Source organism: Nansenia antarctica (genome assembly GCF_963989245.1).
Source record: "Nansenia antarctica genome assembly, chromosome: 7".
Classification (NCBI taxonomy): Eukaryota; Metazoa; Chordata; class Actinopteri; order Argentiniformes; family Microstomatidae; genus Nansenia; species Nansenia antarctica.
In genome coordinates, this window is record NC_137677.1 from 11,695,954 (window position 1) to 11,768,042 (window position 72,089).

Genomic DNA, 72,089 nt, shown 5'->3' on the forward strand with positions numbered 1-72,089 from the left:
CGCCCCAGCGCCCTCTATTGGCCAGCCGCCACTGGTGCTATGTCGACTTGGTACATGCTGGCATGTCTAACCCTAACCCTAATCCTAACCCTATCCCTAACCCTAACCCTAACCCTAACGGTAGCACCCTAGCACCTAACCCTAACCCTAGTTTTCCCACATGTACCGTAACAATTAAGTGTTAAATTATATTATATGTTAGAAATACGGGAGATTTACGGGAAAATATTTAAACGGGAGCACAACAGAGAATCCCGGGAAAAACGGGAGGGTTGACAGGTAGCCTATGCCTATAATATTATTTGAAATCGATTCGTTTTTTTTAAATTATTGAAATAATCACAAAAAAACACACCCACACACACAAAAACAAGTTAACCTCTTAAAAACTCTGAGGTTGAATAAATACAATTTAATTAAAAAAAATGGTTTCTATGCCGTTGCTATGCCGATGGACACTGCTGATTAGCTGATGTTTCGCGCCAACTAGCTGTTGTTTCGCGCCAACTCTGCCATTTGCTCTGCTCCTGCTCGACGCAAACCCCTGCTACTACTACTATTACAGAGAACTACTAGAGAACTACTACAGATAACCCTATCATTTCCTTTTATACGTTACTCTTATATTGTGCTTGTATTGTAAATAGTTTTATTTTTGATTTTAGATTGTGATTTATTTCGAACTAGTTATCTAACTTGGATAGCTAGCTGTTATTAGTTAGTCAAATTGTAGTGATTTATTTCTAGTTAGCCATTTATTGATTGCTTGCTAGTTAATTAAATAATGTTTTATCTGTTTATATACACACGCGCACACACACACACACACACACACACACACACACACACACACACACACACACAATTGACCTCAGGGCATTGATAGCTAGCTTTCCAACCATTTATTGATTGTTTTCTAGTGAAATTGTGTTTTATCTGTTTTAATATATATATATATACACAATTATTATACATATTAGATAATAGATATGGCATCCTATACCAGCCACAGTGAAATGTTCTTATATCTGTCCAAAGCCCAGTTCCAGGAGGATATGTCTGCGGTGAAGAAGCGTTCTCTCCGGAGAGTTGCTGAGAAATACATGCTTCAGGGTAAGATTTGTTAAATTAACCCATAAAGCAATAAAGTAGTGTACTACTGTAAAAACAACAACAACAACAACAACAACAACAAAAACATTATTTAACAAGTCCTGGTCTCTTTTCTCTAATCCTTTTGATGTTGTCCTATATACTTGTTTAGATGAGATTTTAGATTAGATTCAGACAACGAAATGCAATAAAAAGTGTGTCTGGAGGGATTTGAACCACCGTCTTAAAATGACGAATAAATACCATGGCAGCGGTCAATACCACTAGGCCATCGTGACGATATGACGGTTTGTAGCCTGCTGCTGATATCACCACAGTAGTAAATATTATTTTATTAAAATATGAACATATAACAATAACTGGGGCTAGTATGACCTACGCATTTAATCGGTCAGCAATTTCTTGCCAAACCATTTCCCTCGCCTTGTTAATTGCGGCAGTATTACACTATTTTACATCTTATTTTTCGTCTTCATAAAGATCAATCTTCATTTCGACAGTTCGACTCTTCGGGGCTCTTTATGCCTGCGTGCACGCGCCCATATCGAGGATTTCTAAGCCGGTGTTCTATGAACACTCATGACACAAGCCTGATCCTCGTTCGAGGAATCACTTGAGGCTTGAATTCCAATCTCGAGTTGCCTGATCGCGGCATTTATTTTTATCGCCGATATACTAATCAACGTTCGTGGAATACCCCCCTGGCCGATAGCTAATAATGCAATAATAAAGAGCAAGACTTGCATGAACCTTACACACACACACACACACACATACAGTGGGGGAAATAAGTATTTGATCCCCTGCTGATTTTGTACGTTTGCACACTTACAAAGAAATGAACAATCTATCATTTTAATGGTAGGTTTACTTTAACAGTGAAAGTCTGAATACCAACAAATCCCGAAAAAACAAATTATATAAAAGTCGTTTCTTGTAGTTGGTCACCAGGTTTGTGCACATCTCAGGAGAGATGTTGGTCCACTCCTCTTTGCAGATCCGGAGGGGAGAGGGACGGAGGAGAGAGAGAGAATGTGTAGCCATTATTTAACTGCCCCCCACACACAGTAGGGGAGTGTGTGCGTTTTTGTGTGTGTGTGTGTGTGTGAGAGAGAGTGTGAGAGAGAGAATGACAGTGTGGGATAACTGTGTGTTTTTGTGCGTGTGATACTTTGTTGGTCTGTGGTGAGCCTCATGTGAGGGAGAGAATGACAGTATGAGGAAGAGTGTGTTTGTTTTAGTGTGAGACTGTGTTGGTTTGTGTGTGTATATCTCTCGCACACTCTGCATAACAAACCAACTAACCATAACCTACCAATTAACAACCATAACATACCAACTAACAACCATAACACCAATTAACAAAGCTGAGGTCAAGTTTCCTACTCTCGTGTGTCTCCACCTCCCTTCCTCTCTGGTGCATGCTTAGGCCCAATCCCGATTCCCTTTTCTACCCCTATGGCTCGTTTTCGAGTGTGACTCGATTCGAAGCCAAGGCCTTCGAACAGAGCCACAGACAAGCCATAGGGGTTGAAATCTACCCCTTTGAATTGGGACGGCCCTTCACGACGTCTACGTCATCAGCAGTGGTTTAAATAGACGCGGTACGGGTGACGCGTTATGTTGCCGGCGAATACTCATATCTCGCAATGCCTTCTGTTACGTCTGTAGTTTTACGACAGTTGGGACTTTACGACGTGCCGTATTACGTTTTGTGTGACACTCGTGTTTGATTAAATGGAGTTGCCAGCTCCGACTAGAAGCTCTGAGTTCGACTCCGTTATTGAACATAACATTGGCGACGAGGATGGCTGATTGTTCTCTACCAACACCCCCTCCTTTCCTAGCAGTCCCGGCAGAACCACCGATTCCGTGGGGCCGCTGGATTTCCTCTTTCGAAACATACATCCTAGCTGCCGGCCTGGAGGACGTATCAGACAAGAGGAAATATGCGCTGTTGCGGCACTGCCTGGGAGCGGAGGGTCAGCGCGTGTTTGAAACTCTCTGCCCTGCGGCGAGATACACAGACGCTGTGGAACTATTGAAGCAACACTTCGCCCCTCCACAAAGCGCTCTTCTCCGCCGCGTCATATTCAAACGAAGACACCAACGTACAGTGAGACAGTGACACAGTATGTGGCTGATCTGCGGGGTTTGGCGAGCTTATGCAAGTTCGGGACATTACAGAACGAAATGATAAGAGACCAACTCATCTTACACACGAACTGTGACAAGATTAGGGAAAAACTGTTACTGGAAAATGATGAACTTACATTATCAGCAGCTCTGAACATGGCGGCCCAGGTTGAAACAGCTTTAGAATGTGCAGTTAGTTTTTCAGCCTCCCCCAGCTCACCGGCAGAGGGTGCGCACAGCCTACAGGTGCCCCTCCTCCACGTGAGTGCAACCAGCGGCGGGGAGAGCATTTTACTGGCCTCTCGGTCACGCGACCAGCCACACCAGCCGTGTGGGAATTGCGGCTCTTCTGCACACAATTCAAGAGCTCAGACATGCCCAGCCCGTGGTAAAACCTGCTCCAACTGCGGGAGACTAAACCACTTTCACAAGGTCTGCAGGTCTGCCCCAGCTAGAGCTTCCCAGTCACCTACCACAGTCATCCATAATGTCAGCTCAGGACGAGCGCCATTCAAAACATGCTCGTTGATGGTTGGTGATGTCACTCTGCCGCTCCTCCTAGACACTGGAGCCACAGTGTCCCTTGTGAACTTGACGACCTATACACAGTTCTTCTCCCATGTGCCCCTGGGGTTGCCCTCCACCACCCTGCGTGGCTATGCCAACTCTAAGATTGACATTGTGGGCTCTTTTCAGCTGCCTGTGAAGTACGGGGAGAGGACACTGCCGGCTTTCAGGTTCAACGTTGCACGCCACGGGACCAACCTGTTAGGCCTCGACCTGTTCAACGCCCTCGGTTTCACCCTGCTAGACACAGCTGGCTCAGAGATTCACACCGTTTCCATCCCCTGGCAGCAACAGTGGCCTGCGCTGTTCAGCGGTGTAGGCTGCCTCGACACTTTTGCCCACCAGCCTCTGTTAGATCCTACAGTGATGCCTGTTATACAGCCCCTCCGCCGCTCCCCCCTGGCTCTCCGCGATGACATCTCCTCTCAACTACAGAGCATGCTCGATAGCGACATCATTGAGCAGGTGAATGCATCGCCTTGGATCTCCAACCTGGTGGTGGCGAAGAAGAAGTCTGGGGGGCTGCGCATCTGCTTTGATTGATTGATTGAAAACTTTATTAGAAGATTTGCAGAAGTAGGTACATGAAAGTACATATTACATACAAGGTCAACTAACAGGATAAAAACCCAAGAAAGCCACTGGCTTATTTCAATTGGGGTCCTTGGGGGGGGGCCCTGCGTGTATCTGAGAGCGGTAAACAAGGCCATCATCCCTGACAAATACCCCCTGCCGACGATAGAGGAGCTCACCGCCCAGTTCTACGGGTCCAGCGTGTTCTCTAAACTGGACCTCCGTCAGGGTTACCTCCAAGTGCCACTACACCCCGAGAGCCGCAACCTCACAGCGTTCATCACTCACAGAGGGGTTTTCCGCTACAAACGCATGGCTTTCGGCTTAAGCTCCGCCCCCAGCTGCTTCCAAAAGATCATGGCCTCCATCTTCGCTGGGATCCCAGGTGTGGCCATCTATCTTGATGACATCGTGGTTCACGGGGCCACCGTCGAGAGCCACGACGAGCGTCTCCACAGTGTGTTCAGTGCATTGGCCAAGCATCACCTCACACTCAATGGTGAGAAGTGTGTATTCGCCGCCCCAGCCATTGACTTTGTGGGGTTCCGCCTCTCAGCTGATGGCACGTACCCGCTGCACTCGAACACCGAGGCCATCCATCATGTCCCGGAGCCCACCACAGCCGCTCAGGTGGCCTCCTTTCTAGGCATGACGGCGTACTACCTCTGTTTCCTGCCACAGTACTCGGCCACAACCACACCACTGCGGAAGCTGTTGAAGCATGACGAGCCCTGGCTCTGGACGTCTGCCTGCTCAGACGCCGTACGCCTCCTGAAGGCCCAACTCACCTCGCCACCGGTCCTGGCGCATTTCGACCTGGCCAGCCCCACTCTTGTCACGTGCGACGCCTCTGCCACAGCCATTGGTGCGGTGATGTCCCAGCTGCAAGGGGGGGTGGAGAGACCGATCGCCTTCGCCTCCCGTGCTCTCAGCCCCACGGAACAGAAGTACTCGGTGGGGGAGCGGGAGGCCCTAGCATGCCTCTGGGCATGTGAGCGCTGGCACATGTACCTCTATGGACGTTTATTCACACTGAGGACAGACCACCAGGCCCTCATCACCCTCCTGGCCACGTCTGGCACCGGTCACAAGCCACTCCGCCTCCACCGCTGGGCCGACCGCCTGCAGCAGTACAACTATCGGCTACAGTTCACGCCAGGACGAGACAACGTGGTAGCCGACTTGCTATCACGCTCAATCCCCAGCCCACCCACAGCCCCAACCTTGACCCCCGGACTGGACCAGGCTGAGCATGACCTCGTCCAGCTCCTCCACACACCCCTTCAGGAGACGGTGTCGCTGAAAGAGCTCCGGGATGCCTCAGCCGATGACCCCACCCTCTCTACACTCTCAACCTACATCACGCAGGGGTGGCCGGCAAGAGTACCTGACGAGTTACTCACTTACTCCAGGATCAGGGAGGAGTTGTCGGTTTGGAATGACACCTGTGTCGCTCGCGGGTTCTGCACTGTGGTCCCAGGTGTCCTTCGGGCGCGTATCCTTGCTATGGCACACGAGGGTCACCTGGGCATAGTCAGGCTCAAACAGCGCTGTCGTGATGTTGTGTGGTGGCCAGGCATCGACAGGGAACTCGAAACCCTGGTCAAGGATTGCACTGCCTGTCTCCTTAGTGGTAAGACCAGGGCCCCAGCTCCACCCCCGCCCATGCAGCCGTTGGACTGGCCATCTCAACCCTGGGAGCACCTGCAACTGGATATCTGCGGCGAGCTGCATGGGGTACCACATCACCAGCGTTTTCTCGTCGTGACCTACGACCTCCACTCTAAGTGGCCAGAGGTGACACCTGTGGGCTCGGTCACAGCAAAGGTGCTGATCGACATTCTCGACGCTCTGTTCGCACGTTGGGGCCTGCCCAAGAGGATCACGACTGACAACGGTCCTCAAATGGTTTCCCATGAACTGTCCTCCTATCTAGTGGGTAAAGGGATCCACCACATCCGCACAGCGTTCTACCACCCTGCTGCGAACGGGGGGGGTGGAACGGCTGAACCAAACACTGAAAAATGGCATCAGGGCCCACCTGGCACAAGGGTGCACGCTCACCACCAGCCTCCTCCAGACGCTGTTGCATTATCGGGCCACGCGACACGCCACTACAGGAGTCTCCCCAGCCTCCCTCATGCTGGGGCGGGAGCTCCAGCTGCCTCTCGATAGGCTCCGCCCTACACTAGCTCAGCCCCCGGTCCATCCAGTTCAAGCCACAGTCACCAAACACCAGCGCTTGATGAAGGATCGTTTCGACAGGGCCAGACGTGCTAGGCCACCTGTCATTGCTGTGTCGGACTGGGTCAGGATCCGACGACCTCATCGGGACAACAAACTCCAGTCGTTTTGGTCTGACCCTGTCCAGGTCAGCAAACAGCTTGGCCCGGCCTCGTTTAGGCTCGCCGACGGCACTCGCTGGCATGCTACCCGCCTGCGTAAGGTGCAGCCTCCCCCTGGCCCAGCGCTGGGTGTGGCCTCTTCCACAGTCTTGCCAGCCGCACGGTTGGATGAAGCAGCAACCCCGGCCTACCAGGCTCAGCCCCAAGGCGTGGAGCCGCCACCAGTGGCTGTGGCTGCACCAGAGCCACGTCTGGTTCGAGCACGCAACAGGCCCGATTACTTGCGTGACTACATGACTGAATATCACACCTAGGTTGTGTGAGGGGGGGGGGGAAATGTTACGTCTGTAGTTTTACGACAGTTGGGACTTTACGACGTGCCGTATTACGTTTTGTGTGACACTCGTGTTTGATTAAATGGAGTTGCCAGCTCCGACTAGAAGCTCTGAGTTCGACTCCGTTATTGAACATAACACCTTCTTCAGCTGTGTTTATTTCTGTTGCGTGTGCTATAAGCATCTTTTTTCGTTTATTATCAACACACCTGAGAAATCATGGAAGAGGGACAACCCTTCAAGACTTATACAGGAATATCGTAGAAAAGCATTGACGCTCGCGACTCATTCACAACTTCACTTTTACGCTATCAATCGATCAAACAAGTCATCAAATAAAAAAGAACAATGCTTCATTGTCAGACCATGACAGAATAACGGCGCTCTAACCTGTATGAAACCTGTGCTCCTACCCTGCCAGTCTGCACTGATTTAGGACAACAGTGCAACAACTTCGCGGCTGAACTTTAGTTAAATTTACGGCGTCATATACCATCAATGGGAAACATGGAAAAATGCATGACTTACATATTTAATTTTATGACGTTCCGAAATCCGAAGTGACAGGAACGCTGGAGAAACAGCCGCTGTCCACTGCATTAATTAACTACATGTCCTTGATGAGTCTCCCGCTCACTGCACGCCATCAAAAATGTCACATCCATCAATAATATTACATAATAACAACTGCTTGGATTAGATTGCGAGTTGTTTTGGTATGCCGCAATACAATTTATACCACCAAGGGGGGGGGGGGGGTATAAACTGATATGTGCATGATAGGAATTCGCGCCTATCATGCACATATCAGCCTGTGGATAGAAAACTTTAGATAGATAACTTTACATTAAATATGTCTACCATCATCCGCTGTCAAACACCACCTTTTATTTCATGATTGATGATCTCTGAAATGTTAATCGCGCACATTTCTATGGGTCAGTTGCCGGGGCAGAGGAACAGGGTGACTGTCAGCCTGTGACAAACGCGCAGATATGAGTGCTCCGGTGTCTTGCTTTAGTAGTCTAATGGAAGTGATCAGGCATAACAGCGATTTTTTTGTTATGCTTGTTGTAAAGAAAAGGTCTACAATGCATTGAAATGACATTAGTACATCAGACATTAGACATCAGACATTAGACATTGAGATATGTCATATGATGTCCACAAATCAGCCTGTAACGTTAGACACAGCACCTCGACATAAAAGCGATTTTTTTGTTATGCTTGTTATAAAGAAAAGGGCTATAATGCATTGTAATGACATTAAACTAACGTTTGATAGATAACTTTACATATGTGTACCATCATCCGCTGTCAAACGCCACCGGTAATAATTGATTTATGATTGTACATCTCTGAAATGCTCGACTGTCATGCAGCGTTGCGTTACTGTAACGTTAGACACAGCACCGACATAAAAGCGATTTTTTTTTGGTTATGCTTGTTATAAATAAAAGGTCTAATGCATTCTAATGATATTAAACTAAGATAATAAGATGGTTATCATAATTTTTTTAATCTTTATTAATAAGTAATTACAGAGAAAGTAAAATGACATTTCCGCATTGAATAGAGCGACATAAGATTTCTGTAGATGATTCGCAATGCATCCTGGAATCATACCCCTATGGCTTCGAAGCTAGTCTGGTCCTGGAATCGCTCGAAACAAAGTCATAGTTAGCCCTCGAAATGAAGCCATGGCTTGATGAAATATGAATTGGGACAGCCCTCCCCCTAAACGTGAACGTGCAAATCAAGCCATAGGGGTGAAAACGAAGTCATAGGGGTGAATTGGGATTGGCCCTTAAGGTGCTCTGAAGCGTAGTCTGACTGTGGGGAGCATGGCGCGTTCCCACCCTGGGAACGAACACTTTGCTCGGCTGCCCTCGGACAGGCGGTTCAGGACCATGTTCGCAAGGACAAACAGACTGAAGCTCAGCTTCTACCCCAGGGCCATTCAGGCCCTGAACACAGCAAAGACCTAGGTTCTAGGCCCTGGACAATCTAGACAATTTGATGGCAGCTACTAGATTGAAATCAAGTGCAATACTGAAACACAACTGTGAACATTTCAAACCTGCAAACTGCGACACTTTAAATGAATGTGCAATAACACTATGTGCAATATGACAACCCTCGGGTACATAAGGTTCAGAGATAGGAAATGTTAGAATAGGTATAGCATAGCATAGAGTACAGCACAGTGTTTTATTTTGTATAGTATAGTATAGTGGATAGTGTACATAGCCTTTATTTATGTAAACCAGCTCTTTTCCCTTCTTGTTTTAAGTTTTTTTTCCTAGCACCAGGGGAGCCCCCCCTCCCAAATGTCGTTGTTTGGTACCTGTACTATATCAATGACAATAAAGACCATTCATTCATTCTGGCCTGTAGAGGGAGCCAGACTTTTGGTGGAGAGGGTTGACGGTCTGATTACGGACAGGTGTCAGTGATCAGACTCGTTCTCTTTGACTTTCATAGTATTCGTTTCGTATCTCACTATGGGAACGCCCCCTGCGTGACCTCATCAGAAGCTGAATTACACTGCGCCAGCCCATTGGCTGTAGGAACCTCTTCAGCCCGTCAGTGGCGGGGCTGAATCTGTCAGGACAATACAAACTCATTGAGTACACCGTTCCTCTGTGCCTAGAGACCTTTCTCCTCAATTGTCCGCCTATATAAGGCTTACACACGGCGTCTGTCGTCATTCAAAAACCTCTTCTCGCTTCTCCACTTCCCCCGGTAGTAGGAGGAGGCAGAGACACGCGGCCACTGAGAGAGGAAGAGAGAGAGAGATAGAATAACTGTTATTATTTAGGAACCTCTTCAGCCCGTCAGTGGTGGGGCTGAATCTGTCAGGACAATACAAACTCATTATTTAGGGACCTCTTCAGCCCGTCAGTGGCGGGGCTGAATCTGTCAGGACAATACAAACTCATTGAGTACACCGTTCCTCTGTGCCTTTCTCCTCAGTTGCGTCTGTGCTCCATTTCATTACTGCAGCTGCAAGACTCGAAAAGGACAAAAATAATGATGAATGTTCAAAGCCCCTCGGCTGTCTACCTCCTACCTTCCTAGCTGACCACTCGCCCACAATAAACGTACCCCTGCAAGTTTTTTTTCCCCACATGGAGCTGTCTGCAAGGCACGCACACCTTTCAATCAGGTTTTGACTCCATAAGTGATCAGGCAGAATATTATAATTTGGCCTGACTCTAAAATATGACTTGCACTGTACTGGGTTACATGCTGTTATACAACACAGCTAGTTCTGTTTGATTGCATCACTCTACTGCACAAATCAATCTAGCTACTGTGAAGCTTGCTATCAATTGGTAGCTAGTTAATAATGTGGCTGCATTTTCTAGACGGCAGTGTCCTCATAAAACTCATCTGCTACATTGCAAACATGTGCTTGCTAGTGTCGTGTATTCTTATTGATTATGAATCAAAGAACAGTTAGTTTAAGATAATTTAATTAGTTACAGGCAGGTTTATACATTACATCTGTTCTCCATGGACATCAGGGTGGGAAGAGGGCTCTCTGTGTTCTTCTCTCCCCTTTCCCCTCCAGAGGGGAGGGGCCAGCGTGCATGTGTGTCCCTGCCCACCCCCCAAAGGTCCCTGCTGGTCATCTGTGTCCCTGCATGCCCTGGCATGTGTGTGTGTCTAAAACATACCACATATTCATACATAGATCATACATACTACAGAAATATACTACACATCCCCCCTCGGACCACCCAGAGGGTGTTCCGAAACTAAACTACCATAAAACAAAAACAAAAACACAAAACCCCACAAAACATCCCCAAAAAAAAATATTTGTTTTTTTTTTTTTTTTTCAAATAAAATTAAAAATTAAAAAATAAACAACAACAGACAGAAAAACTACACCAACACACAACACAAGAAGCACAATAACACAGACCAACCCAGGACCAGTATTAGGAACCAAAGATATCATAAACAAAAAATAGAAAACAACCAATAATAAAAAGAATTTTGAAAATAACAATCACAATTAAACTAAACACAGTTTATCATGCACAAATCAATACAGAAACTTCCAACGACCGATGTTTTCTTTGTCCTTGAAGCGTCGGGGTCAGAGGTTACTAGCACTTGTACCCAGTTGGAGAACAGCCTTTACCGCTGTCTCAGATTGCTTCCATTTTCGTTGCGCTAGGAACAGAACCTCTTTCCTATCTTTGCATAACCACTACATCACTTCTCAACTGACATCAATCACATACGATATAGAAATAAACAAACAATACACAAATAATGACATTCAGTTATCATAACACATAATTCTCCAACAGTAAGCATAGGACAAAGGGAATGCATTAATGCATAGATCTTCACCTCAGGTGAGGACTAGTCTTCTGAAAAGTTCATTAACGTGGACTGAGTGACTGATTTTCCAAAAACAGTCAATGAGGCCCTGTCTCCTAAGAAAGTCAAAAATCATGTCTGCTATAATAGGTGCTCCTATCTTGGCAAAATAAGTTTCCCATGCCCCTAAGACCGTTTCCAGCCATGCTATCATCTGCTGTCCATTCCCGTCGTTCCCTTTGATCTGCTGCTTCACTACCCTATTCATAGTCTTTAATCTTTTCCTAACTGGTCGTCGTCCGTCAGTGTCATTGAGGTTAAGGCAGCCGCCTGGTCCCCTCCCACGCTGATCAAGGTCTGGGGAGTCGCCCTCAGCATCATCTGAAGCATGGTGCAGGCACTCGCCAGCATCCCCAGCAGCACAGGTGTCCAGGCTTTGGACACCCCCAGGCTGGACCTCCAGACTGTCAGCACTCTCTGTTTCGTTGGTTTCTGGTTCATTGGCATCTGGACAGCTTTCCACTGTCCCCTCGGTTTCAGGCACTGCCGGTAATGTCACTGGCTGTAACACTGGCATTGCCACTGGCTCTGGCAACACCACAGCATCTCCTCGTAGCTCCTCCTTCTCAGGTTCTCTGGGGACCTCGGCACCTGTTGGCACAACATCCTGCCTACTCTGTACATCCACCCCCCTGTCCACCACCCGTGGCCCTATTGGGGTAGGGATATGCCCAGACACCACTGGTGTACCCACTCTGATGTTGTTTCTCCAACAGACCCCACATTGACCTAAAGCATGGTCAATCTGTTCCATCAAATATGGACTCCAAAACCCATATTTCTTGGTGATCTTGCGTCTTACCTCCCCCCTAGCCACATGTGCTAATCCATGAGCTTCCTGTATTAACATGCCTAATAAATCTGAGGGTGCTACAACCAACCCCTCATGATTCCTCCATAGACCTGTGTCATCCTGACTTGCCCCCCTTGCTAGCCAAACGCTCTTGTCTAACGTAGTTACTCTACTCTGTAACATCAATAAATCCTCAAGTGTGACCATGCCCTGTAATTGCTTTTCATGTGTGACCAGAAGACCTTTACCTGCCTTGTCTGCTCCTGTAATGGCTTTGGCTGCATCTTCTGCAGCCCTGTTACCTTGTGTGACATGTGATGAGTCAGACCTGTGTGTGGCACACTTCACTATAGCTAATTCCTTTGGCTTCATCATGGCTTGTAACAGCTTCATGATCTGTGCGTGATGCTGTATAGGCGTACCATCAGTTCTCTTAAAACCCCGCCCCCTCCATACAGCTCCATTAAAATGACAAACATTATGTGCATAGGCAGAGTCGGTGTACACTGTCACTCTCCGTCCGGTTCCCAAGTTGCATGCTTCTGTGAGGGCAATCAATTCAGCCAACTGAGCCGAGCAAGGCTGAGGAACTGCCTCAGCCTGTTCTACAATAAACTTTGAATTTTGTGCTTTAACTAAGGAATACCCAGCGCACAAAGTTTCTCCTACCCCGTAACAAGACCCATCAACCCAATATTCTATATCAGCTCCCTTTAAAGGCAAAGCTTGTAGGTCTGTTCTATGCTTAATCACTCTGGCTGTCGATGGAACCTGAGCACCGGATGGCATCGTCACCTGACATCCGTCAGGTGTGCATTTTACTGTACAGTTCAATTGGCATAGAGCATCTCTCCCTAGCAGCCCTGTTGGCGTGTGTTCTGACACAAGTGTTGACAGTGTTGCTCTCTGTCCCTTGTACTCTAAGTCTACAAGCTCAGTTGTAGGAATCAGCTGTTTAATTCCCTCAAATCCGATTGTCTTCACATATTCTCTAGACATAGGGAGGTGCGTGGCGCCTTCAGGCTTCTGTGTCACCACCAGCTGGCACCTCCCACTCGGATCTTCCGGGCACCCCTATAGGCCAGCTGCTGGGCCTCCGTAAGGGTTCATCACTCCTGGAGCAGGTGTAGTAGGGGGCCAATATCCTCCTCCTTGGCTCCCCCCTGCGCCCCCCTGGGGCCTGTTGCAGCAGGCACAGGCTAGATGTCCATTCTGGTCGCATTGGCATGGTTCTAGCACCTCCTTCCCTGCTGCTGTCCATCCCCCTGGTGGTGGTCCTTGGCCAGGCTGTGTGTACATCTGGCATGGAACCGCTTGCACCCCTGGTGGCCCTTGTGGGTATGGATACCCCCCTTGTGGCCCCTGTGGGTAGAACTGGTAAGTAGCAGGATACCCCCCTTGTGGCCCCTGTGAGTAGGACTGGTAAGTAGCAGTCTGCACTCCAGGTGGCTGTTGCTGTGGGGCTAAAGCCTGCACTCCCTCTATGTTTCTCTCGCTTTCAGTCAATTGCAAATGAGTCAATATTCTGAGGGATTCTTCGTCTCGTGCCTTCTGTATCTGAATGTTCTTTCGATATAACTCCACTTGATGAGCTACGTGGTCTATATAAACAGCTTTGTTCATGTGTCGTAGCCCCACCACTTCTGCTAGCTTATCCTTAACTGGGGTAGGAAGCCCTTCTTGTATTTTTTCCCTGATTATGGATTTTTCTAAGGGATTATCTTCAGCGTCTTTCCCTGTCACACTTCTCCATTGAGAGTGCATACGGGCAATATAACCCCTGGGATTCTCATCCCCCCCCAGTGGCTTCACAATGATATTGTCTGGGTGAATGTGAGTAGGGTAGGTCTCTCTGATTGCTTTCCACAGCCTGCCTCTGTTTGCTGCGAAGAGCTCTGGATCATAAACTGATGTATTGATATATCTATGAAGTCCTGCCTTCATCAATATTTCCTGCATTGTATCCAATCCTGCAATAAAAGCTAAGAGTCTTTTCAGGTCTCCCATCGCGGCCTGCGTTCCTATCAGTATCACGTCGACTTGCGCCGTCCAAGAATGTCCTCCCTCTTGAAGAACTGGGAGTTTCTCGATCACTTCAGACAAATCTGTATGATGCCACGGATGATATTCCATCTTGTTACCCCGAATCAGCACTGGACAGTTCTTTAATGTATTTGATGACATTCGGTGACAATCTCCCTCTTTCTCCGGGCGTCTTCTCCCACCTTTCCTTTCGGCTGTGGCTATCATCTTCCTGCCCTGCGCGTTGTAGCCTCCATCTGCATTGTCGTCATCACTTGAGTCTGCACTGCCATCTTCGCTGTCATCTTCCTCGTCACTCCTGTCGTCCCCTTTTCCCCTTGGCTCCTTCTTCTTCTTCTGGGAATGATCCTCCAGTGCCTTAGCATAGGGAGGGGGACTGGGGGCAGGACACTGAGCTATTTTCTGTCCCTCTACCTTAAATAGATCTAAAATAGCTAACTCTAACTTGCGTTTCTCTGATCTAATCTTTCCTCTTTGATGTGCTTTGTGCCCATTGATAAGTATCTCCAATGTTGCAATTAATTGTAAATTAATGCTGCCCTCTTTCGGCCACGGCTGTTCAATGTATGCCCAACGGCTATTCCATTTCGTAGACATTTTGCTAATTTCCCTAACAAGAGGATTCATTTTTTCCACTACAGCCATAGGGGATAACGTAGCCAACATTCCACGATGTTCACTAATATCTTTTAACAGCTTCGTGGAATTCGACCCCATTCTACTTGGCTCAATATGCTGACAATATTCTATATTAGATAAGGTGTACGCTTCTTACAACCCACCTTATTTTGTCTTGTTTGCTAAACAAATGCTAGTCCAATATAACTGTATTGACCATCCCCACAAAAACCCTGCAACTTCAGAATAACAGACTTGCCTCTTGTGTATGTCAGTGCAGTATTAACTTAAATCCAATAGCTGTGTAAGTACTTTATACTTAAATGTGTTTCCTAATTGTTTATGAATGTGTCACTTAATTACTCATTCAATCCTAATTACAGTTCTGGTCAACACAATTATTAAATCACAAAGATTGGTCAACACCTAAGTATTCACTGATTTACAAAAACCCTTTTACTGCTTAATTATCAAATATGTACTATTCTGCTATTCCTTAATCAAACACTGTGGAAATGACCTAACTAAAATAAAAGATGTAAATTACAAATATTAATTATAACCTGTAAAGGAATCGACTTGTTATTTGGAAAAGAATGAATGATTAATTATTAATTACACACTTAAAGAAATCGACTTGTCATTTGGAAGGAATAAAATGATTAATTATTCATTACAATCTGTAAGGAAATCGACTTGTTATTTGAAAGGAACAAAATGATCAATTCTCAATTACAATCATTTATAACCATCTATTTATTAATGTATCGGACTGTTTCATCGACCTCAGCTGTATCTCCCTGAGGATTTAGTGTTTTAAAATGTATTGTCGTATTTCGACCAGCAGATGGAGCTGTGCTCCGGCTAACGCGCATCGATTGCGCATGCGCCAACTCTTAGCCAAGGCTATGAATGTTTTAACCGTAACTCTAAACTATTTAAAATACCCCGAGATCAATTCACCATATCTCTATCTTAAATACTATAGTCTATGTAATGCAACAATCACACGCAACCCCCCTACGTGTCCGAAGCCTAAAGGCCAGAGACAGAAAGCAGGCGGCTCAATTTAACAACCCTTTTGTCCTTGAGAAACCACCGCGTGTTTGTAGCCTGCCCTCATAAAGATGGCCTCTGTGTGTGTCCTTTCTTAAGGACAAAGAAAAATGGCGTCTAAGAATAGACTCTCTGACCCACTGCAAATGGCCGCCCACACAATAGCGTCCTCTCACACAGACAAAGAGAAATGGCGTCTACAGTTCTGCTCATATGTTTTTCACTTCTACAATATAAAACAGACTACCCAGTCCTCCAACACATAAACACAACCTCACCGAATTTTACACAAACACACACACACGATATTCCAATACCGTACAAACAAATCACATACCATCAAACACTATATCTTACAAAAAACGGGCTACAAAGTCCGGCTCTCACCACCCATCAAAGATTTATGAAAAGTTTGCATCTATTCCAACAAGATTACCGTTACACAGATTCTTTTGACTATAACTTATCTGAGATTTACAGTTTATTTTAAACACACCAATCGACTAGAGAGAGATTTCTGCAGAAAATCTGCCTTCTTTGTTAGATTGAAGTTCGCAAAATACTGTAAATTAAGTTACATTAAACTCCTGGCTAGCTCGCCATTTACTGTCGTGTATTCTTATTGATTATGAATCAAAGAACAGTTAGTTTAAGATAATTTAATTAGTTACAGGCAGGTTTATACATTACATCTGTTCTCCATGGACATCAGGGTGGGAAGAGGGCTCTCTGTGTTCTTCTCTCCCCTTTCCCCTCCAGAGGGGAGGGGCCAGCGTGCATGTGTGTCCCTGCCCACCCCCCAAAGGTCCCTGCTGGTCATCTGTGTCCCTGCATGCCCTGGCATGTGTGTGTGTCTAAAACATACCACATATTCATACATAGATCATACATACTACAGAAATATACTACACTAGCTAACATAGGACCACACTGTAGCTAGCTAGTCCTCTGCTTGCTAGCTAACCCACGCCGTAGCTAGCTAACACCACACTGTAGCTAGCTAGCCCAGCTTGCTAGCTAACACGTAGGCTTACTTGCGTTACGGCAAATGACACATTTCTCTCTATATAGCTATACCCTTTGAAAATACATAACTTTGTAAAGTTACTGATTTTTATTCATCTTGTTGCGGTCATATTTTGTGCTTGGTTACCCAGTTTACCTAACACTTAGTTTTGCATTTACAATTTAGAGTGTTAAACTATCAGCTTTAGAATCGTTTGGATACTGTCAAAACATTAAAATAAAAGGCGCTCTACAAAGTTTTATTAAGTCCACCAAATATGTGAGCTTTAACAAGTTTGTTCACTAAACAGCGCATTGTCTCACCCAAAGCAGTTACATTTAAGAAACGTGACGATAAAGACACAAACTATTCACTGAAAATAAAAGAAAACGAACAAATCATTTGAGGATATATTTGCGACAGTGGTGAAAGTGTATTCCTAGCCTTGAATGTCCACTTTGATAAAGGTTAAACCAAACAATTCAACAATAGAGTACTTAATACCCAGCCATCACCTTGTCTCGAGACATCTTAAGACACATTAATTTTGTCAAGACGTCTTGAGACACGTCTAAGGATGTGTCTATAGACATGGGTCTTAAGATGTCTTGGAAATACGAAGATGTCTTAAGATGGCTTGAGATGTCTTGGAAATATGAAGATGTCTTGAGATGTCTTGGAAATATGAAGAACACAATGAATGTCATAGTATTGTCTCAGCATTTTATTATTTAAAAAACAACATACACAAATACGTAATCATACTGTGGATTACTAATTGATAAAGACATTTACAGGAAATTGCAGGAACTATTATAAATAGGAACAAAATGATTATGTGTACAACATTAATATATGAACAAAATTATTACATGTACAAAACCTTTTGTAGGTAGGACACTATTGGACCTCGGCCCAAATCTAGTACTGAACCTGACCCCCCATGATAAACCATTTGGAAGTACAGTATACTAGGACTCCAATTCAGACACACTGGGGGCTGTCACAAATCTACTAACTCTAATTATGTAAAATACAAATAAATAAACAAGAATGTGTTGTGTAACAACTCCCCCAAGATTCCCCTCCCACTCATTTATAGTTTTTTTTTAGATTATACCACTTGAAAAAACAAACTGAAATAATCCTAATGATATTAATTTAAGAGTGTAATCTATTTGGCAATAACTACTACCCTGAAATCTAAAATGCTTTGCATATTCAGGCTTGGCTAACATCTAATTTCGTATAATGTTAAAATAATTAAATACATCCTTAAAGTGACTTATGTCCAAAAGCACAAATTTGAGGTAACTTTGTCCAACTGCATAAATCCACCACAGAGAGACTAAACTGTCCTTCTGAAAGAGACTACACTGACATCCTCCATCCCAGACAGACTACAATGACCACCGTCACAGTGTGACATGGGAGAGTTACTCCATATGAGAGTGGAGAAACCTATTCTTCAGGTAGTAGTCCAGTAATAGCGTTACACCCGGAACAAATTTGTAACAAGCTGATTTTTTCAGGATATGTTCAGAATACCTTTAGGAATGACATACTAAAAGTCCCTGTGAATCCCCCTTGTGCTCTCTGAGATATTCAAGATGGCGTCCAAAATGGCCGCCATTTGGAGATGTTTCCGTATCTCAGGCTTAAAACCTGATACAAATGCTAATTAAAAGGTCAAAATATGTTTTTTAGGGTAAGTAAGTCAATTTCATCATTAGTTTCTTGAATGGAGACATTTCATAATAATAAATCACTTCAGTCATCATCCTCATCATCAGAAATTGGTGTTGATTCTTCAGTTTCTCCCTCATCATCTAGTAAAGATGGCATTGGTGCTGCATTGTTGCATGTTTGACCACTGCACTTTGTACACAAGGCAGAGCAGTGTACCCCCATCTTCCTGCAGCCACATGACACTCCACAGCCATCTGCTCTGCAGCCACAAGAGATCATGTTGAGCAGAGTGTCTGGAGCAATGGGGCGGTCAGTTTCAACTGGAGTCAAGATATCCTCAATTTTCCATCCCCAATCTGTTGGCTGCAATGGCCTTCCCATCCATTCCTGAACAATGAGATATGTTCTGAATGAATGTTGCTTGGCTGCAGCACTTGTTGGAGGCAAAGTTGCCAACTGGAAGGATGAGGAAAGTGAAGTTCTGCTGATTGCCTTATTGTAAGCAATGTATCGGAACTGATCCAGTGATTCACAACTGGAAGCTCCATACAGCTTCAGGAGGAAGCTTTCACCTGCTTGTTGTACTTGCTGATGACTACTTGCAGCATTGATGAATTGATGAGATCAAAAACTCTCACCCATTTGTCGACATCCTCCCACATGGTTAACCAGTGGTAGGACTCCAATAGCTTCTTCATCGTTCATTGTCTTCCTGGATGACGCCCAGTGGAAAGGTTGTCGTGGCACTCCTTCAGTACATCACAAACTCCATCCTTGTTGCACACTACCAAGTGAAGTTTGTCCTTTTTTTTAAGTACAACACCTCATCTGACGTAGCGGGAAAATACAGCATTCATTTAGAAGTGTGTATGTTCAGAATACCTTTAGGAATGAGTGGTAGGACTCCAATAGCTTCTTCATCGTTCATTGTCTTCCTGGATGACGCCCAGTGGAAAGGTTGTCGTGGCACTCCTTCAGTACATCACAAACTCCATCCTTGTTGCACACTACCAAGTGAAGTTTGTCCTTTTTTTTAAGTACAACACCTCATCTGACGTAGCGGGAAAATACAGCATTCATTTAGAAGTGTGTATGTTCAGAATACCTTTAGGAATGACATACTAAAAGTCCCCGTGAATCCCCCTTGTGCTCTCTGAGATATTCAAGATGGCGTCCAAAATGTTGTTGTACTTGCTGTACTTGCTGATGACTACTTGCAGCATTGATGAATTGATGAGATCAAAAACTCTCACCCATTTGTCGACATCCTCCCACATGGTTAACCAGTGGTAGGACTCCAATAGCTTCTTCATCGTTCATTGTCTTCCTGGATGACGCCCAGTGGAAAGGTTGTCGTGGCACTCCTTCAGTACATCACAAACTCCATCCTTGTTGCACACTACCAAGTGAAGTTTGTCCTTTTTTTGAAGTACAACACCTCATCTGACGTAGTGGGAAAATACAGCATTCATTTAGAAGTGTGTATGTTCAGAATACCTTTAGGAATGAGTGGTAGGACTCCAATAGCTTCTTCATCGTTCATTGTCTTCCTGGATGACGCCCAGTGGAAAGGTTGTTGTGGCACTCCTTCAGTACATCACAAACTCCATCCTTGTTGCACACTACCAAGTGAAGTTTGTCCTTTTTTTTAAGTACAACACCTCATCTGACGTAGCGGGAAAATACAGCATTCATTTAGAAGTGTGTATGTTCAGAATACCTTTAGGAATGACATACTAAAAGTCCCCGTGAATCCCCCTTGTGCTCTCTGAGATATTCAAGATGGCGTCCAAAATGGCCGCCATTTGGAGATTTTTTCCGTATCTCAGGCTTAAAACCTGATACAAATGCAATTAAAAGGTCAAAATATGTTTTTTAGGGTAAGTAAGTCAATTTCATAATTAGTTTCATGAATGGAGACATTTCATAATAATAAATCACTTCAGTCATCATCCTTATCATCAGAAATTGGTGTTGATTCTTCAGTTTCTCCCTCATCATCTAGTAAAGATGGCATTGGTGCTGCATTGTTGCATGTTTGATCACTGCACTTTGTACACAAGGCAGAGCAGTGTACACCCATCTTCCTGCAGCCACATGACACTCCACAGCCATCTGCTCTGCAGCCACAAGAGATCATGTTGAGCAGAGTGTCTGGAGCAATGGGGCGGTCAGTTTCAACTGGAGTCAAGATATCCTCAATTTTCCATCCCCAATCTGTTGGCTGCAATGGCCTTCCCATCCATTCCTGAACAATGAGATATGTTCTGAATGAATGTTGCTTGGCTGCAGCACTTGTTGGAGGCAAAGTTGTCAACTGGAAGGATGAGGAAAGTGAAGTTCTGCTGATTGCCTTATTGTAAGCAATGTATCGGAACTGATCCAGTGATTCACAACTGGAAGCTCCATACAGCTTCAGGAGGAAGCTTTCACCTGCTTGTTGTACTTGCTGATGACTACTTGCAGCATTGATGAATTGATGAGATCAAAAACTCTCACCCATTTGTCGACATCCTCCCACATGGTTAACCAGTGGTAGGACTCCAATAGCTTCTTCATCGTTCATTGTCTTCCTGGATGACGCCCAGTGGAAAGGTTGTCGTGGCACTCCTTCAGTACATCACAAACTCCATCCTTGTTGCACACTACCAAGTGAAGTTTGTCCTTTTTTTTAAGTACAACACCTCATCTGACGTAGCGGGAAAATACAGCATTCATTTAGAAGTGTGTATGTTCAGAATACCTTTAGGAATGACATACTAAAAGTCCCCGTGAATCCACCTTGTGCTCTCTGAGATATTCAAGATGGCGTCCAAAATGTTGTTGTACTTGCTGTACTTGCTGATGACTACTTGCAGCATTGATGAATTGATGAGATCAAAAACTCTCACCCATTTGTCGACATCCTCCCACATGGTTAACCAGTGGTAGGACTCCAATAGCTTCTTCATCGTTCATTGTCTTCCTGGATGACGCCCAGTGGAAAGGTTGTCGTGGCACTCCTTCAGTACATCACAAACTCCATCCTTGTTGCACACTACCAAGTGAAGTTTGTCCTTTTTTTGAAGTACAACACCTCATCTGACGTAGTGGGAAAATACAGCATTCATTTAGAAGTGTGTATGTTCAGAATACCTTTAGGAATGAGTGGTAGGACTCCAATAGCTTCTTCATCGTTCATTGTCTTCCTGGATGACGCCCAGTGGAAAGGTTGTTGTGGCACTCCTTCAGTACATCACAAACTCCATCCTTGTTGCACACTACCAAGTGAAGTTTGTCCTTTTTTTTAAGTACAACACCTCATCTGACGTAGCGGGAAAATACAGCATTCATTTAGAAGTGTGTATGTTCAGAATACCTTTAGGAATGACATACTAAAAGTCCCCGTGAATCCCCCTTGTGCTCTCTGAGATATTCAAGATGGCGTCCAAAATGTTGTTGTACTTGCTGTACTTGCTGATGACTACTTGCAGCATTGATGAATTGATGAGATCAAAAACTCTCACCCATTTGTCGACATCCTCCCACATGGTTAACCAGTGGTAGGACTCCAATAGCTTCTTCATCGTTCATTGTCTTCCTGGATGACGCCCAGTGGAAAGGTTGTCGTGGCACTCCTTCAGTACATCACAAACTCCATCCTTGTTGCACACTACCAAGTGAAGTTTGTCCTTTTTTTGAAGTACAACACCTCATCTGACGTAGTGGGAAAATACAGCATTCATTTAGAAGTGTGTATGTTCAGAATACCTTTAGGAATGAGTGGTAGGACTCCAATAGCTTCTTCATCGTTCATTGTCTTCCTGGATGACGCCCAGTGGAAAGGTTGTTGTGGCACTCCTTCAGTACATCACAAACTCCATCCTTGTTGCACACTACCAAGTGAAGTTTGTCCTTTTTTTTAAGTACAACACCTCATCTGACGTAGCGGGAAAATACAGCATTCATTTAGAAGTGTGTATGTTCAGAATACCTTTAGGAATGACATACTAAAAGTCCCCGTGAATCCCCCTTGTGCTCTCTGAGATATTCAAGATGGCGTCCAAAATGGCCGCCATTTGGAGATTTTTTCCATATCTCAGGCTTAAAACCTGATACAAATGCAATTAAAAGGTCAAAATATGTTTTTTAGGGTAAGTAAGTCAATTTCATAATTAGTTTCATGAATGGAGACATTTCATAATAATAAATCACTTCAGTCATCATCCTTATCATCAGAAATTGGTGTTGATTCTTCAGTTTCTCCCTCATCATCTAGTAAAGATGGCATTGGTGCTGCATTGTTGCATGTTTGATCACTGCACTTTGTACACAAGGCAGAGCAGTGTACACCCATCTTCCTGCAGCCACATGACACTCCACAGCCATCTGCTCTGCAGCCACAAGAGATCATGTTGAGCAGAGTGTCTGGAGCAATGGGGCGGTCAGTTTCAACTGGAGTCAAGATATCCTCAATTTTCCATCCCCAATCTGTTGGCTGCAATGGCCTTCCCATCCATTCCTGAACAATGAGATATGTTCTGAATGAATGTTGCTTGGCTGCAGCACTTGTTGGAGGCAAAGTTGTCAACTGGAAGGATGAGGAAAGTGAAGTTCTGCTGATTGCCTTATTGTAAGCAATGTATCGGAACTGATCCAGTGATTCACAACTGGAAGCTCCATACAGCTTCAGGAGGAAGCTTTCACCTGCTTGTTGTACTTGCTGATGACTACTTGCAGCATTGATGAATTGATGAGATCAAAAACTCTCACCCATTTGTCGACATCCTCCCACATGGTTAACCAGTGGTAGGACTCCAATAGCTTCTTCATCGTTCATTGTCTTCCTGGATGACGCCCAGTGGAAAGGTTGTCGTGGCACTCCTTCAGTACATCACAAACTCCATCCTTGTTGCACACTACCAAGTGAAGTTTGTCCTTTTTTTTAAGTACAACACCTCATCTGACGTAGCGGGAAAATACAGCATTCATTTAGAAGTGTGTATGTTCAGAATACCTTTAGGAATGACATACTAAAAGTCCCCGTGAATCCCCCTTGTGCTCTCTGAGATATTCAAGATGGCGTCCAAAATGTTGTTGTACTTGCTGTACTTGCTGATGACTACTTGCAGCATTGATGAATTGATGAGATCAAAAACTCTCACCCATTTGTCGACATCCTCCCACATGGTTAACCAGTGGTAGGACTCCAATAGCTTCTTCATCGTTCATTGTCTTCCTGGATGACGCCCAGTGGAAAGGTTGTCGTGGCACTCCTTCAGTACATCACAAACTCCATCCTTGTTGCACACTACCAAGTGAAGTTTGTCCTTTTTTTGAAGTACAACACCTCATCTGACGTAGTGGGAAAATACAGCATTCATTTAGAAGTGTGTATGTTCAGAATACCTTTAGGAATGAGTGGTAGGACTCCAATAGCTTCTTCATCGTTCATTGTCTTCCTGGATGACGCCCAGTGGAAAGGTTGTTGTGGCACTCCTTCAGTACATCACAAACTCCATCCTTGTTGCACACTACCAAGTGAAGTTTGTCCTTTTTTTTAAGTACAACACCTCATCTGACGTAGCGGGAAAATACAGCATTCATTTAGAAGTGTGTATGTTCAGAATACCTTTAGGAATGACATACTAAAAGTCCCCGTGAATCCCCCTTGTGCTCTCTGAGATATTCAAGATGGCGTCCAAAATGTTGTTGTACTTGCTGTACTTGCTGATGACTACTTGCAGCATTGATGAATTGATGAGATCAAAAACTCTCACCCATTTGTCGACATCCTCCCACATGGTTAACCAGTGGTAGGACTCCAATAGCTTCTTCATCGTTCATTGTCTTCCTGGATGACGCCCAGTGGAAAGGTTGTCGTGGCACTCCTTCAGTACATCACAAACTCCATCCTTGTTGCACACTACCAAGTGAAGTTTGTCCTTTTTTTGAAGTACAACACCTCATCTGACGTAGTGGGAAAATACAGCATTCATTTAGAAGTGTGTATGTTCAGAATACCTTTAGGAATGAGTGGTAGGACTCCAATAGCTTCTTCATCGTTCATTGTCTTCCTGGATGACGCCCAGTGGAAAGGTTGTTGTGGCACTCCTTCAGTACATCACAAACTCCATCCTTGTTGCACACTACCAAGTGAAGTTTGTCCTTTTTTTTAAGTACAACACCTCATCTGACGTAGCGGGAAAATACAGCATTCATTTAGAAGTGTGTATGTTCAGAATACCTTTAGGAATGACATACTAAAAGTCCCCGTGAATCCCCCTTGTGCTCTCTGAGATATTCAAGATGGCGTCCAAAATGGCCGCCATTTGGAGATTTTTTCCATATCTCAGGCTTAAAACCTGATACAAATGCAATTAAAAGGTCAAAATATGTTTTTTAGGGTAAGTAAGTCAATTTCATAATTAGTTTCATGAATGGAGACATTTCATAATAATAAATCACTTCAGTCATCATCCTTATCATCAGAAATTGGTGTTGATTCTTCAGTTTCTCCCTCATCATCTAGTAAAGATGGCATTGGTGCTGCATTGTTGCATGTTTGATCACTGCACTTTGTACACAAGGCAGAGCAGTGTACACCCATCTTCCTGCAGCCACATGACACTCCACAGCCATCTGCTCTGCAGCCACAAGAGATCATGTTGAGCAGAGTGTCTGGAGCAATGGGGCGGTCAGTTTCAACTGGAGTCAAGATATCCTCAATTTTCCATCCCCAATCTGTTGGCTGCAATGGCCTTCCCATCCATTCCTGAACAATGAGATATGTTCTGAATGAATGTTGCTTGGCTGCAGCACTTGTTGGAGGCAAAGTTGTCAACTGGAAGGATGAGGAAAGTGAAGTTCTGCTGATTGCCTTATTGTAAGCAATGTATCGGAACTGATCCAGTGATTCACAACTGGAAGCTCCATACAGCTTCAGGAGGAAGCTTTCACCTGCTTGTTGTACTTGCTGATGACTACTTGCAGCATTGATGAATTGATGAGATCAAAAACTCTCACCCATTTGTCGACATCCTCCCACATGGTTAACCAGTGGTAGGACTCCAATAGCTTCTTCATCGTTCATTGTCTTCCTGGATGACGCCCAGTGGAAAGGTTGTCGTGGCACTCCTTCAGTACATCACAAACTCCATCCTTGTTGCACACTACCAAGTGAAGTTTGTCCTTTTTTTTAAGTACAACACCTCATCTGACGTAGCGGGAAAATACAGCATTCATTTAGAAGTGTGTATGTTCAGAATACCTTTAGGAATGACATACTAAAAGTCCCCGTGAATCCCCCTTGTGCTCTCTGAGATATTCAAGATGGCGTCCAAAATGTTGTTGTACTTGCTGTACTTGCTGATGACTACTTGCAGCATTGATGAATTGATGAGATCAAAAACTCTCACCCATTTGTCGACATCCTCCCACATGGTTAACCAGTGGTAGGACTCCAATAGCTTCTTCATCGTTCATTGTCTTCCTGGATGACGCCCAGTGGAAAGGTTGTCGTGGCACTCCTTCAGTACATCACAAACTCCATCCTTGTTGCACACTACCAAGTGAAGTTTGTCCTTTTTTTGAAGTACAACACCTCATCTGACGTAGTGGGAAAATACAGCATTCATTTAGAAGTGTGTATGTTCAGAATACCTTTAGGAATGAGTGGTAGGACTCCAATAGCTTCTTCATCGTTCATTGTCTTCCTGGATGACGCCCAGTGGAAAGGTTGTTGTGGCACTCCTTCAGTACATCACAAACTCCATCCTTGTTGCACACTACCAAGTGAAGTTTGTCCTTTTTTTTAAGTACAACACCTCATCTGACGTAGCGGGAAAATACAGCATTCATTTAGAAGTGTGTATGTTCAGAATACCTTTAGGAATGACATACTAAAAGTCCCCGTGAATCCCCCTTGTGCTCTCTGAGATATTCAAGATGGCGTCCAAAATGTTGTTGTACTTGCTGTACTTGCTGATGACTACTTGCAGCATTGATGAATTGATGAGATCAAAAACTCTCACCCATTTGTCGACATCCTCCCACATGGTTAACCAGTGGTAGGACTCCAATAGCTTCTTCATCGTTCATTGTCTTCCTGGATGACGCCCAGTGGAAAGGTTGTCGTGGCACTCCTTCAGTACATCACAAACTCCATCCTTGTTGCACACTACCAAGTGAAGTTTGTCCTTTTTTTGAAGTACAACACCTCATCTGACGTAGTGGGAAAATACAGCATTCATTTAGAAGTGTGTATGTTCAGAATACCTTTAGGAATGAGTGGTAGGACTCCAATAGCTTCTTCATCGTTCATTGTCTTCCTGGATGACGCCCAGTGGAAAGGTTGTTGTGGCACTCCTTCAGTACATCACAAACTCCATCCTTGTTGCACACTACCAAGTGAAGTTTGTCCTTTTTTTTAAGTACAACACCTCATCTGACGTAGCGGGAAAATACAGCATTCATTTAGAAGTGTGTATGTTCAGAATACCTTTAGGAATGACATACTAAAAGTCCCCGTGAATCCCCCTTGTGCTCTCTGAGATATTCAAGATGGCGTCCAAAATGGCCGCCATTTGGAGATTTTTTCCATATCTCAGGCTTAAAACCTGATACAAATGCAATTAAAAGGTCAAAATATGTTTTTTAGGGTAAGTAAGTCAATTTCATAATTAGTTTCATGAATGGAGACATTTCATAATAATAAATCACTTCAGTCATCATCCTTATCATCAGAAATTGGTGTTGATTCTTCAGTTTCTCCCTCATCATCTAGTAAAGATGGCATTGGTGCTGCATTGTTGCATGTTTGATCACTGCACTTTGTACACAAGGCAGAGCAGTGTACACCCATCTTCCTGCAGCCACATGACACTCCACAGCCATCTGCTCTGCAGCCACAAGAGATCATGTTGAGCAGAGTGTCTGGAGCAATGGGGCGGTCAGTTTCAACTGGAGTCAAGATATCCTCAATTTTCCATCCCCAATCTGTTGGCTGCAATGGCCTTCCCATCCATTCCTGAACAATGAGATATGTTCTGAATGAATGTTGCTTGGCTGCAGCACTTGTTGGAGGCAAAGTTGTCAACTGGAAGGATGAGGAAAGTGAAGTTCTGCTGATTGCCTTATTGTAAGCAATGTATCGGAACTGATCCAGTGATTCACAACTGGAAGCTCCATACAGCTTCAGGAGGAAGCTTTCACCTGCTTGTTGTACTTGCTGATGACTACTTGCAGCATTGATGAATTGATGAGATCAAAAACTCTCACCCATTTGTCGACATCCTCCCACATGGTTAACCAGTGGTAGGACTCCAATAGCTTCTTCATCGTTCATTGTCTTCCTGGATGACGCCCAGTGGAAAGGTTGTCGTGGCACTCCTTCAGTACATCACAAACTCCATCCTTGTTGCACACTACCAAGTGAAGTTTGTCCTTTTTTTTAAGTACAACACCTCATCTGACGTAGCGGGAAAATACAGCATTCATTTAGAAGTGTGTATGTTCAGAATACCTTTAGGAATGACATACTAAAAGTCCCCGTGAATCCCCCTTGTGCTCTCTGAGATATTCAAGATGGCGTCCAAAATGTTGTTGTACTTGCTGTACTTGCTGATGACTACTTGCAGCATTGATGAATTGATGAGATCAAAAACTCTCACCCATTTGTCGACATCCTCCCACATGGTTAACCAGTGGTAGGACTCCAATAGCTTCTTCATCGTTCATTGTCTTCCTGGATGACGCCCAGTGGAAAGGTTGTCGTGGCACTCCTTCAGTACATCACAAACTCCATCCTTGTTGCACACTACCAAGTGAAGTTTGTCCTTTTTTTGAAGTACAACACCTCATCTGACGTAGTGGGAAAATACAGCATTCATTTAGAAGTGTGTATGTTCAGAATACCTTTAGGAATGAGTGGTAGGACTCCAATAGCTTCTTCATCGTTCATTGTCTTCCTGGATGACGCCCAGTGGAAAGGTTGTTGTGGCACTCCTTCAGTACATCACAAACTCCATCCTTGTTGCACACTACCAAGTGAAGTTTGTCCTTTTTTTTAAGTACAACACCTCATCTGACGTAGCGGGAAAATACAGCATTCATTTAGAAGTGTGTATGTTCAGAATACCTTTAGGAATGACATACTAAAAGTCCCCGTGAATCCCCCTTGTGCTCTCTGAGATATTCAAGATGGCGTCCAAAATGTTGTTGTACTTGCTGTACTTGCTGATGACTACTTGCAGCATTGATGAATTGATGAGATCAAAAACTCTCACCCATTTGTCGACATCCTCCCACATGGTTAACCAGTGGTAGGACTCCAATAGCTTCTTCATCGTTCATTGTCTTCCTGGATGACGCCCAGTGGAAAGGTTGTCGTGGCACTCCTTCAGTACATCACAAACTCCATCCTTGTTGCACACTACCAAGTGAAGTTTGTCCTTTTTTTGAAGTACAACACCTCATCTGACGTAGTGGGAAAATACAGCATTCATTTAGAAGTGTGTATGTTCAGAATACCTTTAGGAATGAGTGGTAGGACTCCAATAGCTTCTTCATCGTTCATTGTCTTCCTGGATGACGCCCAGTGGAAAGGTTGTTGTGGCACTCCTTCAGTACATCACAAACTCCATCCTTGTTGCACACTACCAAGTGAAGTTTGTCCTTTTTTTTAAGTACAACACCTCATCTGACGTAGCGGGAAAATACAGCATTCATTTAGAAGTGTGTATGTTCAGAATACCTTTAGGAATTACATACTAAAAGTCCCCGTGAATCCCCCTTGTGCTCTCTGAGATATTCAAGATGGCGTCCAAAATGGCCGCCATTTGGAGATTTTTTCCATATCTCAGGCTTAAAACCTGATACAAATGCAATTAAAAGGTCAAAATATGTTTTTTAGGGTAAGTAAGTCAATTTCATAATTAGTTTCATGAATGGAGACATTTCATAATAATAAATCACTTCAGTCATCATCCTTATCATCAGAAATTGGTGTTGATTCTTCAGTTTCTCCCTCATCATCTAGTAAAGATGGCATTGGTGCTGCATTGTTGCATGTTTGATCACTGCACTTTGTACACAAGGCAGAGCAGTGTACACCCATCTTCCTGCAGCCACATGACACTCCACAGCCATCTGCTCTGCAGCCACAAGAGATCATGTTGAGCAGAGTGTCTGGAGCAATGGGGCGGTCAGTTTCAACTGGAGTCAAGATATCCTCAATTTTCCATCCCCAATCTGTTGGCTGCAATGGCCTTCCCATCCATTCCTGAACAATGAGATATGTTCTGAATGAATGTTGCTTGGCTGCAGCACTTGTTGGAGGCAAAGTTGTCAACTGGAAGGATGAGGAAAGTGAAGTTCTGCTGATTGCCTTATTGTAAGCAATGTATCGGAACTGATCCAGTGATTCACAACTGGAAGCTCCATACAGCTTCAGGAGGAAGCTTTCACCTGCTTGTTGTACTTGCTGATGACTACTTGCAGCATTGATGAATTGATGAGATCAAAAACTCTCACCCATTTGTCGACATCCTCCCACATGGTTAACCAGTGGTAGGACTCCAATAGCTTCTTCATCGTTCATTGTCTTCCTGGATGACGCCCAGTGGAAAGGTTGTCGTGGCACTCCTTCAGTACATCACAAACTCCATCCTTGTTGCACACTACCAAGTGAAGTTTGTCCTTTTTTTTAAGTACAACACCTCATCTGACGTAGCGGGAAAATACAGCATTCATTTAGAAGTGTGTATGTTCAGAATACCTTTAGGAATGACATACTAAAAGTCCCCGTGAATCCCCCTTGTGCTCTCTGAGATATTCAAGATGGCGTCCAAAATGTTGTTGTACTTGCTGTACTTGCTGATGACTACTTGCAGAGATTGATGAATTGATGAGATCAAAAACTCTCACCCATTTGTCGACATCCTCCCACATGGTTAACCAGTGGTAGGACTCCAATAGCTTCTTCATCGTTCATTGTCTTCCTGGATGACGCCCAGTGGAAAGGTTGTCGTGGCACTCCTTCAGTACATCACAAACTCCATCCTTGTTGCACACTACCAAGTGAAGTTTGTCCTTTTTTTGAAGTACAACACCTCATCTGACGTAGTGGGAAAATACAGCATTCATTTAGAAGTGTGTATGTTCAGAATACCTTTAGGAATGAGTGGTAGGACTCCAATAGCTTCTTCATCGTTCATTGTCTTCCTGGATGACGCCCAGTGGAAAGGTTGTTGTGGCACTCCTTCAGTACATCACAAACTCCATCCTTGTTGCACACTACCAAGTGAAGTTTGTCCTTTTTTTTAAGTACAACACCTCATCTGACGTAGCGGGAAAATACAGCATTCATTTAGAAGTGTGTATGTTCAGAATACCTTTAGGAATGACATACTAAAAGTCCCCGTGAATCCCCCTTGTGCTCTCTGAGATATTCAAGATGGCGTCCAAAATGTTGTTGTACTTGCTGTACTTGCTGATGACTACTTGCAGCATTGATGAATTGATGAGATCAAAAACTCTCACCCATTTGTCGACATCCTCCCACATGGTTAACCAGTGGTAGGACTCCAATAGCTTCTTCATCGTTCATTGTCTTCCTGGATGACGCCCAGTGGAAAGGTTGTCGTGGCACTCCTTCAGTACATCACAAACTCCATCCTTGTTGCACACTACCAAGTGAAGTTTGTCCTTTTTTTGAAGTACAACACCTCATCTGACGTAGTGGGAAAATACAGCATTCATTTAGAAGTGTGTATGTTCAGAATACCTTTAGGAATGAGTGGTAGGACTCCAATAGCTTCTTCATCGTTCATTGTCTTCCTGGATGACGCCCAGTGGAAAGGTTGTTGTGGCACTCCTTCAGTACATCACAAACTCCATCCTTGTTGCACACTACCAAGTGAAGTTTGTCCTTTTTTTTAAGTACAACACCTCATCTGACGTAGCGGGAAAATACAGCATTCATTTAGAAGTGTGTATGTTCAGAATACCTTTAGGAATGACATACTAAAAGTCCCCGTGAATCCCCCTTGTGCTCTCTGAGATATTCAAGATGGCGTCCAAAATGGCCGCCATTTGGAGATTTTTTCCATATCTCAGGCTTAAAACCTGATACAAATGCAATTAAAAGGTCAAAATATGTTTTTTAGGGTAAGTAAGTCAATTTCATAATTAGTTTCATGAATGGAGACATTTCATAATAATAAATCACTTCAGTCATCATCCTTATCATCAGAAATTGGTGTTGATTCTTCAGTTTCTCCCTCATCATCTAGTAAAGATGGCATTGGTGCTGCATTGTTGCATGTTTGATCACTGCACTTTGTACACAAGGCAGAGCAGTGTACACCCATCTTCCTGCAGCCACATGACACTCCACAGCCATCTGCTCTGCAGCCACAAGAGATCATGTTGAGCAGAGTGTCTGGAGCAATGGGGCGGTCAGTTTCAACTGGAGTCAAGATATCCTCAATTTTCCATCCCCAATCTGTTGACTGCAATGGCCTTCCCATCCATTCCTGAACAATGAGATATGTTCTGAATGAATGTTGCTTGGCTGCAGCACTTGTTGGAGGCAAAGTTGTCAACTGGAAGGATGAGGAAAGTGAAGTTCTGCTGATTGCCTTATTGTAAGCAATGTATCGGAACTGATCCAGTGATTCACAACTGGAAGCTCCATACAGCTTCAGGAGGAAGCTTTCACCTGCTTGTTGTACTTGCTGATGACTACTTGCAGCATTGATGAATTGATGAGATCAAAAACTCTCACCCATTTGTCGACATCCTCCCACATGGTTAACCAGTGGTAGGACTCCAATAGCTTCTTCATCGTTCATTGTCTTCCTGGATGACGCCCAGTGGAAAGGTTGTCGTGGCACTCCTTCAGTACATCACAAACTCCATCCTTGTTGCACACTACCAAGTGAAGTTTGTCCTTTTTTTTAAGTACAACACCTCATCTGACGTAGCGGGAAAATACAGCATTCATTTAGAAGTGTGTATGTTCAGAATACCTTTAGGAATGACATACTAAAAGTCCCCGTGAATCCCCCTTGTGCTCTCTGAGATATTCAAGATGGCGTCCAAAATGTTGTTGTACTTGCTGTACTTGCTGATGACTACTTGCAGCATTGATGAATTGATGAGATCAAAAACTCTCACCCATTTGTCGACATCCTCCCACATGGTTAACCAGTGGTAGGACTCCAATAGCTTCTTCATCGTTCATTGTCTTCCTGGATGACGCCCAGTGGAAAGGTTGTCGTGGCACTCCTTCAGTACATCACAAACTCCATCCTTGTTCACACTACCAAGTGAAGTTTGTCCTTTTTTTGAAGTACAACACCTCATCTGACGTAGTGGGAAAATACAGCATTCATTTAGAAGTGTGTATGTTCAGAATACCTTTAGGAATGAGTGGTAGGACTCCAATAGCTTCTTCATCGTTCATTGTCTTCCTGGATGACGCCCAGTGGAAAGGTTGTTGTGGCACTCCTTCAGTACATCACAAACTCCATCCTTGTTGCACACTACCAAGTGAAGTTTGTCCTTTTTTTTAAGTACAACACCTCATCTGACGTAGCGGGAAAATACAGCATTCATTTAGAAGTGTGTATGTTCAGAATACCTTTAGGAATGACATACTAAAAGTCCCCGTGAATCCCCCTTGTGCTCTCTGAGATATTCAAGATGGCGTCCAAAATGTTGTTGTACTTGCTGTACTTGCTGATGACTACTTGCAGCATTGATGAATTGATGAGATCAAAAACTCTCACCCATTTGTCGACATCCTCCCACATGGTTAACCAGTGGTAGGACTCCAATAGCTTCTTCATCGTTCATTGTCTTCCTGGATGACGCCCAGTGGAAAGGTTGTCGTGGCACTCCTTCAGTACATCACAAACTCCATCCTTGTTGCACACTACCAAGTGAAGTTTGTCCTTTTTTTGAAGTACAACACCTCATCTGACGTAGTGGGAAAATACAGCATTCATTTAGAAGTGTGTATGTTCAGAATACCTTTAGGAATGAGTGGTAGGACTCCAATAGCTTCTTCATCGTTCATTGTCTTCCTGGATGACGCCCAGTGGAAAGGTTGTTGTGGCACTCCTTCAGTACATCACAAACTCCATCCTTGTTGCACACTACCAAGTGAAGTTTGTCCTTTTTTTTAAGTACAACACCTCATCTGACGTAGCGGGAAAATACAGCATTCATTTAGAAGTGTGTATGTTCAGAATACCTTTAGGAATGACATACTAAAAGTCCCCGTGAATCCCCCTTGTGCTCTCTGAGATATTCAAGATGGCGTCCAAAATGGCCGCCATTTGGAGATCTTTTCCGTATCTCAGGCTTAAAACCTGATACAAATGCAATTAAAAGGTCAAAATATGTTTTTTAGGGTAAGTAAGTCAATTTCATAATTAGTTTCATGAATGGAGACATTTCATAATAATAAATCACTTCAGTCATCATCCTTATCATCAGAAATTGGTGTTGATTCTTCAGTTTCTCCCTCATCATCTAGTAAAGATGGCATTGGTGCTGCATTGTTGCATGTTTGATCACTGCACTTTGTACACAAGGCAGAGCAGTGTACACCCATCTTCCTGCAGCCACATGACACTCCACAGCCATCTGCTCTGCAGCCACAAGAGATCATGTTGAGCAGAGTGTCTGGAGCAATGGGGCGGTCAGTTTCAACTGGAGTCAAGATATCCTCAATTTTCCATCCCCAATCTGTTGGCTGCAATGGCCTTCCCATCCATTCCTGAACAATGAGATATGTTCTGAATGAATGTTGCTTGGCTGCAGCACTTGTTGGAGGCAAAGTTGTCAACTGGAAGGATGAGGAAAGTGAAGTTCTGCTGATTGCCTTATTGTAAGCAATGTATCGGAACTGATCCAGTGATTCACAACTGGAAGCTCCATACAGCTTCAGGAGGAAGCTTTCACCTGCTTGTTGTACTTGCTGATGACTACTTGCAGCATTGATGAATTGATGAGATCAAAAACTCTCACCCATTTGTCGACATCCTCCCACATGGTTAACCAGTGGTAGGACTCCAATAGCTTCTTCATCGTTCATTGTCTTCCTGGATGACGCCCAGTGGAAAGGTTGTCGTGGCACTCCTTCAGTACATCACAAACTCCATCCTTGTTGCACACTACCAAGTGAAGTTTGTCCTTTTTTTAAAGTACAACACCTCATCTGACGTAGCGGGAAAATACAGCATTCATTTAGAAGTGTGTATGTTCAGAATACCTTTAGGAATGACATACTAAAAGTCCCCGTGAATCCCCCTTGTGCTCTCTGAGATATTCAAGATGGCGTCCAAAATGTTGTTGTACTTGCTGTACTTGCTGATGACTACTTGCAGCATTGATGAATTGATGAGATCAAAAACTCACCCATTTGTCGACATCCTCCCACATGGTTAACCAGTGGTAGGACTCCAATAGCTTCTTCATCGTTCATTGTCTTCCTGGATGACGCCCAGTAGAAAGGTTGTCGTGGCACTCCTTCAGTACATCACAAACTCCATCCTTGTTGCACACTACCAAGTGAAGTTTGTCCTTTTTTTTAAGTACAACACCTCATCTGACGTAGTGGGAAAATACAGCATTCATTTAGAAGTGTGTATGTTCAGAATACCTTTAGGAATGAGTGGTAGGACTCCAATAGCTTCTTCATCGTTCATTGTCTTCCTGGATGACGTCCAGTGGAAAGGTTGTCGTGGCACTCCTTCAGTACATCACAAACTCCATCCTTGTTGCACACTACCAAGTGAAGTTTGTCCTTTTTTTTAAGTACAACACCTCATCTGACGTAGCGGGAAAATACAGCATTCATTTAGAACTGTGTATGTTCAGAATACCTTTAGGAATGAGTGGTAGGACTCCAATAGCTTCTTCATTGTTCATTGTCTTCCTGGATGACGCCCAGTGGAAAGGTTGTCGTGGCACTCCTTCAGTACATCACAAACTCCATCCTTGTTGCACACTACCAAGTGAAGTTTGTCCTTTTTTTTAAGTACAACACCTCATCTGACGTAGCGGGAAAATACAGCATTCATTTAGAAGTGTGTATGTTCAGAATACCTTTAGGAATGACATACTAAAAGACCCCGTGAATCCCCCTTGTGCTCTCTGAGATATTCAAGATGGCGTCCAAAATGGCCGCCATTTGGAGATTTTTCCGTATCTCAGGCTTAAAACCTGATACAAATGCAATTAAAAGGTCAAAATATGTTTTTTAGGGTAAGTAAGTCAATTTCATCATTAGTTTCTTGAATGGAGACATTTCATAATAATAAATCACTTCAGTCATCATCCTCATCATCAGAAATTGGTGTTGATTCTTCAGTTTCTCCCTCATCATCTAGTAAAGATGGCATTGGTGCTGCATTGTTGCATGTTTGACCACTGCACTTTGTACACAAGGCAGAGCAGTGTACCCCCATCTTCCTGCAGCCACATGACACTCCACAGCCATCTGCTCTGCAGCCACAAGAGATCATGTTGAGCAGAGTGTCTGGAGCAATGGGGCGGTCAGTTTCAACTGGAGTCAAGATATCCTCAATTTTCCATCCCCAATCTGTTGGCTGCAATGGCCTTCCCATCCATTCCTGAACAATGAGATATGTTCTGAATGAATGTTGCTTGGCTGCAGCACTTGTTGGAGGCAAAGTTGCCAACTGGAAGGATGAGGAAAGGGAAGTTCTGCTGATTGCCTTATTGTAAGCAATGTATCGGAACTGATCCAGTGATTCACAACTGGAAGCTCCATACAGCTTCAGGAGGAAGCTTTCACCTGCTTGTTGTACTTGCTGATGACTACTTGCAGCATTGATGAATTGATGAGATCAAAAACTCTCACCCATTTGTCGACATCCTCCCACATGGTTAACCAGTGGTAGGACTCCAATAGCTTCTTCATCATTCATTGTCTTCCTGGATGACGCCCAGTGGAAAGGTTGTCGTGGCACTCCTTCAGTACATCACAAACTCCATCCTTGTTGCACACTACCAAGTGAAGTTTGTCCTTTTTTTTAAGTACAACACCTCATCTGACGTAGCGGGAAAATACAGCATTCATTTAGAAGTGTGTATGTTCAGAATACCTTTAGGAATGAGTGGTAGGACTCCAATAGCTTCTTCATCGTTCATTGTCTTCCTGGATTACGCCCAGTGGAAAGGTTGTTGTGGCACTCCTTCAGTACTGTATTTTCCGCACTATAAGGCGCACCGGATTATAAGGCGCACCTTCAATGAATGGCCTATTTTAGAACTGTTTTCATATATAGGGCGCACCGGATTATAAGGCGCACTGTCGTTTTTTTTTTTTGACTGGGATTGCGTTATGCATCCACTAGATGGAGCTGTGCTAAAGGGAATGTCAACAAAACAGTCAGATAAAGTCAAACTTTATTAAGCGTTCTGACAACTCCGTTCACTCCCATGGTAACGTTGTTCAAACGTTAATGTGCATATTAACAATATTAACAATATTAACAATAACATATTAACAATATTAACAATATCTCCCAGCCTTGTTCACTCTTCTCCCAAACGTGGAGGGGAACTTTTCCCTGATTCAGTAAACACGTAGTAAAAGAAACAGTCTGATAGTATTGTCGTTAGGTATACTGTGTCGTCGGAAACGTATCTACTGCCATCGATAATGTTCTCTCTTCTCTTGGGGTTCATAACAACGTAATGATCAGAGTGATCTTAAGTTCAAAATCTAAAGCCGATGATACACGGGCAACTGTGAAGAAAAGGACAGGATGTTATCCTCCGTCTCGTCAGGTTCTCCTCCTTCATTTAAGATGTCTTTGTCTTTGTAGACCTCAAGCTTCACATTCCAAAGGCATGGGTGTTCTACAATGACATGGAGACAGAGGGATGAGATGTTCATTAATTCAATTCAGTCAAACATTCAAACTTTATTTCAGTAAACACGTAGTAAAAGAAAAAGTCTGATACCACTAAATCAAACGTTAGTGCATAACTCAACATTGTTCAGTTATGTATAACACGTAAAGCTCACTTTTTCAGTTCATTCCTCGTCCACGAATCCCTTGAATTCTTCTTCTTCAGTGTCCGAATTGAACAGTTGGGCGAGTACGGCATCCAATATGCCCGGCTCCCTCTCGTCATTATCCGAGTCAGTGTCGCTGCTGTTGAATGAATGAATGAATGAATGAATGAATGAATGGTCTTTATTGTCATTGCTATAGTACAGGTACCAAACAACGAAATTTGGGAGGCGGGGCTCCCCTGGTGCTAGGAAAGAAAAAAAAACAAGAAGGGAAAGGAGCTGGTTTACATAAATAAAGGCTATGTACACTATCCACTATACTATACTATACCTGTTGCCTGGCAGTTCAGTGATTATTCCTGCCTTCGTGAAAGCTCGGACCACAGTTGAGACTGATATATCAGCCCAGGCATCCACGATCCATTGGCAGATAGTGGCATAAGTCGCCCGGCGCTGTCTCCCCGTCTTGGTGAACGTGTGTTCGCCTTCTGTCATCCACTGCTCCCACGCAGCTCGCAGTCTAGCTTTGAACGCCCTGTTGACACCAATATCTAGCGGCTGGAGTTCTTTAGTTAATCCACCCGGAATGACGGCAAGCTCCGAATTAGTTTGCTTCACTTGTTTTTTATAGCATCGGTGATATGGGCGCGCATGGAGTCGTAGATCAATAGGGACGGAGCTGTGTGGAAAAAGCCACCCGGTCTCTTGACGTAAATTTCTCTCAGCCACTCACTCATCTTTTCCTCATCCATCCATCCCTTCGGGTTAACTTTGATGACGACGCCGGCTGGAAAGTTTTCTTTTGGCAAGGTCTTCCTCTTGAAAATAACCATCGGTGGAAGTTTCTGGCCATTAGCCTGGCAGGCGAGAACTACAGTGAAGGATGACTTCTCATTCCCTGTGGTGCGTATAGACACCGTACTGGTTCCCGTTTTCTCCACAGTGCGGTTCACAGGAATATCAAAGGTGAGTGGAACCTGATGAGAGATGAGATGAGATGAGATAACGTTTATTGCCATTTATGCATACACATTAAGCATACACATATAGGAATTTGATTTGGCGTTACAGTAATAGCATTTCTAAATGCAATGCAAACAAAACAACACAGGTCCATATCAACCTCGTCCATGTTGGTGATGTGCTCTGGCAGGATCTTCTTTTCAGTGATCTTCTTTTCGCAGTATGCGCGGAAAGTGACCAGCTTTTCTTGATAATCTTTTGGCAGTTGCTGCGAGACGGTAGTTCTTGCGCGGATGGAGAGTTTACGTCTTTTCATAAAACGAAAGCACCAAGAAGGACCGCCTCGAAATTCCTCGATGTTCATGTCCCGTGCTAGCGCTGTTGCCTTCATTCGAACTGTGACTGTAGAGACGCTTCGACTTGCTGCTCTTTTTTGTTTGTTTTTTTTGCTAGGAAATCTTTATTAAAACAGGATATTATTTTTTGTGGTAACTCATAAAAACATTTGTTTCGTAAACATCAGAAAATAGCATAACAATGACCACCCAGACCACTCTAATACAACTTTGGCAATATTCTACCATCAATACTATTCTTTGTTAACCAACCCACCCTTGTGCTCCTCCATTTTGCTTTTCAGAGCATTTTCCAAAGATAGGACAAGGCACACATCTATACAAACATACTTTTCAAACAGCATTCATCATGACTAGCCTTATATTTTGCTTGATAATGGAGTATGTTACGATACAACCAAAATACTGGAAATAATAGTTTAGTTTAGTTTATTTATTTAGCACACAAGAAATTGTGCAAGGAGGGAACGAAGCCCAGAAGGCTTGTACAGAGTTCCACTCCACGTCCATATCATTGTTTCAAATGAAAATCAAGGGACACTTACTGCACGTCAATAGGAGAAAAGAAACCACAAACAAAATCATATCCATCGGGCAGAAAGGTAGGATAGCACATACAAACACACAAGACAAAAACAAAACAAACAAAAAAAAAACTGAAAATAGATACAAGGATAGTAAGATTAGTAAAAAAATAAACATAGATTTCCATCTAGCCCACCTTTCAACGGGAAAAGCACTACAATATAAAATAAACAGCTTATAACGAGATAAAATATTTTTTCAGTTGCTTTTTGAAAGCCGATCGAGGTGTTGATCTCAGTGGCGAGCTCAAGGTGTTCCAGATTTTCGGACCTCTATAACAAATGTTAAATTGGTGGCTAGAAGTTCGACAGAAAGGTAAGTGGAGGTCATTATTGAATCTTGTTGGATAAGAGTGGATGTCAGATGAGAAAATAAAGAAACTATGGAAAGTAGAAGGAAGATCTTGCTTGTTGTTGATGAATTTGTGTATGAATAAGCATGTTTGCAAAATATTCAGTTTATTGATGGGTAATAATGAATATTTCCTAAATAGTGGTGCAGACGGTTCGAATCTGTTAGAGTGAGAGATCATCCTTAGGAACCTCTTCTGGATAACAAGTAATTTGTTGAGGTATGAAGGATAAGTAGCAGCCCAGACTATATTACAGTAGTTGATGTAAGGAAATAAGAAGCTATAGTACAAGGTTAAATGAGCAGAGGAGTGGATCAGGGGGCAGACCCTTCTCATTATACCAAGCATCTTCATGGATGTCTTGCAGACCTGATCGATGTGAATATTCCAGTTTAAACCTTCGTCAACAATGACACCTAGGAATTTGGTATGTTGAACTTGAATAATGATGGTTCCATTGATTGATATTTTAGCGTCATCTTTGGAGTAGCACTTGTTTTTGTTGCAAAAGATCATGAAATTACATTTTTTTACATTGAGGGTTAATTTATTCAGTTGGAACCAGTTAGAGGCAATTGATAATTCTTCATTTACACATTCAATCAAAGATTTGAAGTCTTCATGTACAGCTATAAGGTTGGTATCGTCAGCGAATAATAAGGGGAGAAGGTTTTTGCAAGACGTAGACAAGTCATTGATGTAAAGTAAGAATAGTACTTTGTAATAGTACTTTTCTCTGTTCAACAACCCACTGTTCGAGTTTGTCCTCTAACTGTGGCCATCTCGCTTTGTTCCCTCGGAAACTTTGTTTAGTCTTCTTTACTTGGCGCAGGTCATCTTCTTGCTTCCTCCACTTCCGTACCATTGATTCATTAATGTTGAATTCTCTCGCTGCTGCTCTATTCCCATTTTCTACTGCGTGACTGACAGCCTTGAGCTTGAACTCTGCGTCGTAAGCGTGTCTCTTGACAGGAGCCATTTTGTGGTCTTTATACACACAAGTGGTGTGGGACTGTGAGTAAGCACCTGTGTTTACTGATTACCGTAATGCTGCAAGCGGTGCGGCTTTGTAGTTTACCAGTCGTACTGAAACATTTTATTATTATTAAATTGTTTTTATTGGTCATGTAATTGTTACATTTTGATCCATATATAAGGCGCTCCGGATTATAAGGCGCACTGTCGTTTTTTTTTGTTTTTTTGGGCTTTTAAGTGCGCCTTATAGTGCGGAAAATACGGTACATCACAAACTCCATCCTTGTTGCACACTACCAAGTGAAGTTTGTCCTTTTTTAAAGTACAACACCTCATCTGACGTAGCGGGAAAATACAGCATTCATTTAGAAGTGTGTATGTTCAGAATACCTTTAGGAATGACATACTAAAAGTCCCCGTGAATCCCCCTTGTGCTCTCTGAGATATTCAAGATGGCGTCCAAAATGTTGTTGTACTTGCTGTACTTGCTGATGACTACTTGCAGCATTGATGAATTGATGAGATCAAAAACTCTCACCCATTTGTCGACATGAGTTTGTGGAGGTTAGTAGAGGTTAGTGGAGGTTCGTGGAGGTTAGTAGAGGTTAGTGGAGGTTATTGGAGGTTTGTGGAGGGATATAGCAGGTTGTCCTACCTTTGCCGAGAACCGGTTTCCGTATACTGGGGCTGTGTGTAAATAACCTCATATGCATCCAGATATTTTCCTTTATTTATCCTTTGTTAATCTCACTGAGATTTAAAAAAAAAAATGTAGATAGAGCCCAAGACAGCAGCAGCGGGGGAGAATTATGTTTCAGTACAAATCAAAGCGTAGACACATACATTAAACAGCACCATAAATAAAGATGCAGAAAATCGTAAAATGAGATATGGGAATATTTATTTTCATTTTCAATCGCATATGAAGCAGCAGCAGCAGCACCATGTGCTAAAACAATACTGAGGAGGTTGAGACGTCCTCGTCCTCTCTGGGAGTCTCTTTCTCTTCTTTCTTTCACTCTCTTATCTCCTCTGTCTCTTGGTTGAGGTCTCCTCTGAGTCTGAGTCTGAGGAACAGCTGCCGGCGTCGTCCCTGGTCCTCTTACCTCTACCGCTGGGCCTGGGTGCCGCCGTCATAGGGGCCCTGGCCACCCTCACAGGGGCCGACACGTGTGGGAGGGGAGTCGTCTGGGGCCTCATGGCGTCTCCTCCTTCTAATAATAATAATAATAATAATAATAATACCTTTTACTGGAGGTTAGTGGAGGTTAGTGGAGGTTTGTGGAGGTTAGTGGAGGTTTGTGGAGGTTAGTGGAGGCCTGTGGAGGTTAGGGGAGGTTAGTGGTTACCACTGGACCACCCCAGGCTGTGGTGCTAGACCACTGGACCACCCCAGGCCATGGTGCTAGACCACTGGACCACCCCAGGCCATAGTACTAGACCACTGGACCACCCCAGGCCATGGTGCTAGACCACTGGACCACCCCAGACCATGGTGCTAGACCACTGTAACCACCACAGACCATGGTGCTAGACCACTGGACCACCCCAGGCCATGGTGCTAGACCACTGGACCACCCCAGGCCATGGTGCTAGACCACTGGACCACCCCAGGCCATGGTGCTAGACCACTGGACCACCCCAGGCCATGGTGCTAGACCACTGGACCACCCCAGGCCATGGTGGTAGACAACTGGACCACCCCAGGCCATGGGATGTAGTCTTTGAGTACAGAGAAAAGCACTATACAAAATGAATAAATAATCATAATTATTATTATTATGACAGCTTGGGAGGGTATGACATGTCCTGAGAGAACAGGTAGAGGTCCTCCATGTCACCTGTCCAACACTGAGAGTTTGTGGAGGTTAGTAGAGGTTAGTGGAGGTTCGTGGAGGTTAGAAGAGGTTAGTGGAGGTTTGTGGAGGGATATAGCAGGTTGTCCTACCTTTGCCGAGAACCGGTTTCCGTATACTGGGGCTGTGTGTAAATAACCTCATATGCATCCAGATATTTTCCTTTATTTATCCTTTGTTAATCTCACTGAGATTTAAAAAAAAAAATGTAGATAGAGCCCAAGACAGCAGCAGCGGGGGAGAATTATGTTTCAGTACAAATCAAAGCGTAGACACATACATTAAACAGCACCATAAATAAAGATGCAGAAAATCGTAAAATGAGATATGGGAATATTTATTTTCATTTTCAATCGCATATGAAGCAGCAGCAGCAGCACCATGTGCTAAAACAATACTGAGGAGGTTGAGACGTCCTCGTCCTCTCTGGGAGTCTCTTTCTCTTCTTTCTTTCACTCTCTTATCTCCTCTGTCTCTTGGTTGAGGTCTCCTCTGAGTCTGAGTCTGAGGAACAGCTGCCGGCGTCGTCCCTGGTCCTCTTACCTCTACCGCTGGGCCTGGGTGCCGCCGTCATAGGGGCCCTAGCCACCCTCACAGGGGCCGACACGTGTGGGAGGGGAGTCGTCTGGGGCCTCATGGCGTCTCCTCCTTCTAATAATAATAATAATACATTTTACTGGAGGTTAGAGGAGGTTTGTGGAGGTTAGTGGAGGTTAGTGGAGGTTTGTGGAGGTTAGTGGAGGCCTGTGGAGGTTAGTGGAGGTTAGGGGAGGTTAGTGGTTACCACTGGACCACCCCAGGCTGTGGTGCTAGACCACTGGACCACCCCAGGCCATGGTGCTAGACCACTGGACCACCCCAGGCCATAGTACTAGACCACTGGACCACCCCAGGCCATGGTGCTAGACCACTGGACCACCCCAGACCATGGTGCTAGACCACTGGACCACCCCAGGCCATGGTGCTAGACCACTGGACCACCCCAGGCCATGGTGCTAGACCACTGGACCACCCCAGGCCATGGTGGTAGACAACTGGACCACCCCAGGCCATGGGATGTAGTCTTTGAGTACAGAGAAAAGCACTATACAAAATGAATAAATCATAATAATTATTATTATTATGACAGCTTGGGAGGGTATGACATGTCCTGAGAGAACAGGTAGAGGTCCTCCATGTCACCTGTCCAACACTGAGAGTTTGTGGAGGTTAGTAGAGGTTAGTGGAGGTTCGTGGAGGTTAGTAGAGGTTAGTAGAGGTTAGTGGAGGTTAGTGGAGGTTAGTGGAGGTTCGTGGAGGTTAGTAGAGGTTAGTGGAGGTTATTGGAGGTTATTGGAGGTTTGTGGAGGGATATAGCAGGTTGTCCTACCTTTGCCGAGAACCGGTTTCCGTATACTGGGGCTGTGTGTAAATAACCTCATATGCATCCAGATATTTTCCTTTATTTATCCTTTGTTAATCTCACTGAGATAAAAAATAAAATAATGTAGATAGAGCCCAAGACAGCAGCAGCGGGGGAGAATTATGTTTCAGTACAAATCAAAGCGTAGACACATACATTAAACAGCACCATAAATAAAGATGCAGAAAATCGTAAAATGAGATATGGGAATATTTATTTTCATTTTCAATCGCATATGAAGCAGCAGCAGCAGCACCATGTGCTAAAACAATACTGATGAGGTTGAGACGTCCTCGTCCTCTCTGGGAGTCTCTTTCTCTTCTTTCTTTCACTCTCTTATCTCCTCTGTCTCTTGGTTGAGGTCTCCTCTGAGTCTGAGTCTGAGGAACAGCTGCCGGCGTCGTCCCTGGTCCTCTTACCTCTACCGCTGGGCCTGGGTGCCGCCGTCATAGGGGCCCTGGCCACCCTCACAGGGGCCGACACGTGTGGGAGGGGAGTCGTCTGGGGCCTCATGGCGTCTCCTCCTTCTAATAATAATACATTTTATTTATAAAAGCACTTTACATAGGAAATCTCAGAGTGCTACAATTAAACACAGGAAGATAAAGCAATACACATTTTCAATTAAAAGGCTAAAAAAAGGCTCTATTAAAACGGTGGGTTTTAAGGCCTCGTTTAAAAGCATGGAGAGGACAGCAGACCTACCAGTAGAGAGACCAGCAGAGTGTCCAGTAGACAGGCCAGCAGAGTGTCCAGGAGGGAGACCAGCAGAGTGTCACCTAGGGAGACCAGCAGAGTGTCCAGAAGGGAGACCAGCAGAGTGTCCAGAAGGGAGACCAGCAGAGTGTCCAGAAGGGAGACCAGCAGAGTGTCCAGAAGGGAGACCAGCAGAGTGTCCTGTAGAGAGACCAGCTAAGTGTCCAATAGAGAGACCAGCAGAGTGTCCTGTAGGGAGACCAGCGGGACCACAAGCAGAAGGGCGACACAGGCCCAACAGTCTGGCCCGTATGCTTCGATCAGGGTCGTCCTCGTCTTCAGACGAGTCCTCGTCTTCAGAGGAGGAGAGGACGTAGCGAGGGTAGGGAGAGGGAGGGCGTGGAGGAGGGGCCCGAGGACGGGCGCCACCAGGGCGTCCAGGGGCATCGCCCTTCCCTTCCTCTTCCTCGGAGTCATCGGAGGAGGAGGAGGAGGAGGAGGAGGGGACGTAGCGAGGGTAGGGAGAGGGAGGGCGTGGGAGGGCCCAGGAGCCGGCGTGGCGTGCCGAGTCATCGTCAGAGTCATCGTCAGAGTCATCGTCAGAGTCCGAGTCGTCATCGGACGCACAGGAGGAGCAGCTGTACTCCTCCTCCTCCTCTTCGTCACCTCTGGTGCTGACGGCGACAGGAGAGACGTAGTCATCGACGTAGTCATCGTCGTTGTCAGGAGCGCTGTGCTCGCCGTCGCTGTCCAGGGTGGCGTGGCGTGCTGAGCCCAGCAGCATCCTCAGCAGCATCAGAGGGGTCGCGATGCCTCGAGGACAAAAACTGAAGCCCCCTACCCCTCCGCCGGCAATTCATGATCCTCCTCACCGTGTATATCGTTTGTCCATCAAGGATGCGCGGCGGGGGGACAGGGGGGGGTGGTGGGGCCAGGGGGCATGTAATGAAGGGTTTTAGGAGGGACACATGAAAGGTGGGATGAACCCGCATGGATGGTGGAAGTAGCAGTTTATATGCCACCGGGTTCACCCGCCGCACCACCTTGAAGGGTCCCACAAAACGAGGCGCCAGTTTCCTCGACTCAACCCGGAGAGGAAGGTCCCGGGTCGAGAGCCACACCTTCTGCCCCGGGCGAAAGATAGGGGCCGGGCGACGCCTGCGGTTGGCCTGAAGCTGGGACCGGACCGAAGCCCGCTGAAGCGCCGCCCTCACCCGCCTCCAGGTCCGACGACAGCGACCGACGTGGGCCTGGACGGAGGGCACCTCCGCCTCCTCCTCCTGCTCAGGGAATAGGGGGGGTTGATAACCATACTGACATTGGAAGTGGGACAGTCCAGTGGAAGAGCAGAGGAGGGTGTTGTGGGCGTACTCCGCCCACGCCAGCCGTCGGCTCCACGTCGCCGGATTGCCGGAGACGTAGCACCTCAGCACGCCCTCCAGATCCTGGTTGACGCGCTCCGTCTGCCCGTTGGATTGTGGATGAAAGCCGGAGGACAGGCTGACGGAGGCGCCGAGGCTGGTAGCGAACGCCTTCCAGAACCTGGAAGCGAACTGGGGGCCCCGATCAGACACCACGTCCTGCGGGAGACCGTGGACTCGAGACGTGCTGCACCACCAGGTCGGCCGTCTCTCGGGCTGAGGGGAGCTTGGGGAGAGGAATGAAATGGGCCGTTTTGGAGAATCGGTCCACCACCACCAGGATGGTAGTGAACCCGTCGGAGGGAGGGAGACCCGAGATGAAGTCCAAGGAGATGTGGGACCAAGGACGTTTGGGGATGGGGAGAGGTCGGAGGAGCCCTGCTGAAGGCTGACGGGAGGTCTTGCTGCGCACGCACACCGGACAGGCTGCCACAAAGGCGCGCGTATCCCTCTCCGCTGTGGGCCTCCAGAACCTCCTACGAATAAAGTCCAGGGTCCTGGCAGCCCCGGGGTGACCGGTGAGAGACGACGCATGCGCCCATTGAAGCAGCCATGAGCGTGCAGCCTTGGGGACAAAGCCTCCCCGGAGGTCCCCCCCCAGGATCAGGCTCCCGTCTGAGTGCCGTCTTTACCACTCTATCAATCCCCCATGACACGGGGGCAACAATGAGGGTCTCTGGAACAATGGGATGGGTTCTTTCCACTATGTCGACCGGGTCAAACTGTCGGGAGAGGGCGTCTGGCTTAGTGTTCTTAGACCCTGGCCTGAAGGAGATGGAGAAGCGGAAGCGAGTGAAAAACAGCGCCCACCTGGCTTGTCGTGAATTGAGCCGCTTCGCCCCCTGAATGTAGGCCAGGTTTTTGTGGCTCTCCGCCTCCGTGGACCAGACGAAGGCCTGCAGGGTGGTCCTGGTGAGAGCCGTAAGAGGGGCAGCTAGGGCGCTAAAGTTACGGATAAACCGTCTATAAAAGTTTGCAAAGCCTAAAAATCGCTGTAGCTGTTTGGGTGAGGAGGGACGGGGCCAGTCTAATACGGCGCTAACTTTAGCAGGATCCATACGTAAATCCCCCCCTGTCACAATGAAGCCTAAAAATGAAACTGTGTCTGCATGAAAGACACATTTTTCCGCTTTCACAAATAATTGGTGGTGGAGGAGACGCTGGAGGACTTGCCTGACATGTTGTTGGTGTTGAGCCATGTCCTTAGAAAAAATAAGAATATCATCCAGATATACAAAAACTGAGTGACCGATTAAATCCCGCAGTACATCGTTTACCAGCGCTTGAAACACTGCGGGGGCGTTGGCGAGGCCAAACGGCATAACAAGATATTCATAATGTCCATTGGGTGTGTTAAAGGCGGTTTTCCATTCATCCCCCTCCCTCATCCTCACCAGATTGTAAGCATTGCGAAAGTCCAATTTCGTAAACAGTCACGCCCCCTGTAGCGATTCGAAGGCGGTATCCATCAGAGGAAGGGGGTAACGATTCTTAATCGTAATGTCATTCAGCCCCCGGTAATCAATGCAGGGACGCTGTCCCCCGTCCTTCTTCGCCACGAAGAAGAAGCCTGCGCCAGCCGGCGAGGTGGAGGGACGGATCTGACCCGCGGCCAGTGCCTCCGTGATATAGTTATTCATGGCAAGAGTCTCCGGGCGAGAGAGAAAACAAGCGTCCCCGTGGCGGCAACGTACCCGGTAGGAGATCAATAGTGCAGTCATAGGGTCTATGAGGGGGTAGCTCCTGGGCCCTAGATTTACTAAATACCTCCCCCAGGTCCCAATATATCCGGGGCACGCCTGTCAGGTCGGAACTGGGGAGGGGAGCAGGAACAGCGAGACTAGAGGGAGTGGTGTGTGACTTAGGTTGGGATAGGGACAGCAACGGGGATGGGAGAGTAGTGGGTGGGGTAGTGAGCGGGGTGTCATCGTGCACAGTGACAGAGGCTGCTTCCAAGGCGAGCCGTCCTGTAGACCAGTCAATATGGGGGTTTAGGGCCGCTAGCCAGGGGTGGCCTAGTACGATAGGGCAATCGGGCGAGGTTACAATAAAAAACTGTATGGTTTCCCAACTACCCCCCCCTACCTGGAGGCGCACCGGCACCGTGCGTTGAGTGATGGTACCCGACCCCAAAGGCCGACCGTCCAGGGCCCGAACTGGAACCGGTTCCTCCAACCTTTCTAAAGGAACCCCCCACCCCCCGACCAGACCTTCATCCATCAAATTCCCCGCTGCCCCTGAGTCCAACAGTGCCCGAACATGGCGAATACTGTCCCCCCAGCGCACCTTGCATTAAAAAAAAGTTCGTGGGTCGTTAAACCCAGAGGGTAGGTCCCCACCCGCCAGTACCCCTCCCGATACTAGCGGGCTGCCCCGTTTCCCGAGGTCCCTGGGCAGGTGGCATAGCGGTGACCCTTGCGCCCGCACCTAAAACAGCGCCGCTCGTCCAGCCGACGCCGTTTCTCCGTGCTGGAGAGATGTGCCGCGCCCAGTTGCATGGCCTCCTCTCCCTCCGTGGTCTCCTCCGGAAACCATTGGGCGGCCTCTCTAGTCGGAGGGGGTTGGGGCGGAGCACTCTGTGAGCCCTTCTCATGAGCTCGCTCTCGGCGCCGATTGTCTACCTGCACCGAGAGCGCCACTATACCGTCCAGCCGCTCCGGGAGCTCCCGGAGAGCGAGTTCGTCCTTCATCGCCTCCGAGAGCCCCTGCGCAAAGAGAACCACCAGAGCTCTCTCCTCCCAACCCGCCTCCTTAGCCAGAGTGCGGAACTCTATGGAGTAGTCCGCCACCGAGCGGTCCCTCTGTCGACACGCCGTGAGCCGGCGGCCGGCTTCGTGCCCCGATATCACCCGGGAGGTGTCGAATATCTTGCGTAACTCCCAGGTGAAGGCAGTAGCATCGACACACGCCGGTGACTGGCTCTCCCACTCGGCCGTGGCCCAGGAGAGGGCTCGGCCCGTCAACAGGGTAATGATGTACGCCACCCGGGACTGCTCGGTGGGGAAGGTCAGGGGCTGCAGACTGAAGATCAGCGAGCATTGGGTCAGGAACTCTCTGCAAGCCTCTGGTCGTCCATCGTAGCGCTCGGGAGGAGGCAGCCGGGGTTCCCGAGTGCTCACTGGAAGAAGAGGAGGTGCCGCAGCTGCCGCTGCCGCTGGTGGAGTAGGGTTGTCCTGGGCGGCCATCAAGTTGTTGATAGAGAGGGTCAGGTGCTGTAGCTGGGCCATCATTGTCTGCTGATTCCTCTCCTGCTGGGCTACCAAAGCCCCCTGGTTAGCTAGCACAGTACGAAGGTGTTCTATCTCTGCTGGGTCCATAATGGTCGATTGTTCTGTTACGGTTAGTCAATGTGTTTGGACCCAGATGCAGAGCAGAACAGAATGGAACGATGCAGGGATATGATTCCAAAATAAAGGTACTCTTTATTTGAGCAAACAGGAATAATAAACCGCACAGTAAGCGATGAAACAAACGGTGAGAAAGCAAGTCTCCAATAAATGCGGAAGTAGAAATACAAAAGAAAAGGGGAGTCGGCTTCTTGTCTCCCAAACGCCGGTCATATAACAAGGCAATACAAACTACTTGCAATAGTCATAAGATACTTATCTCCTGGGCACACGAGGAGCAATAAGGCTGCGACAAGACTATGAGCGCACGCACACAACGCAACATAAAGTGAACAATCGACACAGGAAAACACAGGGGGAACTAAATAGACCAAGACAATCACACACAGCTGTTAGCACTCACAGATAATTAGGACAGACAGAGAAACAATACACAACATAGGGGGCGCCAAAGGGTCGCTCCACAGTAGAGCGATCCCCACCCTGACAGTGGAGGGATATAGCAGGTTGTCCTACCTTTGCCGAGAACCGGTTTCCGTATACTGGGGCTGTGTGTAAATAACCTCATATGCATCCAGATATTTTCCTTTATTTATCCTTTGTTAATCTCACTGAGATAAAAAAATAAAAATGTAGATAGAGCCCAAGACAGCAGCAGCGGGGGAGAATTATGTTTCAGTACAAATCAAAGCGTAGACACATACATTAAACAGCACCATAAATAAAGATGCAGAAAATCGTAAAATGAGATATGGGAATATTTATTTTCATTTTCAATCGCATATGAAGCAGCAGCAGCAGCACCATGTGCTAAAACAATACTGAGGAGGTTGAGACGTCCTCGTCCTCTCTGGGAGTCTCTTTCTCTTCTTTCTTTCTCTCTCTTATCTCCTCTGTCTCTTGGTTGAGGTCTCCTCTGAGTCTGAGTCTGAGGAACAGCTGCCGGCGTCGTCCCTGGTCCTCTTACCTCTACCGCTGGGCCTGGGTGCCGCCGTCATAGGGGCCCTGGCCACCCTCACAGGGGCCGACACGTGTGGGAGGGGAGTCGTCTGGGGCCTCATGGCGTCTCCTCCTTCTAATAATAATACATTTTATTTATAAAAGCACTTTACATAGGAAATCTCAGAGTGCTACAATTAAACACAGGAAGATAAAGCAATACACATTTTCAATTAAAAGGCTAAAAAAAGGCTCTATTAAAAAGGTGGGTTTTAAGGCCTTGTTTAAAAGCATGGAGAGGACAGCACACCTACCAGTAGAGAGACCAGCAGAGTGTCCAGTAGACAGGCCAGCAGAGTGTCCAGGAGGGAGACCAGCAGAGTGTCCACTAGGGAGACCAGCAGAGTGTCCAGAAGGGAGACCAGCAGAGTGTCCTGTAGAGAGACCAGCAGAGTGTCCGGAAGGGAGACCAGCAGAGTGTCCGGAAGGGAGACCAGCAGAGTGTCCGGAAGGGAGACCAGCAGAGTGTCCAGAAGGGAGACCAGCAGAGTGTCCAGAAGGGAGACCAGCAGAGTGTCCTGTAGAGAGACCAGCTAAGTGTCCAATAGAGAGACCAGCAGAGTGTCCTGTAGGGAGACCAGCGGGACAACAAGCAGAAGGGCGACACAGGCCCAACAGTCTGGCCCGTATGCTTCCATCAGGGTCGTCCTCGTCTTCAGAGGAGGAGAGGACGTAGCGAGGGTAGGGAGAGGGAGGGCGTGGAGGAGGGGCCCGAGGACGGGCGCCACCAGGGCGTCCAGGGGCATCGCCCTTCCCTTCCTCTTCCTCGGAGTCATCGTCGTCGGAGGAGGAGGAGGAGGGGACGTAGCGAGGGTAGGGAGAGGGAGGGCGTGGGAGGGCCCAGGAGCCGGCGTGGCGTGCCGAGTCATCGTCAGAGTCATCGTCAGAGTCATCGTCAGAGTCCGAGTCGTCATCGGACGCACAGGAGGAGCAGCTGCACTCCTCCTCCTCCTCCTCTTCGTCACCTCTGGTGCTGACGGCGACAGGAGAGACGTAGTCATCGACGTAGTCATCGTCGTTGTCAGGAGCGCTGTGCTCGCCGTCGCTGTCCAGGGTGGCGTGGCGTGCTGAGCCCAGCAGCATCCTCAGCAGCATCAGAGGGGTCGCGATGCCTCGAGGACGTCCAGCCAACATCCTGACGCCTGGAGGACGTCTAGCCCCCCGTACACCAAGCACCGCCAAAGGATTGTGTCGTCGTGTTTGTCTGCGGGCTGCTGGGACAAAATAGGACAACATTATATGGAATGGAATGGAATTAGAATTATAGTTATATAATGTATAATTTATAATGTAAATATAGTTATATAATGTAGCTAATATATATAATATAATATAACAGCACTTCCTAACTAGGCATACAGTACATTTTACAGTTCTTCTATCTAACCTTCCTTGGTACATACAAGTAGGCCTACTTGAAACAGACTCAAACATTCATTACAATCTTGGCCAGGGACCACAGATGAAAACGAGCCTCCTGGCTAAATCTGCCATATTTACACTTAATTAATTAATTGGTAAAGTTAATTGGTATGCATTGTCCTTTCTTATATAACTGAAATTCAAATTGAGATTCTGTACAAAAGAAGAGATTTGGTGAGGCTGCATTCTCATGTTATGCACACAGATTGTGCAATGCACTGCCAGTTTACCTTAGGGATGCAACCTCAGCAAATATGTTCAAGTCAAGACCAAAAAAATCATCTTTTTAATATTCATAAATAATGAAATTATGATTTTATAATGATTAAAGCACTTTGAGTTGCAACATTTGCAGGAAAAGTGCTATACAAATAACGGTTTAATAATAATAATTATTATTATTATAAAAGTACTTGTAACAGACTCAAACATTTATTATTTCACTGCTGATAGATGTTTGTTATCTGTAACTATGAAAATTAGAAGAGAATAGAAGACTTACCGAGGCCATCGACCCGCCGGTTACTATTGATAGAAGACATTGTAGTGAAGGAAACATCAAAAGTATTACTAGTTGTGTTCTTGTTCTCTCAGCTATGCTATACGTAAGATAGGCACAGTTGTGTGTGAACTCTCACAGGTGTGACTGGTCTTCAGTGTTCTGGGTTCTAGAACGTTGGTGATGGTTTCCGTGACAATCAGAGTTGGATGTTCTTAGGTGAGTGTGTGACATCACAAACAGGACAGAATGGCCATACAATTCAGTGATATATATAAAATAGACTTTATTGTCCTTATACAGTTGCCTATACGATGACATTGTAGTGGTTCTTCTGAAGGTGCAAAAACAGAAAACATATTCACATATTCACAAACATATACACATATAACATATCACAAATATTACACACTAGACGATATCTTGATAGCCAGCACGTCCAAGGCAGAGCACCTATCCCACCTCCGTCTCCTCTTCAGTCGCCTCCGGGAACATGGATTAATCATCAACCCAGCAAAGTGCCAGTTTGGACTGCCTGCCATGGATTTCCTCGGCCACCACATCACTACTGCTGGGGCGGTCCCGCTGCCATCAAAGGTGGACGCTGTGCTGCAGCTCCCACGCCCTACCAGCATTAGAGCTTTACAGGAGTTCCTGGGGATGGTGAATTTCTACCATCGATTCATCCCTCAGGCTGCCCACCTAATGCGTCCCCTGCATGGGGCTCTCAAGGGCAAGACCCCTAAGCACATCATCGCATGGTCCGACGAAATGTCAAAGGCGTTCTCAGACACCAAGGAAGCCCTCGCGAGCGCGACCATGCTGACTCACCCCGTGCCTGAGGCTTCCGTGGCCTTGACAACTGATGCCTCAGATTATGCCGTCGGAGCCGTTTACGAACAGCTGGTCAAGGGGGTTTGGCAACCCCTGGCATTTTTCAGCCGACAACTCCGCTCCAGTGAGCAAAAATACAGCACCTTTGACCGAGAGCTCCTCGCCCTGTACTTGGCAATCAGGCACTTCCTGTTCCTGCTGGAGGCTCGTCCATTCACGGTTTTTGTGGACCACAAACCGTTGATTTTTGCCATGGCTAAGGTGTCGGAGCCGTGGTCTGCCAGGCAGCAGCGTCATCTGGCTTATATCTCCGAGTTCACTACAGACATTCGGCATGTGGCGGGAAAGGACAACCCCGTAGCTGACTGCCTCTCTCGTGCCACTATCGGGGCTGTCCATCTCGGCATCGACTACGCCCGTATGGCTGCGGATCAGGCTTCGGACCCAGACATCCAGGAATGCAGGACTAAAGTTTCTGGCCTCCAGTTGGCGGACATCCCCTTCAGCGACGACGGCACGACGCTGCTTTGTGACGTGTCCATGGAGCAGCCGCGCCCAGAGGCTCTACATGCTTGGAGACGGCAAGTTTTCGAGGCCATACATAGCCTCTCACACCCAGGCAGGAAACCTTCGCAGCGCCTGATTGCAGCGAAATTCGTCTGGCCCAGGATGAAGGTTGACATTGGTGGGTGGGTCAGGACCTGCGTGCCATGCCAACGGGCAAAGGTCCATCGTCATGTTAAGGCCCCGCTGGAGCGGTTCACGGTCCCTGAAAGACGCTTCGACCACGTCAACATTGATCTGGTGGGTCCCCTTCCCGCCTCCAGGGGGTACACTCACCTTCTGACGATGGTGGACAGAACCACCTGTTGGCCAGAGGCCGTCCCACTGACGGAGACTACCACAGTCGAGGTGGCCCGCGCATTCATCGGCACCTGGGTCGCCCGGTTTGGGGTCCCCTCAGACCTGTCCTCTGATCGGGGGGCCCAGTTCACTTCTACTCAGCAGCTGGGTGTCTCCCTCCACCGCACTACGGCTTATCACCCACAGGCTAATGGCCTGTGTGAACGTTTTCACCGGTCCATGAAGGCTGCTCTTAAAGCCGATCTCCGGGGCGGCGGCTGGGTCGACAGGCTTCCTTGGGTGATGCTGGGACTCCGTACTGCACCTAAAGAGGACCTTCTTTCATCCTCTGCTGAGCTGGTGTACGGCCAACCCCTCCGGGTTCCGGGGGATTTCCTCCCTTGTGCTACGGTCCCCTGGTCAGCACCAGAACAGCGAAGTGCTCTGCTGGACAAGGCCAAGTCGTTGCGGCTGATCCCTACCTCATGCCACGGCGTTCCTAAGGTACGTGTCCCGCCTGATCTGAAGGCAGCGGGGTATGTCTTCATCCGCCAAGAAGCCCATCAAGCCCCCTGCAACCGCCCTATGATGGTCCCTACCGGGTCGTGGAGACAGGCGACAAATTCTTTATTATCGCCATGGGGGGTAGTAAGGAACGCATCTCGGTGGATCGCCTTAAGCCAGCTCATCTGGACTTGGACCGTCCTGTCGAGGTGGCCCTCCCGCCCCGCCGCGGTCACCCCGCAGCCCCGACCCTAGCTCCTGCAGACCTCCTGCCCTGCCTTCCGAGGCCGGCCAAACGTTCGCCTGTGGTTTTTCCCCTGCCTCAGTCTCCTGTGCCTGCTCAAGGGCGCCAGAGTCGCTTTGGGCGAGTTATCAGAGTCCCTGACCGTTTTTTTGGGCCGGTTCTTGTGAATTCTGGGGGGACGTGTGTAGTGACCGCTCGTTAGCGAGCAAAGTATACATAATTCACGGCGTTCCAGCCTTGTACAAAGCATTATTATATGTTTGTGTTTACTCAATCACCCAGGCTGCTTAGCGGGTGATATGACGGGATATAACTGGGACAGAGATGAATGAATGTTGTTGTTGTCAGTACGTATGCAGAGTGTGAGAATAAAGCACATGATTGTTTTTCTACCGGCAAAACGACTACATCGTCCTGTTATTGCCGTCACTCCTACACTGTTACAATTAATCTCCAAGTGATTGAAAGCAACACAGTTTCGGTTAGGTTTCGGTACGTATGTTTTTTGTGTAAGGAGAGGAGAAGGAAAAAAAAAGCTTTTACTTTACTTCATGGAACTTTAACATATTGTATAATATAAAAAACATAAATATATATAAACAAAAAACACATTCAAATGTAAAAAAAATAATAATTAGCCTCTTAGCCTCTTTACGCCCAAGCTCCACCTACTGCGTTGCGTCACCTCGCCATCGGCGTTGCGTCAACTTCCCGTTGTCCAAGCTCCACCTGCTGCGTTGCGTCACCGTCAACGTTCTACCTGCTCCACCGTCATTTGTCGCATTTAAAAAGATATATTTTCCCACCTCAAGTATCAGCCGTTCGTCATCCATTTTTGCAACAAGCGTCAAGGACCTGTGGTGATTCACAGCTGACTCCCGTGAATAGCAATTCGCAATAGCTGCGACCACGAGCTAGAGTAGTTGGCTACAAGCATTTTCAATCTGGTATTATCTAGTTCTAGTGGATTAACCGCTGTGGTGATTTAACAGCTGATAAACTGACTAAACTAAAAACTAACCCTAAAATACATAAAGTAGACTACAAACAGAGCAAAACAAGAAAACAACAATCATTTTTCAGTTTTTACATGTGCTTAAACTACAGATTGTAAGCTTTCAAATGATGTGTCATACATTGAAATCGGAGAAAGATTAAACACGACAGGCGTATTTGAATGTCGGTGCACCTCAAACACTGAATGGGAGAAAAGTGACTCTAAACGAGGCCACAGCTATGAACGCTGCTAACATCTAGCGGCTAACAGTGGTACATCGCTACGAACTTCTAAACTGTATTTTAATAACGACACAACATGCTGAGAGAACATCGACATGCTAAAAACACATAACTACACATAACAAGATGAACACACAGTTCTTGCTTTTGAACACGTCCTAAAACGAAAGTATGTTTACAAGTCAAGTCTCCCTTAGGCCTACTGGTAGCCTCCGGCAAACGAGAACAGTAAATCCAATGCACACATTATAAGTATTTAGTGATCGTTAAACTGTTGTTTATTATATCGAGTAGGTACTTTAAAACTGGTTGTTAAGTTGGTGTTATGAAAAAAAATAAAAACCAGATATTGTTGACACAATAAGTTTCACTTTTGCTCCCCTTCGAGTGAGAGTGTTGTGAGAGTGCAAGTTCACCACAATTGGTCTCATTGTGATGCATGCGTTCGCCGTCAAAAATCAAACTTCGCCGAATTTTTACTTTTGACGCAGCCATCGGACGCAACGCAACGATGACGCAACGCAGCAAGTGGAGCACCTTTCATTGATTACAATGCATTTGATCCCAATTCCGGACGCAACGCACATCTGACGCAACGCTCGATGGCCATGGTGGAGCTTGGCCGTTAGCCTTGACAGCCGGTAGCCCATATAGTGCATATTGAACCGTGGATGGCGAACCGTACGGTTCAATATAAAACCGAGAACCGTTGCACCCCTAGTGTGTGTGTGTGTATTTTGGTCTGGTTACATTTTCTGAATCTTGACGACATCCTGTGTGGTGTTGCTCGGCCCCGGGGTCACCTCCACCCAGCCTCCGTAAGCAAACTTCTTGGTAAACAACGTGCGCCATGGAATCTCTGAGCTCTCGCCTACAGACATCCACTTCCCTAGAAACTGAGAAGACAGACAGACACAGACAGACAGACAGATACACCGACAAACAGATAGATACAGACAGACAGACAGACAGACACACACACACACACACACACACACACAGTTAGATACAGACAGACACATACACAGAGATAGATACAGAGACACACAGACAGATACAGACAGACACATACACAGAGATAGATACAGAGACACACAGACAGATACAGACAGACACATACACAGAGATAGATACAGAGACACACAGACAGATACAGACAGACACATACACAGAGATAGATACAGAGACACACAGACAGATACAGACAGACACACACACACACACACACACACACACAGACAGATACAGACAGACACATACACAGAGATAGATACAGAGACACACAGACAGATACAGACAGACACATACACAGAGATAGATACAGACAGACAGACAGATACAGACAGACAGCAGTCCTGGCCGCTGGCATAAACACTCTATGAGGTTGTTTAGGGCCACACTTGCGCTGTCGATTTAGCCCAAGCTACCACCCGCCAATCAACAACTACCCAACCTTTTGACTTACTTAGGTTCACTTACTTTTTCCACTAGTACTGTGAATGTTCAATGAAGACATGAAAGATTATAATTGTGTGTGTGTTATTAGCTTAAGCACATTGTGTTTGGCTATACTTGTGACTTAGATGAAGATCAGATCACATTTAATGACCAATTAATGCAGAAAACCAGGTAATTCCAAAGGGTTCCCATACTTTTTCTTGCCACTGTAGATGAATATGGACAGACAGACTAGACATGTAGAGAGATGAATATGGACAGACAGACAGACTAGACATGTAGACATAGATGAATATGGACAGACAGACAGACTAGATATGTAGAGAGATAGATGAATATGGACAGACAGACTAGAAATGTAGAGATAGATGAATATGGACAGACAGACATGTAGAGATAGATGAGTATGGGCAGACAGACATGTAGAGATAGATGAGTATGGACAGACAGACAGACAGACTATACATGCGGAGATAGATGCGTATAGGCAGACATACATACATACAGACAGACAGACAGACATGTAGAGATAGATGAGTATGGGCAGACAGACAGACAATACATGTAGAGATAGATGAGTATAGGCAGACATACAGACAGTCAGACATACAGACAGACATGTAGAGATAGATGAATATGGACAGACAGACAGACATGTAGAGATAGATGAATATGGACAGACAGACAGACGGTACTCACCACGTCTGGTCCAGTCAGCTGCAGTGGTGTCAGCATGTCCTGACAGGTGTTAGAGAGGGGGGCCGCCTCACCCAGGGACAGCAGGCCCACAGCCACCACAACACACAACACCAGCATCATATCTCTCTCTGTCTCACACTACACAACGTCTCTGTCTGGTCTACACACATTAGGTCACTGACACTCTCTCTATCTACTGTAGCGGCTCATCAAAGTTCAAAGTTCATTGTCATCATATACTCAACGAGCAGAGCTGTGATATGATTGGTTGGTCACCCAAGTGAGACAATGTTATTTTATTTTGTTTGCAGTCCATTTATTCTGGTTGCTGTGTTACTTATTTGATTATGTGTGTTTTAATTTTTTGCAGTGCTTATTCATTTACTTACTTAGATGTGTAAGTCTTATGGTTGTGTTTCTACTTTGTATTAGTTGTTTGCTTTGATTGGACTTCTGCATGCTTTTACTTTGAAATACTGTCTTTTGTACATGTCTGCATGTGACCGGCACCCCTTAAGGCCCCTGCCCACTGTGCGATGTTATGTCGGTGAACCCCTCACACTGCACGACTGAAAGTTTCAGTCCTACCGTCTCCGACTTGATCAGACCTTACGACGTGCGTGCTCACACTGTACGATTGTGCTCACACTGTACGATTGCTCTCAGCCACGATTGTCATCCACGATTGCTTGTGACGCGACTTGTGCAGTTGTTGAAATTGTTCGATTGTGAACTGTAAACAATACAAAGGTTCCTACTGTTCTTGTTAAATCCGTGTGGAGCTAATGCTATCGTCTCCACAGGCTAAAGTACAACTACACTAATATCCTTAACTTATGTCCTAATCACACTACTGTCATACAAGTCGTACCTTCTCCTTGACATGGACATACACACCTGCTACCTTCTTTGAAAGAAATCGCGATTTATTCAGTGAAAACGAGTACATCATTCAACTAGCACATGATAGCACAACATAGCATAACAATAGCATAGCATTCGCGAACACAGTCAGTCAATGCACCTAGCACAACAACTAGCGCCGTAGCTAAAGGCTACTATCATGTACTATACTACTAAACCAACGCATCATTTCTACTAACACAGTAATATGACATGATCACACTAGTCTAGTCGTGTTTAAGCCCAGGAGGATGATAAAGATGATGATAGATGATAGATGAGGATCTTCTCCTGGGTTGATGACCGGAGGAGATAGCAAAGATGGCGCCGTTAGCATCACAAACACTACTATGCTAACAACACTATGATAACAACCTCCTCCTCCGTAGTATCTAGTCTATCTCAGTCACAGACATGTTCAACAACAACACGTTTTACAACAAGGAAGGGATACAACTAATAAATATGTTAACTCATATTTTACATGTTCTACATAATATGAATCATATTATATGATGAATACAATACTGGTGCTAGTCTGTTTGAACTCTGCTGCTAGCTGCTGTAGCTGCTGTTAGCTTAGCTGATTGTTGAATAGTCATATCACAGTAGCCCTCCTGGCTGCTGCTGTTAGCTCTCTACATACAGCTACGTTGACTACAGTGACTTGTTCCATTTGATCAGCCCAGGAGGTTTGAGGAGATGAAATATCTTTCCAACTGTTCTCCCTCATCCCTCTGTCATGATAGGAAGCGGAGGAGACGTCAAACAGACACCCGTGTTCCCTCCAAAGCTCTACCAATCTTTCTTCCAGTGGCTGGGACCACTGAACACGAGCAGTAGGGTTTATTTTTGCAGCCATTATTGGGCTTCTGATGATTTTGAGCGGATGTATGTGCAGAATCGTGTCGTAGGACCAGCCACACTTCACGAGCCACGACAACAATTTCTGACTTGCCAGAAATTTGTCGGCAGGTCGTAGCCTCGTCTTTAGAACGTAGGAGCAATTAGTCGTTGATCGCTGACTCTCTCACACTGTGCGACTTACGACGTCCCGATTTGGCCTTACGACGCTAGGATGTCTCTACGACTACGCAACGTAGTCTGCGACAACAAATTCGTGGCGAAATCGTGGACAAATCGCACAGTGGGCAGGGGCCTTTAAGCCTGGTACACATATAAGGATTATCAAAATCTTAACAGATTTTTTATCTGAGAGAGACCCCACACATGAAGATAAAAAATAATGGATTGAACAGCCTTGATCGTATTGTGACTTTGGTCTTGTTTGATCGCCTCGCCCCTATCCACCCCCAACAACAAACAGATAGACTTCAACACACACTCAAACACGGAAATACCACAATCACCACACATTCAGATACTCAAATACCTCGTTCAACACACACTCAAATACTCCATTCAACCCACACTCAAATACTCAAATACTCCATTCACCACACACTCAAATCTGCACTCTGGTCAGATTAACACATTCAGTACTGCAGACTTCAGTCAGTTTAATAATAATATGAAATAACTAAAAAACCTTCTTCACCCCTGAGCCATGAGTGCTGATCAGATTTCCAGAGTGAGATTACGATTGCAGCCATTGATTACAAACACAAACAAAATCGAATCTGCCTTTTGGATCATAATGATAAGACCATTCTACAAAAAGGCCATTGGATCAAAATGATAAGACCATTCTACAAAAAGGCAGTGGTTAGGCAAACTCGCTAGTCAAGCCAAAATACTGCAAGGCAATGGATTGGGTGAGTAATCGCCACTGAATGTTATCATATATCTAATGATATCTAATGATCGCAAAGTCAGCAGCTTGCAGCGCTTCGAATCCCCGGCGGGCCACGTGTCGAAGTGTCCCTGAGCAAATCCCTAATTGCTCTGTGGTCGCCTTCAATGGCTGTTACCCATTGCCTAGATAATAATTTTGCCATTTAATAATTTTGCCATTTAGCAGACGCTTTTATCCAAAGCGACTTACAATTACCAATTACAGGGACATTCCCCCTGGAGTAACTGAGGGCTAAGTGCCTTACCCAAGGGCACACTAGTAGTGGTGTGGCTTCAGGCGGGATTTGAACTCACAACCTTCCGATCACAAGTCCAACTCACTATCCACTAGACCACCACTACCCCTAGATGCCCCCTAGACCACCACTACCCCTAGATGCCCCCTCTAGAGCATAAATGTATGTTGTGTGTGCAATAACACACTTTGAATCCCTCTCCCTTATCTTTGGGCTTTCGCATATATATTTTTCACTATTTCTACATGTAGGGTGACATTACATTAGATTAAACCATGATATGCTGTACAATGCATACAATGCAATGTCAGCTATTGCACAATTTTGGAAGGTTACTGCTGCTGGAAACTCAAAAAGGGCAAAAGAGGGAAGCCTGCTCTCATAAAAAGGGTCTATGCTCAAGAGTCTAGACAATCACCACACACACAGGTCTTCTAGTGGTCAAACAGTGGAACATCCACATAGTGGAATGTAGATGTACTCCACGCCTACACACACTCACACACTCTCGTCTGCAAGTGAAACCTAGATGTACTCCACGCCTACACACAAGACACAACAGAGAACACATACTGTCACCTGCTTTGTGGTGAAGAGATCCACCAGGCTGCACATGAGAGCTCATTTCAGACCAAGTATCTGGTCGTGATCATCATCTGGTGGACGTCTGTGACGGCTTAAGTGGCGGAGTGTCTGTTTGAACAGAAAAGAAAGAAAGTGTCCCTAACGTGATTTGAACCAGCAACGGTCAGGTTACAAGTACAGGCAGTTTCGTTTTAACAGTTCTCTCTCTCTCTCTCTCTCTCACACACACACACTGTCGTCTGCGAGTGTGCGAGGATGGCTTGGCTTCCCGGACCCAAAGTGCTGTCCCTGTTGTTGTCGGCGGTGGCTCTATATCTCTGTGTGTCTCATCCCCGTGGCACAGGTGAGTGCTTCTCCCTCAGTCGTTGTCACACAGGGGATAATGAACTGTTAACAGTGTGACAAATACATTCAGCCACCCCTTGGTTAAGGCTTAGTGAGATGTTTGGGACCAGTGGTGTAGTCTAGTGTTTTCTAGTGGGTATACTGTGATTTTTCCCTCCCAGCCTCATGTCGTTCATTTCGGAACGGCATAAAAATAAATCTGCGCCCCCTGTCTAACATTATATCTAACATTACATGTTTTAAGGCTGATCTGTGCACGACAGTGCTGCATTTTGACATATTTCATGTCGCATTGCCCCCGTTGATGGTGTATGACGCTATAGTCAGTCCCAATGGTCCAAAGGTCAGTGCTTCGTAACACAGACAGGGTGAAGTTTATGAATTAAAGTGTGAAAGTTCTGTCACAAAACGCTGTTACGTATCCTCGCACATTGGAGTAAGTGGGTATACGGAAATCCTTGGCCTTTCTTAGTGGGTATACGGCGTAGTCCTGCGTATCACGTAGACTACACAGTTGTTTGGGACGGACCGACACTGACATTCTGTCACCCCGTTGAAGTTGGCATTTAAATGGTTCTGGTTACAGTTAGGGTCAGGGTTATGATTTGAGTTTAGGGTAGGGTCGTCCCAAGGATCCCACTTAGCATCTACCCTGTTACCATGGTCACACCCTTCAGTATGTCAGACTGTTAAAGTAATGTTACATTGAGTTGATTCAGAGGCGTTCAATACAAGGTTGTACAGTATATTATATAAGATACAGTGCCTTACGTAAGTAATGGGACAGGGAATCATTTGTTTTTCTTTTGGCTCTATACTCCAAAAGTTTGGATTTTACATCAAACAATTACTAGGTTGGCTTCACCATTTAGAAAACCTTTTAGACATAGTTCCCCTATTTCAGGGCACCAAAAGTAATGGGACTGATTTATATGATGTCCAAATTACTAAGCACTTATGTTTAGTATTTGGTTGACAATCCTTTGCATGCAATAACTGCCTGAAGCCTGCGACCCGTTGACCCCACCAGAAGCTTCTCTGGTGATGCTCGGCCCGGCCTGCAGCCATCTTCAGGTGTTGTTTGTTTTGAGGAGGAAGTTTCCTCTTCAGCAAATTAAATGTTCAATAGAATATAAATCTGTAGTCGGTTGACTTGGCCCTGAAAAACGTTGCGTTATTGTCTTACTGTATGATGAAGCACCATCCGATGAATTTAGAATTGACACTTTTGGAGCGTAGAGCCAGAAGATGGAGAAAATAAATGCTCCATTGTCCCGTTACTTTATGCTGGGCGTAATGTCCATATAACAATACCTCTCACCATCTCCTGCAGATGCCGCAGAGGTGAGGTACTCCAAGACCCCCGTCACTGGGACAGAGGGCCTACCGCTAACGCTTACCTGCACTGTCGTCTACGTGCCCGAAAGGTGTGGTCCCATTGAAGCTGACTGGAATCGTCTGGACGGCGGCACCAAGCTGGCTGACCCTATAAGGTACCTCACCACTGTCAACGAGAGAGAGGAGGAGGGGGACCCTGACACCAGGCACAGGCAGGTGGTCACAGAGTTCAAACAGCTCACCCAGGACGACGAAGGACAGTACCAGTGCACGGCACGGTGTGGAAAGAGTGGGGTTATTGGCATGGGCCACATCATCACTGTCAACATACAAGGTTATGTGTGAGTGTGGTCTCTTTTAGGGTACAAAAAGTGGAAGGTGTCAATGTGGTGTCATTTAGGGTTCATTTACTATACTTTTTCCACTAGGGATGTAACAATGCATCGCGAGACAGAAAGCAGAGAAGCTGCGCTTTCTAACCATATATGATTATTACGGTAATTCAAAGCACGTAGCTCATGGAGAGTTGAGGAGATTTGAAGAGGGAAGCAAGCATATTTTAGTGGTGTTTTATGAGCAGTATTTTTATACTTGTGAGTTTGTGTATATGTGAAATGTCACAAAAATCATCTAGTGTTACCAAACCACCCAAAAGGCAAAACATAGAGAGCCAGCATGGGGTGACAACAGTGCACTCTGCTAAAGGAGCAGAGTGAGGAGTGTAATGTGGGCCTGTGTCTGTAGCAAAAAGAAACGCCTGGATATTCTTAGAGAAAACAGGGGGAAAAAATACAATTAAAAGCCCTAGGCTCACAAACGTTCTTGGACAGATGTAATATAGTTGATATTTGAAATTGAACATGCTAAATGTTTTGTTTATGTGCAATCACACTTTCCACTTTACTAAAAACCTGTAAAATCCAATTCTGTTTTTGTGTTTTTCTTTCCATTAAACTATTATTACACACTCCTAACATACAGTAGGGTTAGTACTGTTAAATAACTGCCATATATTGAAAGCTGAAGTAATCCTGGAAAAAGGGGCCAAAGCACTTACTCCTAGGACATTTTGTGACACTTGTATAGCCATAAATACAAAATAAATCCAGGTGGAATATTTCATTAATAATTAATAATAGGGTTAACAGCAGAGGGCGTAATTTACTTTTGACTTCACTTGTTCGAAGTTATACCCTATCATACTCTACCTCAGAAATAAAGAGGGATTATTTAAGAAAATATGTAACGATATGTATTTTATATAGCCATGTATATATTTTTTCGTTTTTGTCTGAGAAATAAATAAAATAATATTTTTCAGTCATAATTTGTCTCATTTTGAAAAGAAATTGTGAGAAAATCGTATCGGGTACCCAGTATCGGGAATCGTAAAGAATTGTAAGTTGAGTGTATCGTTATATCCCTACTTTCCACCCATATTTGCACTACACATTTGCATTGGTAGTAGTCACTCTTATCCAGACGATTTACAATAAGAACACTCAGCTAAGAACAACAACATAGCACAACCCATTTAGCTCTGCAGGTCTCGGCCAATCAAATTATAACGCTTAATGAACCAATCATGTTGGTCTCTGTCCATAACAGCGGGCATCAGCACTGATCAACAGGAATCAAACGGAGGTGGACTGAACAAGGCCTGTGATTCTAGACTAGTGGTATGGTCCCTCCTCTTGATGTTGGAGTTCCTTTGGGTAAGATCAGTAACAGTATTCATCTGTCAAAACTGTGCACAAACAATAATAACGAATTAGAAAACATTGGGAGATAGTATGAGAGAATACTAGTGAAGGATAACTACTATGTTAGATAGGACATGTGGTGCTGATGTTTCTGTGTGTGTGTGTGTGTGTGTGTGTGTGTGTGTGTGTGTGTGTGTGCGTGTGTGTGTGTGTGTGTGTGTGCGTGCGCGCACGTGTGTGTTTACAACACTAGCCAAACAAGTGTTAGCTTGTTAGCTACATAGCTAGCTTTGTTAGAGATAGATAGATATTTTCTAGAATAGATTATAGAAAAGGTAAATCCTATGCACTCCTACACTATAGAAGTGTCCACACCTCTGACCTGAAATTTGTGTTACAGAATGACGAAGGTGAGAGGTTCTGAGAGATGAGACCTTGATGTGAGTCACCAGCACTTCAGGTATTTGTCATTGTATTAGCAATTCTATTTGATCAACATAGTAGTATTTTGTAAAAATGGTGTGTTGGTAACAGTGGGCAATAATTTTAAATGTACTGTCTTCTATTGTTATTACAGCTTTGATGCCCAGATGGGATGGGAAGGAATTACACCGAAGTCCCACTAGACACACAGACACAACATTATCATTTTTTTACCATTCTATTGTTGTATTGCTCAATTGTATCTTGCCAATTTTTTTCCATTGCCATTTTGTTTTCTCTTGCTGCTGCAATGTCGACTGAAACTGAAGCCATACGAATTTTACTCTCTTGTACTTGTATAATTAAAATGAAATGGGATGTAATAAGATTTCAGATTTCAATGTATGACACATCATTTGAATGTTTACAATCTGCGCTTTAATAATCTGGAAAAACTGAAAAATGTCTGTGCCCTACTTGGGGACCTTTTCATCAGACCCTGTCACCTATGCTTCAATTCAGAAATTCAAAGCTGACTGCAGGAGGTTCATTCTGTGCGTGGAGTAATTTTTGTGACAGAAATCAGGCCTGTGTGTTTTTTTGGTAGATGTTTGCCTGTAATTTGACAGAGAAATATATATTGACTTGTGTAAGAGCAAATTATTCAATAATGGCAGCCTGTTTCGTTTCAAGATGTATAAGAAAATATTTTTAATATTCTTCTGCAGAAGGAGTAAGTTTACAGGTTCGTCAGACGCATCTGAACGATTCAAAGTTCCTCGTAAAAGTCCAGATCATTCATGTCATCTCAGTATTTATACAATCAGGTTTCCACAGGTAAGGGGTCCGCCCTCGGGTGAGGTTTAGACCAATCATGAGCAATGGATGTGGACTTGTACATTGAGGAAGATGATTGGGGATGAAGGTTAAGGGGGAATCGGCCCCCACTTTCTCCTAGGGACACAAAGGTGAAAAAGGAACACAATAGCCACAAACTGGTTTAGTCTGGTCTTAGAGTATTGGGTCTGGGGAAACACAAAAGTCCAAAACTGTTCTAGATGGCTTAGTCCATTCCGGGAGAAAAGAGGGCAATCAGGTCTTTGTAATCATTTAAATGTGTCTGTTGTCTAGCCAATGTCAAGCTTCAAGTAGAGAAACTGGTTTCATTGTGTGGTTACAAACAGGAAATCAGCTTCTATAGCTTTGCCCTAGATATCCAAAGTTTGAATCTTAAATGTAGAAAAATGTATTTTACATATAATAATTTTCTCTCACACTTGTAAAACTAAATCTGGGTGCTGGTGAATTTGTTCATCCACCAGAGACCATGGCTGGACCAAAAGGTTAATATCATGTTGTGACGTTAGAATTATAAGGTTCCATCTCCATTTTTGTCAAAATGTAGTTTTTAACCTAATCTGATCCATTAGGTGTTTATTAATGCCTGTGTGGTGTTATTTTTAAAATGTTGACATTTTTGAGTTAGTAATTAACAAAATACAAAGGTTCCATCTCACAAAACATAATGGAATGTAAAAACATTGACGCTCAATATCTCTGAATGACCCTAAACGGAGATAGAACCTTATAATTCTAAGCTCACGATGTCACAAACATTATTTCTATATTCAATAAGGTGCTGATCCTTACCTAAAAGACCAACATGTATGCATGCTGTCCATTCAACCTTACAGACAACAAAACAGTGGTTATTTTGTAATAAATCTGTTTCAAGCAACATCAGGTTAACAGAGGGTTGGGTTTGAATTATTATAAGTAGTTAAGAATGTCAAGAGAATGTGTATTTGTATTCTTCACCGACCTATGGTACTTTACTTTACATTCTTTGTCTTGTTTCTCACACAGGCCTATTTCTTCTCCTTCTATTCTCTCTTCTGTTATTCGTTGTTTGTCGTGGGCTCGACCTGCAGCGCTCAGGCGTAAACAGGAAATATACCCCCAATGAAGGACAGGAAACCACAGCAGTAGCTTGTGCACAGTAGCAGAGACAGAAGCAACTGAACACTGCCAGTGGAAGGTCTGTGGTCAGAAGCTGAGGGGGAGTGGGAAGTTTGTGCCAATCTCACTTTAGTTTGAATGTCAGCAGGCTATAGACATTCATCCTAGAATTCTTCATCCGATTGTCATAGCAACATGTAATGTGCATAAGATGCACCAATAATAACTGAATTGTGACGAAGGGTGGCTGGACAATGTCCTTGAACAATCGAATCTAGCAACTCAATACGAAACTGTTTTCAGGTTACTGTGTAGTTGCATTTGATTACACCAAGAAGAAATACTGTCAAACATTCAGTAACCAACTTATAATGAAGGTTTGGAACTGTGTGTCTCTCCAGAGCAGAGTGGTAGATAAGTAGCTATGTGTCTCTGTAGAGCAGGGTGGAATAGGGAGCTGTGTGTCTGTGGAGCAGGGTGGTACAGGGAGATGTGTCTCTGTAGAGCAGGGTGGTATAGGGGGCTGTGTCTCTGTAGAGCAGGGTGGTATAGGGAGCTGTGTCTCTGTAGAGCAGGGTGGTATAGGGAGCTGTGTCTCTGTGGAGCAGGGTGGTATAGGGAGATGTGTCTCTGTAGAGCAGGATAGATTTAACTTTGAGATTAGATTAAACTTTATTGTCATTGCAGAGTACAAGTACTATACAACGAAATGCAGTTTAGCATCTAGCCAGAAGTGCAAATAGAATAAAGAACACGATATAAAAAATATGACAGTGATAGTGATAGGTACAGTACAGGCATGTACAGTAGTTAGAGGTATACCGTTATGAGCTATGTACAGTTATGGTAGCTTATACAGTGTGGTATAAAAAGAAAACAAAAAAAAAGGACTACGGAAATGTATGAAATGTTTCATTTACTTTTTTGGTTATGTCCCGTGTATTATGTATGTAGCTTTAAGGATGTAGCGATTGGTCACCTACCTGATACTGACCTATGAGGTTACATACTGTGAGTGATTGCACCTGGTAGGATGTCTTTATATAGGAGAACGAAAATGTGTGTTTGTTATGGTGGAAAGCTTATAATTTCAAGGGAGCTCAGAACTGCCTTAATTCTTCATGGCATAGATTCAACAAGGTACTGGAAACATTCCTCAGAGATTCTGACCCATATTGACATTAAAGCATCACACAGTTACTGAAGATTTGTGCCAAGAAAATATCCCCCACACCATTACACCACCACCACCATTTTCGCCCAGAGAACTGCTGCGAGATTAATTCTGGTATTACGTTCTCATATTTTACTTACTGTACTGTATGAACATTTTACCTATCCATACAACATATTATATATATATATATATATATATATATATATATATATATATATATAGATAGATAGATAGATAGATAGATAGATAGATAGATGTCCACCCATAGGTCATGGGAGTGATGGCAGGTGCCTTGGATGAGTCGTGGACTGTGCTTGTTTATAAAGGGCTGGTATGATTTGCTGGCTGAAATGCGGACGAGAGGGAACTCCGTAACGAGGCTCGATTACTTTCAACATGTGTTCAACATGTGTGTAACAGGATTACTTTCAAACCTGTGTTCTCGACAACAGAGTTATGATCCGCTGCTATAAAAACACCTATGGCATTTGTTGTGGCCCGGTCTATATTGTTAGTGAGAGGTGGCTTAAATGCTGTAACTGGGTTTGCGCTTCACTCAGTTCTTTCTTGTACCTGTGATGTTCACATTTGTGATGCCGACTCAAGTGCAGGGTAGGCTGGTTCATTAGGGGCAATTGGGCAATGCCCCACCAAAGGGAGAAGAGAGAGATTTTTTTTCTATGACTTCTAGACAGTGTTGCTTCTGAATATCATAGTCCAATCAGCTAGTGTTCTGTGGCGTATATCATAGTCCAATCAGCTAGTGTTCTGTGGAGTATGTTCCAATCAGCTTCAAGTCCCGCCCTTTTCGGGGCAACTTTCACACTACGCGAAATTGCACTAGGCTGTTCTCGTAGACTTGCATGTAAAATCTATTTTGGTAACTTCAGGCCATTCGGTCATTTGTCTATGGGGTTTTGGGACATGCACCGAAAGGGGCGGGACTTGAAGCTGATTGGAACATACTCCACAGAACACTAGCTGATTGGACTATGATATACGCCACAGAACACTAGCTGATTGGACTATGATATTCAGAAGCAACACTGTCTAGAAGTCATAGAAAAAAAATCTCTCTCTTCTCCCTTTGGTGGGGCATTGTCCAGTTGCACCTAATGAACCAGCCTCCCCTGCTTGAGGATATTACAACTGGACCTATTACCGAAGTCAAACTTCGTTTGTGGTCGCAATCTCCGCGGCTGTTAGGCTGCTACTGTTGGTGTTTTGCGAAGCCAGAATACACAAACTCGACCTGAAGGTAAGAGAGTCAGCTAAGATAAAAGCTACTTCAAACATTTAGTAATATCGTCAGCATGGTACGTTTTCTATTGTCGTCTTTTAGCTTGTTTGTTTATGTATTCAGCACACGCACACACACACACACACACACGCACACACGCACACACGCACACACGCACACACACACACACACACACACACACACACACACACACACACTCACTAGAGGGGATGAAGAGGTCTGTACAGGGGGGTAGGGGGGATGAAGAGGTCTGTACAGGGGGGTAGAGGGGATAAAGAGGTCTGTACAGGGGGGTAGAGGGGATGAAGAGGTCTGTACAGGGGGGTAGAGGGGATGGAGAGGTCTGTACAGGGGGGGTAGAGGGGATGGAGAGGTCTGTACAGGGGGGTAGGGGGGATGAGGAGGTATGTAGAGGTGGGTAGGGGGGATGAAGAGGTCTGTAGAGGTGGGTAGGGGGGATGAAGAGGTCTGTAGAGGTGGGTAGGGGGGATGAAGAGGTCTGTACAGGGGGGTAGAGGGGATGAAGAGGTCTGTACAGGGGGGTAGAGGGGATGAAGAGGTCTGTACAGGGGGGTAGAGGGGATGAAGAGGTCTGTACAGGGGGGTAGAGGGGATGGAGAGGTCTGTACAGGGGGGTAGGGGGGATGAGGAGGTATGTACAGGGGGGTAGAGGGGATGAAGAGGTCTGTACAGGGGGGTAGAGGGGATGAAGAGGTCTGTACAGGGGGGGTAGAGGTGATGGAGAGGTCTGTACAGGGGGGTAGGGGGGATGAGGAGGTATGTACAGGGGGGTAGAGGGGATGAAGAGGTCTGTACAGGGGGGTAGGGGGGATGAGGAGGTATGTACAGGGGGGTAGAGGGGATGAAGAGGTCTGTAGAGGAGGGTAGAGGGGATGGAGAGGTCTGTACAGGGGGTAGAGGGGATGGAGAGGTCTGTAGAGGTGGGTAGAGGAGATGTAGAGGTGGGTAGAGGTGATGAAGAGGTCTGTAGAGGTGGGTAGAGGGGATGAAGAGGTCTGTACAGGGGGGTAGAGGGGATGAAGAGGTCTGTAGAGGTGGGTAGAGGGGATGAAGAGGTCTGTACAGGGGGGTAGAGGGGATGGCGAGGTCTGTACAGGGGGGTAGAGCTATTCTCATGCTAAAATCGACTGTAAATCCAGATTTTAAAGTTGATATTCTTCCCCGTGGAGCATGCCCCCATAACCTGTGCCCCACCCAAAATGTTTAGCACCAGCCGCCACTGCTCAAGTGAGACATTTCGACGTAGGCCTACAGCCAGCTGCATAACCGATCGCAGTTGAACAATGCCGGCATATAGCTTTGGCCCAATCCACCTGTCTTTGTCCATCGTCATTGTAGGTAACTGAGAAACCGTAATTTTCCCAAAACTGGAGGTTTATGGGAAGCTGGAGGAACTTCAAATGTTTATCTGCGTTCGCCATAACGACTGCTAAGTTACGGACAATCTCTCTGTGGCACTGGGTAAAAGAATGCTGCGTTCATTTGGTACACACGCGTACCGAACCAAACCAGACCCATTCCGAAAACGTGAGAACAATGTGATTTGGAGGTATGGCTACACAAGACTACTCACCCACCAGCAATTTAACCCTTTTAGTGATGAACTTCTTTGCGTCTTCTAAATGCACACATTCAACTGCCAATGTTTCCCAGAACATTGAGACAACTCATTCAGCTACTTTTGATTAGACTCCACCTCAGCTATTGGTTGAAACAGTGTGTGACTCGCTTTGTGTACATTACACGAAAATGTCTGTGCATTTTTGTCTTTTTTATCTCTCCTTTATGTCATCCCCTCTTCCTCTCTTTATCCTTTGCCATTTTCCTTCATCTCTCCATCTTGGCCACTGTAGGAATAGGTAAGCGATGCACCAACCTATCAAGCATGACCCTATGGCATATGGCAACCAATAGG